The sequence below is a fragment of the Jatropha curcas genome, chromosome 4, assembly GCF_041381405.1.
Source record: "Jatropha curcas cultivar XTBG-Jc1 chromosome 4, XTBG_Jcur_1.0, whole genome shotgun sequence".
NCBI lineage: Eukaryota > Viridiplantae > Streptophyta > Magnoliopsida > Malpighiales > Euphorbiaceae > Jatropha > Jatropha curcas.
The window spans coordinates 21,394,716-21,466,804 of record NC_143154.1 but is presented as its reverse complement, the minus strand read 5'-3'; the positions used below and the strand labels follow the sequence as shown (position 1 = coordinate 21,466,804).

General features: G+C 31.0%; 1 protein-coding gene, 1 long non-coding RNA gene and 1 other non-coding gene across 3 annotated transcripts; 2 read left to right on the top strand and 1 right to left on the bottom strand.

Annotated features, from left to right (window-relative positions):
- Positions 1 to 17,372: 17,372 nt before the first annotated feature.
- Positions 17,373 to 19,626, top strand: LOC149496970 (uncharacterized). Its single transcript, XR_016320545.1, has 3 exons — positions 17,373 to 17,510; positions 17,580 to 17,646; positions 19,361 to 19,626. It is a non-coding gene; the product is annotated as an uncharacterized LOC149496970 (long non-coding RNA).
- Positions 19,627 to 28,621: 8,995 nt separating this feature from the next.
- On the top strand, positions 28,622 to 38,643 carry SHP1 (K-box region and MADS-box transcription factor family protein). Its single transcript, XM_089719979.1, has 10 exons — positions 28,622 to 28,716; positions 28,983 to 29,109; positions 29,322 to 29,557; positions 34,390 to 34,471; positions 34,796 to 34,857; positions 34,924 to 35,023; positions 35,123 to 35,164; positions 37,421 to 37,462; positions 37,778 to 37,953; positions 38,381 to 38,643. Exons 1-10 carry the CDS (start codon positions 28,622 to 28,624, stop codon positions 38,382 to 38,384), a joined length of 966 nt encoding a protein of 321 aa, XP_089576105.1. The 3' UTR covers positions 38,385 to 38,643.
- Positions 38,644 to 48,044: 9,401 nt separating this feature from the next.
- On the bottom strand, positions 48,045 to 48,151 carry LOC149496969 (small nucleolar RNA R71). Its single transcript, XR_016320720.1, has one exon. It is a non-coding gene; the product is annotated as a small nucleolar RNA R71 (small nucleolar RNA).
- Between the last annotated feature and the right edge of the window lie 23,938 nt (positions 48,152 to 72,089).

Sequence of the window (72,089 nt, the reverse complement as noted above, 5' to 3'; positions counted from 1 at the left end):
GAGTACTAGAATCTTTTGAATACTTAATTATCAGACAGGATCAATAAGAGGGGGTGAGTTATGCATAAAATAAATAATTAAATAGTAGAAAAATAAATGACTGGAATTTAAATAAAATAAAGGTGCAATAAAATAGAAGTGCGATAAAGTAAATTGTCGAAAATTAAAGTGCAGTAAAGTAAAAGAGCAGAAATTAAAAGAATTAAATAACATAAAATAAAATTTAGCGAGAGGTTAGCAATTAGAAGTTAGTATTTAGAAATATATATATTTTTTCTTTTTGATTTTATAAATGAGAAAGTATTATGTTGATGGATTGTTCCACTACCATCCAAAAGTGGGCGGCAACGAAGTAAGCACCGGTGATATATTTTTTGAAGGACAAAGTGTTCTAGTTAGTTATCTTCTTTTTGAGGTAGTCAACTATAACATTTGTATGACGCCTTTCGTACGTTGCATATATAATAGGCTTCCCCCTTTTTACAGTGGCTTTATTCTATTTCTAGATATAAAATCAATGCTCAATTTATGTGATTTAGATGCTTGAACTTCGTCTTTTGATCCTTCGCTTACCTACCTAAATGTCAAGTAAATAAAGGGACCCGGTTTTATTTTACAAGCGTATATCTTGATAAATTGAACCATAAATCTATATCACATTATAGATGATTCAATTTTTTATAAAGCCGTCCAGTATTTCGGAGGTAATATATATTAATCCATCCCCAGAATGGCTGGTTTACTCACTCATTTTAGATACAACAATGTAAACAACCAAATAGCAATCCATATCTTTTATTGAGAGAAAAAGAACGGAGTTACAGAAATATTACTTTTATAAAAGAATAACAAAACAAAGAACATAAAGATAACAGATAATAATAGAGGAGAATGATGGATCGGGTATGGCTTCTGTTTAGTCTGAGACTTTGTCGCACAACCTTCCTCTCCTGACCTCTGAGATTACGAACTCGAAACTATGCTAAATATTTATAGAGTGATATACTATTTTTTTTAAATTTTTCTATCAGCCCCTTTCTCTGTTGATTTACGCTGCTATTTATAGAACTCAGATGCTTGGAGGCTACTTTTCTCTGCACAATTTGGTAAGTGGGGCAAGTGGGATGCGTCCAATCAGATTACAGCTAAGCATGAGTTGTCATTCAATGAATTGGGACTTTTAGCCTTGGAACCGATGTAGGTGATCACTTGATTTGGCTTTGGCACATATGAGATCGCCTAGCATCCATAGGACGTCGACTAGTGCTTTATTTGGCCATAGGAGATCGACTGATGCTTGCATGAGATCGCCTGGGTGATGTTTAGGTCTTAGGAGATCGCCTATGTGATGAGTTGGCCTTAGAAGATCGCCTAGTGCACTTAAATGGTCTCCTAACCTTCTTTTCTTAGCTTAGGGGATAGCCTAACTTCATTCTCCATCTTCTTCATGCCTTAGGAAATAGCCTAAGTGTATGTCTTGTTGGATTTGGGCTTTTCTCCTTCTGGGCTTGGTTTGTCGACTTCTTTTCTTCACAATTTAACCTTAATTTGGGCTTGTAATATTAGCTCTCAAATTTGGCCTTTTTCTGGTCTAATTGCCAATATTTCCATAGATTTTATGAAGAATACATCCTATTTTAATTTTCCAGGTTCCTCACTGCATAAAACTATAATTCTACAAATTTTCTAAGATAAGTGCACAAATATAGTCATTTTATTAGTTAATTTAGAGGGATTTTGGTGTAAAAATATATAAATATTTGCATCATATCATTGAATTTGAGCAATTTGAGCATCGAGGCTAGTTACCCACTCGAGAAAGAAATGGGTTCATGCATCAAAGGGATTACCCATAGTGAATGCTATAATGAGTCCATGCATCGGCATAGCCACTCATAGTGTATGTTGGACTAGGTCCATGAATAGGAGGTAAAGGTACCTCATATTGTATGCTATACATGTTATTATATTGGGACTATGCTTCAAAAGTAATATATCTTGTATTGTATACTAGAAGTTGCAAACTAGAAACAAAATAAATTAGACTAGATCAAGATATTAGCCAATCACTAGGAGAGATAAAAGGGAAAAAAAAAAGCCCTAGAAGTTCGATCGCAGAATTAACGACCTCCATCTCTCCCTCTCCAATTCGCTTTCCGGCCACTGTTCGACTAGAGTAAGGTGGCGATTGGTTCCCCTTGCAATGTTTGTAACATTTTTAGCCTTTGTTGCATCGATCGAACTTTCCCTTGTGCGAATTGCAACCTCTTCATCTTTATATCTTCGTTGCATCGATTGGCTCTTGTAAACCTTAGTTGTTACTCTAATGATTTCTCTCGGGTTCGATATCTTCTTTATATTATTATTTTACCTATGGGCCATTCAACACTAGAAGATACGACTTCGAGATTCTACTGGCAGCACTGTTGTAGCTTAACTCTCCATAGTTTGCGAGTGATTCCTTTCAATACCTTCCTGAAAATCATGCATTTAACATCATATGCTTGTATACTATATTAATATTGCATATTAATTATATGCTACGTATACTTGCATAAATGGGTGACATGAGTTAGACTCGCATTATTCTTGAAGTTGTTTGTGATTTCTTAGATGGTAATGGGATGAAGCAGGACCATTGATGGATGTGGTTATAAATATGGGCATCAAAGGTAATAGGACTCTCCATAGTTTGCGAGTGATTCCTTTCAATACCTTCCTGAAAATCATGCATTTAACATCATATGATTGTATACTATATTAATATTGCATATTAATTATATGCTACGTATACTTGCATAAATGGGTGACATGAGTTAGACTCGCATTATTCTTGAAGTTGTTTGTGATTTCTTAGATGGTAATGGGATGAAGCAGGACCGTTGATGGATGTGGTTATAAATATGGGCATCAAAGGTAATAGGACTCCATAGTATATACTGGATTTGAGGAATTTGAACGTCGAATCTAGCTCCTCGTACTGTATGCTAGACTCGAGAAAGAAATAGGTTCATGTATCAAAGTGACTATCCATAGTGAATGCTGGAATGAGTTTGTGCATCGAGGTAGCCACTTATAGTATATGTTTGACTGGGTCCATGCATCGGAGGTAGAGATATAACGCAATCTGCCCTGTCCCGGAGGAATAGATGACGGATGCCACATTCACCAACCTAGTATCGCAAGTCTAATAACTTCATAATTTAACTTAGAAAATGATTTGAAAAATCCTACAAAAAAACTACAAGAGTTTCCCCTACAAATTTGATTTAACTAGAAACCTGTGAAACAAGAAACGGTTTTAAACATATTCTCAACTTCCACCAACTCCAATTCTCAAATCTCAATAACAATACTCCAACATCAATTCAACATCAACATAAGTCTCATATACTATTCATAAAGCATTCAGTACATAATTCAGAAAAATTAGGATGTTACAAAAGGAACATCTTATTGTATGCTGAACATGTAACTATATTGAGATTGTGCTTCAAAAGTAATAATATCTTGTACTGTATACTAGACATGTAAAAGCTAATTGATTGAGGTTCATCCTACTAAAGCCATCATTGTTTGATTTTGTGAAGTCATTATTGTTGTGACATTTGCTTGCAATAATGATGTATGAGAAATGTCTATCAATATGTAGATATCGTGAGGCATTATTCATTGAGTTGGCACTCACCCTTGCCATTTTTTTCTCTAGATTTTAGGTAGAAGACACCAACTTAAAAGTCCAACACATTCTTCCTTCACAATGGCTTTTTGTTTTGGAGAATTTAGATACTCTTGTTACATTTTAAATAAATTAGATTTTCCGTAATCACTTATAACTTAATTGGTATATGATAAATGTATGACTTATAAATATGTTATGTGATGATAAGAATGATATGTTATTAGAAAATAGGTATATTGAGCCTCACTATTTGGTTTATGAAAGAAAGATGCGGGCTTGAGTGCCTTAGATATGTTATTAAATGATGTAGCTTGTTGAGCCTTATAGTTTGGTCCATGCTATATTGATGTGGGCTCATAGACCCAATATGTGTTATTACATTTGATATGATGTTGAGCCTGAAGCCTATTTACATTATATATGTTACTGGAACATATTAGTCGGAGGCTTACTACAGGTTTTTGGGCTTGTAAGCTCATCTAGGTTCTAATACCGGTCTGGTCCAAAGTGATGGATCGTGCATAGTCAGTTCGATCTAGTTTGATATTTAAAGCCGAAAGACTTAAAAATTAGATAAAATCAATTCAAAACAAGAAAACTAAAAAATCGGATAGGTCTAATAAAACCTGGTTTTTGAATTTTATGCATATTACTATCTTTTTTTTTTTTTTGTCTTTACCCTTATTGTCCCCACCTATTATCGTTACAATCACATGCATATGAATAAATTTACCTAGAAACCTGGAAAAATAATTTAAAATTTTGGAGTTTTCTAGAAAAACATAAAAATCAATAAAATAATAATAATCTATTTTTTAAAAAGCATAATAAACTTATTTATGGCTTTAACATATACAATAAATTTTTATAACAATACTTTATAGTTATCATTTTAGTTAAGTAACAAAATTTAATTTATATTTTAAGTAATACAACTAATATTAATTATATTAATGTATTTGAAAAGTACGGTATTTTCATTTTTTATATTTCTTTAGTAAAAATAAAATAATAGTAATTATCAAGAAAAATGATAATAAAATTCTAATGTTAACCTAATGTATTATTTTCCATTCATTATATATCATCAAGTGTTAAAAAAATTAATATTGTAATAGTTTTCATTTTTCAAAATTCTAATAAATATTTTAAAAGGAAGAAAATATTAAAATTAAAACAAGATGATAATTTATTAAAAATCAAACTAAATCTGAATATGAGATTAAATGATAATAAAATTATTTATTTATTTATAAATATTTCACTTTAATGTAGAAATTTCTTTATAACTTAATAAAATGTAAATTTAATATTATATTTAAGAATATATATATATATATATATATATATATAAAAGCCTAATTTGAAAAACAATTTTATAATGATAATTACATTATTATTATTATTATTTTATAAAATTGTGCATTAACATGCTTTTTCATTTTATAAATACTTATATAAAATAAAAATTATATATATATATATATATATATATATATATATATATTCATTTCTTTATTTCTCAAGTGGCATAAATTATGTTATGAAACTGTGAGACAACATATTATTTTAATATTTGATAAACATCTTAATTTTTTATAAATAATTATAAGGAAAAATTATGATTTTATCCCTATAAATATCAAAATTAACTCGCGTACACTTGTATTTTGAAAATTACATTAGTATGCCCTAAATTTTACTTACCTTAGATTATCATATCCTTCCATACCATTCATATTTTCTACTTTTCTGTTAAATGCTTAAGTAAAAGACAAAAATACCCTTTATTAAAGAGAATGTTTTCCTTCTTATTGTTGGCTCCTATGACCCGAGCCGCTCGCTTGGTAACGTATCATCAACAACCCAAAAAACATGTTTATTATCACCGAAAAAAGCAAAATGGCCGGTCGAGATGTGGTCAACAACAAAAACTGACAAGACCATCTATATAAAAGATGATTAGACTGCATAGGCTAGTCCAACATCATTTTTTTCTGCTATCTCAATATTAAAGAAGCAGACAAGGACTAGTCTTTAAAAGTAAAAAGCAGTTCACAAAAGCCTTTGGCAAGGCGCAAAGCAAATCGTGAAGGTAAACAAAATTTACCCATAGTATGACATAGGAAACCAAAAAATGAGAACAGCAAAAAGAATAATGAATAACCCAGCAAAAAGTAGAGAAGAAGAAATGTTAACAAGAGTATTTCCAAAGGCTGTGCTGTTGCAAAATGAAATTGCAGAAGAGCCACAAGCAGATTTACATGAGATGGACGAGTTAATGGAACAAGTTGCATAAGATAAACTAATTAAGAAGAGTAAGGAACATGACTGATTTCATGTCGCTATTTAGTCTCTCAGGGATGAGTTAGAAGACGAGAGGAAGTTAAGAAAACCCCTTTCAATAATGCAAGGTCCAATCCTTGCTTTCTTATCCCCAGGTAGGTTAGTGACCAAAGACAAGACGAATCTCTCTTAAAGCTTACCTTCGAGCATTGGGTAGGTTGGCCACTTGCGAGTGTGATAAAAAGGAAACGGAGGTTAGTTTAAGTAGGCATGGCTACGGTTCCGGAACCACCGATTTCGGTTCTGGACCTGAAACTGAATCGAAAATTTTCGGTTTCGGTTTCAGTTCCTTAACGGTTCCAAAACCGACAGTTTCGATCGGTTCTCCGACCGATTTTCCGGCGAATCGTATATCTTTAAATTTTAAATTTTGAAGACCAGTTTTCAAATTTTAAAAAATTGTGAAAATTATTTCTAAAAGAAATACACTTAAAAAAATTAAAAAAATGCTTCAATTAAATTTATTTATTTTTATTTTTGAAAAGACTTGAACTTAATTATTTTTTTTAAAAAAGTCTTCAACTGAATTTATTTTTTGTTTAAAAAAGTTGGAACATAACTTTTTTTTTTTTTTTAAAAAAGGGCTTGAACTTAAAAAAAATTAAGTTCCCTACGTATCCTTTTGGGGTTTAGAGGAATCAAAGCCCACGTAATTGTTACTTTATACCAATTTCACCCATTTTACCTTATTCGTTATTTCCACCAGCGTTTGATGTTCCCGCTGAGGACCCATCATAAAAATCATATAAATCTTCATTTTCTTTTAGATTTTCTTGTGCTCTTAATTCGGCCTTGCTCTAATCATCCACGCATGATTGTGCTTCTAGTGAATCGGGTGTCATACTAGATCGTGTTTCATCAAGTATGTTTCCTCCTTGACTAAAAGCTTGTTCAACTGCAATAGTGCAGACCGGAGCTGCTAAAACTTGTTTTGCAATTAAAGAAAGTATTGGAAATGTATTGGCGTGACGACTACACCAATCTAAAATTGGAAAATTATTATTTGTATAATCATCAGTAAACTCAAAAGAAGTGGTTAGATAATTATCAAATTTAGAAAAAGAACCGGGTTCCCTTGTCTTTTTTGTCTTTGTAGTAAAACCCGTTCAGCAACACCAACACTACTCACCCTTTGAGTTGGAAATTGTTGAATATTAAATTGAGAAGAATTAGAAGTAGATGAACTAGAAAATTGAACAAATTCATTATATAATTCTATAATATTTTGTCTAACTTCATGCAATACTACATTTATATTAACACTATCTTTTATATCAAGATTTAATAATTCATAATAAATAGTCAAATATTCACATAAAACTTCAATTTTACATCTAGGATCAAATACAATAGCAACAAGATAAAGGGTGGTATATTTTTAAAATAAGATAACTATTTTTTTTCATTGAAAAAACACAATCTTTTAATATAAAATCATTTTCAAATTCTTGGAGTGCACTAACAATATTAATACACATAGGTAAAAATAAATGAGATGTGGGATAATAAACCCCACTAAATTTATAGGTAGCATCATTAAAAATTTTTAAAATATCTAAAACTTTTACACAAATATCCCAATTTTGTGGATATAAATTAATTTTTTCAATATTGTTAGTAACAAAAATGCACAATAATTCTTTATAAGAAAAAAACTCGTTTAATAATTCATATGTTGAATTTCAACGAGTTGGGACATCCCTTGGAAAACGTTTTGATCTTTTATTATTTTCCTTACAAAATTTAGCCCAACTTTTCATCACTTGGGGATGTCCCCATAAATATGAAATAACTTTTCTAATTGGAGAAATATCAGATTTAAGAATTTTTAAACCATCTTGTACACATATATTTAAAACATGGCAAGCACATCTTATATGAAAAATTTTTCCACCAATATTTGGTTTACAAATATTTTTAACTTCAATAATTGATTTAGTATTAGCAGAAGCATTATCAAATGAAATTGAAAAAATTTTTTTTTGTCAACTTATATTCATCTAAAATTGAAACAATTATTCTATAAATATTATTTGCAGTATGTTTATCATCAAAAGCATGAAATGCAATAATTTTTTTTTTTGAATTTTCCAATCATTATCAATCCAATGACATGTAATGCCCATATAAGAATGCATTTGCCAATGATCACTTCAAATATCACAACAAATTGTAACATGAATTTTCATTTCAGAAAATAAAAGCTCTAACTCTTTTTTTCCTTTTCTATATCAAGAAATAATAATTCGTTTTACAGTATTTCTTGACACTCTTTTAACAGAAGGATTTAGAACTTTTTGACAATATTGATTAAAACCTACTTTTTCAAAAAGATAAATGTTCCATAGAAATCATTTTTGCTAATTCTTCTTTTTGTTTTTTTTTTAGAATATTGAAATAAAGAAAGGTTAGAAGATGCGTACCCGGAAATTTGTGTTTGAGACTGATCAACTCCTTTTTTTGTTGGATCTTTTGTCTCCAAATGCTTCCAAAATGATCCATAGCCGTCCGATTGTTTAAATTTATAAGATTTTCCATAATAATTGCAAATTACACCGAACATTTTGTCAACGTTGAATTTTTTGGTGAAATGAATAGCGAATATGTCGGAACTCTGTCTTGCTCTTCGAAGAAGTTGTGTACCTTGCTCTTGCTCTTGCTCTTCCTCTTCCTCTTGCTCTTCCTCTTCCTCTTGTTGTAATTGCTCATTATTAAATTCAGATTCTTGAGTTGGAATTTCCATATTTTCATTTGGATATCCCTCAAAATTAAATCGATTGGGAGTGAAATCGAAGATGTCATTTGTAGGGATAGATGAATATTGTGTTTCTCTAATCTTTCCCTTGCCCTTAGCAGAATTTGAGTTTCCTCCACTTGCCATTATATGAAAATAATAAATAATTTGGAAAATTGAATAAAAAATTTGAGAGAATAATTAGAGATAGGAATTAGAGATTGGAATTTGAATAAATTAATTCACAATAAATTGTGAATGAAAATTAGGGAGATTGTAGAGTAGAGAAGAATAATATAGAGTAGAGTGTAGTAGAGTGTAGAGAGAGTAGAGATATTTGTGTGAGGAAATTGTAAATGGAATGGAATGAGATATTTATAATAAATCCAAAAAATCATTTTTCCACAAATACTCTTGAAACTAGCCGTAATGTAGCCGTTTATAGTTGTTGGGAGGGGTAATTAAGAGATTTCACAACAAAATTTAAAAAAATAAGAGCTGTTGACAGTTTGTAATGGCTAGAACCGCTGGTTTGAACTAGCGGTTCTAACTGGCTGAAAAACCGGTGGTTCCATCCGGTTCGACCGATTTTTGGAACCGCCGGTTTGCGGTTCCCAGAATATTGAAACCAGAATCGAACCGTATACCTCTGGCTCCAGTTTCAATTCGGACCGGTTCTGATTCCGGTTCGAACCTATTCCGAACCACCGGTTCCGGTTCTGGGAACTGTAATATGGCCATCTATAAGTTTAAGTAGGGGTGGCCATTTCACGACTTTCGGAACCGAAATCGCTGGTTCAGAATTGGTAGGAACTGGAACCAGGGGTCTGCGGTCTGATTCTAGTTCCAGCTTTTGAGGAACCATAAACTGATGATTTTTTTCAACTAGTTAGAACCGACCTTTCGAATCGGCAGTTCCAAAAAATTTGAATATTTTACGTGTAACGACTAGAACCAGCGATTCCACCGGTTCGAACTGGTGGTTCCACCCAATTTCAGCAGATTTTTTTTTTTTTTTCAAATTTTTTTATGAGATCTCCAAATTAATCCTTTTAACAATTATAACGGCTATATAACAGCTAGTTTTAAGGGTATTTGTAGAAAGTTGATTTTTTAGATTTAATCTAAATACCCCTATATTTTCATTTATCCTCACATAAAATTATTAAGGGTATCAAAACCGATTGGCATGTCGGGTTTGATATGGATTCACCTCAACCATAACACAATTAGGGTCACCACGAACACAACCCGTTTAATAATCGTGTGAAATATCTCAACATGAACACGACACGAAAATTAGACAGATAATATGAACATAACACGTGTAACCCATCTAATATCATAAGCAGGTTAAATGGTTCATGTTCACTTGTATATGATCTGTGTAACCCACCTAATATCATAAACAGATTAAATAGATCGTGTTGACCCGTATACGACCCGCTTAACCTATTTATAATATTTTTAAAATTTAACCTATTTAACTCAAACCATATTTAAAAGTAAATTTTTATACATAAAATATATAGATTCTCCAAGATTCATGCTAAAATAACAAAAAATCAACACAACAATAAATTTTAAATACGGTTTTAGTTAGGTAATTTGATACTAAAATTATATCTTTACCCTAAAATAAACGGGTCACTCGCCTAACTTATGTGTCAACCCGTGACACGACGCATTTATATTCGTGTCATAAATGAGCGGCCCGTTTAACCTCAACCCTAACCCGTTTATTTCGCGTGTTAAACGAATCGTGTTCGTGTGTCATAACCCATTTTGACACCCCTAAAAATTATCTCTCTACTCTCTTTATTACTACTCTCTACTCTCAAATCTCTCTAATTTTTATTTATAATTGTTGTCCAAAATTATTGTCAAATAATTTTTTCAAAGTCCAATCTCCAATTATTGTCCAATTTATTCTCAAATAATATCTCCAAATTCCAGTCTCTAATTATTCTCAAGTCTTTTTTTAGAAGAAAAAATGAATTATGTTCAAGCCTTTTTTTTTTTTTTTATCTCCAACATTTTTTTTTAAATTATTTCTTAAATATTTAAATTTTAAATTTCAACAAAAAAATTTTTCCTAATTTTTTATTTTATAATTATGAGATGTGCCGAAAAACCGGCTGAAATCGTCGGTTTTAGATCTATTAAGGAACTGAATCCGGAATTGTAACCATTCGGTTCCAAACCGTAATCTGAACCGTGTCCACCCCTAAGTTTAAGTATATAATTTTATCTCTCTCCTCTGACCAGTCCTTTTGCATTGACTTAACATAGAGAAGTGGAAAAAATTAAACGGAATGACAGGATAGCTTAATAGATGCAAAATTTAGAGATATATTAATATATTTTCTAAAATACAAGGATATCTGAAATAATTTCGATAATTTATCGGTATAAAATTATAATATTCCCTAATTATAAATCAAAAGTCAAAAATATTGTTCAACAATTAAAAATCTGATTAAACCAAATCGATCCGGTCCAACCACAATTCAATAATAATGCCGTCTGATAAAAACAGTATGACCATCCATAGGATGGTTGGAGTTTATCCTTTCTTTCTTCTTAAAAAATTTTTCGTGCCCGATCTATTGGGCCTGAAACATAGAATGGGTTAGGCCTAAATCAAATCGGTTTGAAGTTCGCTGGGGAAAGTCAAAAGATTGCCAACTTTGCCTTCCCTGCCCATATTGTGTTTTTCTTCAAAACAAGCAAAACTAATCTATACTACCATGAAGCTTTTCCTAGGTTAAGTAATATGTAAGATTATCATCTAAAAAAAAAAAAAAAAACACCAATGCTACCAAATGCACGTGAAATATACACAATCAAGTACGACGAAATACATAAATTTATCCTCATAGTTTAATAAAAAATTTTATACTATTCTTACCTTTTCCTTTCGCCTATTAAACACTTTATTAACTTATGAAATTGTAATTATTAAATATTCAAATGGAAAAATCATTATATGAAACCTTTGCTTTATAAGTTTAGATCTATTAAATACTTAGTAGATAAAGAAGAAAATATGAAAATTATTATTTTAAAAGTTTTATTAACCACACATTAAATTGAATATTTTACATATAAAAGTCAAAAATGTTAAAAATTGCTAGTATTAATAAGTGTGCAATATTACTATAATTTATAACTTTAGGAACATAATAAGTCTCTCACAGGATTTGAAGTGTCAACAGACTTTATATGAAAAATACAAGGGTAAGTTAATGTTTTAACCAATGACATATATGACAACTTATGTATTATTCATGTCATACACGTTTCTAATGAATGTTAATAAAGTTTTTAAAAGAAGTGTTTTTCGGTTCAAACACTTAAGGCTATATTTTATATGTTGTAATCAACCATGTAATAGAATGAAAATTAGTAAATTACATTATGGTTGATTACATTGTTTGGTTAGTTTTTTTTTTTTTTTTTTTTTAAACCTTGTAATGTAATTCAAATTCAATGTGTAACTTCACTACTTGAATTGATTAAATATTTATTACATTAAAAATTCTATGTAACGCCCATTACATTCGTCAAGGCTCATACCCATTCTCAATCATCATTCCACCACCACTATCACCACCACCACCATAACTACCACCATAATTACCACCATCGCAACCACTACTCCACCGCCATCGTTGTACCCACCACCACCATCATACCACTACCACCACAACCACCAGCACCAGCACCACCGCAACCACGACTCCACCGCCAACACTGCTGTAACCACCATCGCAACCATCCACTACAACCACCACAACCATCACCACCACTCCATTGCCCCACCACCACCACCACCACCTTAACCACCACTCCATCACCACCACCTCATCATTAGTAATTATTCTTTTGTATTGTTATAGGAATGGGAAGAATGAGATGAAAAATCACTAAAAAGATTAAAATATTATAATTTTATATTGTAATTTTATTTATTCAATGAAAATATATAAAATTGTGTAAAAATAATATTTTTTAATGACTTTAACTTTTATTTTGTTACATTATATTTTTTTTCGACTTTTTTTTTTAATTTTCTAGTCCAAATAATTTAAAGCTCTAAATAGTTTTTAATAGCTTGATATAATAAATAGCTTTTGATTCAAATATTTTATTATTAATAATAATGTGGTGGTGGTGGTGGTGATGGAGTGATAGTTTTGGTAGTTGTGATGGCATGATTGATGGTGGTGGTGTGTTAATTACATTTCATATTTACAAACAAACATAAAAATGAAGCGGTGATTACATTCCATAAATTTTCTCAATTATGTTACCAAATATAATAATGGAATCTTAATTACATTCCACTACATTATATTTTTTATTGCATTACATCAAACCAAATATGGACTTAGAATTAATTTTTTTATTATCCATTCATTCTATATTGCAGCCATTTATCTATTTATTCAAATGGCGTGTACAAGTGAGGCTAAGCTTGGATTAAATTAAATTAATTTAAATTAAACTTTTATGTGGCTCCCACCGTATATATTATTTTATTTGAAAATATTTTCCTAAATCAGCCATTTCTTTTTTTTTTTCCCCTTTCTTTTAAGGTGAGTAACTCAATTTTTGATATTGGGTAAAACTACCATACAAATTATTAAAAATTCTGTATTAATACAGAAACTATTTTTGCCAATAGATTTAAAGTAGTTAAAACCATTAGATTCAAAATGGCTCTAATAACTTATTATCTACATAACAGGTTATTAAATATAGAATATTTATTTATTATTATTAAATATAAATGGTTCTATTTAATGGCGTAAATAAAAAATTACTCTTTTCAAAACAATTATAAAAATTAAAAGTTTTAAAGATAAAATAATTATCTAATACATCAACTTTTACTTACCCAAAATAAAACTTTAAAATAATAATAAATAATTATAAATTTTTATTTATGTTATTGTTAAAACATTTATCATGTATTTATGCAATTGAAATTATATTATATATGCATGAAAAACCATTATCTTCTTAATAAAATATTTTTTAATTAATAGAATTAAATAATATAACTTAAATATTTGACTTATAAAATCTGTCACTTTTATAAAATCTAATTATATAAATTGAACTATATAAATAATATATTGTGATTTCTAATTAATTATAGTTTTTACATTAAATTTATTTATATTTTTTAAAATAACAGATATTGTATAATCATATTAGAATTAGTACAAAATTTTAAATTTGTGAAAATTTTAATAAGGTGATAGAATGATTTGTCATTTTTATAAAAATAATTATCAAAAATTATTGTTTGTTATGCTTAAAAGTATTTTCTAGAATTCTATATTTTCATTAAGACCAATTTGTTAATAATTTATTTTTATGTAAAATAATACAATTAATATTTCATATAAAATTATTGACATGTAAGGATTTATTTTTATCTTCAAAACAAAGTTCTTCACATTTTATAGAAAAAAAGAACAAGGGAAAGTTATGAGAGAAAAAAACAAAAAAAATTTGATAAAAAAAAAACATATAACTGAATTTAACCAGTTTTGTTTACTTGCAATAGCAGGTTAACATTGACAAATTACACAGGAAAAGAGTTTTGTATGAGTGCAGAATTTTTGAGTTCTGTATTGTAGAAAAATCCTTTGATATTTAACAGAAAATAAAATAAAAATGCACACCAAATGAAATAATTTAGATGAAGAAGATGTCCTATATAGATTCATTTGAGTGGAAGCATTCCAATGGTGAGGAGAAGATAGTGATGGGTTAGTGGCATTTATGGTATTAGGTATGGCATTGAATATGGACATCATATTTTGAAGTTGTAATACAAACATCACATTATGTAATAGTACTACACTAACTAGCTAGAGTGGTCCCTTATTGGATTATTGCATTGTACTTTGCCTTCATTTCTCATCTTCTACTGCTTCTTCTTCCACCTAAATTCACATAAGGGATGTTTTGTTCATGTGGACATTATTTTGTCTATTTTCTTCCCATCTTTTTAATTCTGTTTAGACCAAAATGCTCCATTCCAAACACAGCAATCCAATATTATTGGTCATTACGTAATTTTGTCAAACTTCCATCTTATTTTGGCAATTTCACCTTTTTTTTTTTTTTTGTTGATTTTCAATCTTGTTTAAGAGATGATTAATTTCAATTTTGGGTTTGAATTTTTTGAGAATGGATTTGATAGCATGAGATTACAAGTTAATAAATTAATGCAGAGAGAAATCAGTTCAAAACTCTCCATGGATTTATGGTACTTAATTAAAATTGGGTAAGTTTGACAATGAGGTTATAATATAGATTTAGATTTTTATTTGCACTAATTTTGGAATTGGGCAATAACCGGTGAAATCAATTGAATCGACTAGTTTACTTTGATTTGATTTAAAAAAAAAAAAAATAAATTTAGTTTCAGTTTTTAATAATAATCAAAATTTTCTAATTCAATTTGGTTTTTAAAACCCTTAAAAATCAAATTAATGTAAGTCAAAATAAAAATTGAATTGAATTAGTTTATCTTAAGAAACAAGATTTGCTTTTTTTATACAAAATTTAATTTATTTAATTTACTTATCCCAATGTCCAATTTACATATCCTGTTTATAGAGCTGAGATTGAGAACCTTGAGCATGCTTTTATTGGTTGTAGTTTATGATATGCAAGATATGGTTTGTTTAATGGATTAGATCCTTAATTTTTTCAGGTGCACGAGGTAACAGATCTGCAGAAGTTTTGTGTCATATTATGGTGTTTGTGGAGACATAGAAATGATGTTTTGTGGAATGGCAGCACTTCTTCTTTGGATCAGGTTCTGTTTTCAGCATTCTCTTCTTTTTTTGCTTGGCGAACTGCTCACAATTCCAAATTATGTAGTCCGCTAATACGAACCATTATGATATTGTCTGGCCTAAGCCCCCAGTCGGGTTTCTGAAATGCAATATAGACGCTTCTTTACATCCTGGTGTAGCAGCTTTGGATGCAGGATAGGCAGTAACGAAACCATGATTTTTTCTTAGGAGGCTAAAATATATTTATCGTTATACATGATGAACTTATTTATATATACAGTTCATGATATAAAATCATCAAATTGCAATTATATAAATATAAATGCATTAATTATAAAATTATCAATTAATAATCTCATGTTTCATGTACATATAAAATAAAAGAAAGATAAGAAATAAACTTTATTAAAAGTAAATATTTTAAGTTGCCATATGAATGTCATGTATCCTTTCTTAATATAATAGTTGTACTAATAAAATTACTTTATAGCATAAGTAAAGGGAAATAATATTTCATAAAAAAATTGTTAAAAACAATATCATAAAAATTATTCAAATTCTTATTTGACTTAAAATATCATCTTTTGTTGTTATACACAAGTTTTACTTGACGTTCTTTCATAGTGCTAAAATCATCAATGATTAAATCAACACTAAACTTTATAGCAATTTCTTTTTTGATGTAAATAGTCAAACAATCATTTAAGAAATTATCTTTCATTTTATTTCGAAGTTTTGCCTTCACTATCTTCATTATTGAAAATGCTCGTTCTGTAATTATTGTTGATATAAAAAGAGTAGAATAAGTCTGATCAATCTATCAGTGAGAGGATAAATCTATAATTTTCTTTCTTGAAGACTATCTAATCTTTTGCATTTCAATATGATCTAGAACTTCAAGTTTAAAATATTTTAAGTTATATCCTTAAATGAATCAATTTTTGCTCTGTGAAACCATTAGGGATAGAACTTTTGTGCAAGCTTGTAAGTATCATCAACATTAAAAGCCTTAATCCATTTCGAAGCATTAAAGCACAACTGAGAACAATTAATTCTATTGTATAATTATTAAACCTGTTATTCAATTCTTGCAATCGATAATCAATCGCAACAATAAACACATCAACTTGATAATAATGTTCAATGTTAATGTCATCTTGTTGGTTTCTAGATCGATCATGCCTCACGATATATCGAGCATTGAAATACGGCATATCAACTTGATGTTTCTCACAAAATATCTTTACATTTCCAAAAGAAATTTTTCAATTTGAATCTCTTAAATTCTTAAATAATATTTTTGTACTTGAAACAAGATGCATAGCATTCAACATATCTCGTGATTGATATTGCAAAGCTTGACAAAGAATTCGAGTAATTTCTAAAAGTTCTTATGAGATGCAAAATAAAGGTAAAGTAAAAAGATAGTAATTGCTTTATAGCAAAGTCTACATCTCCTCGTTGAGAGTACGTGTGACATCCTACTGAATCGAGTCGTTGCATAGAGTCGAGTCGAGTCGGGCCGAACTAGAACCCGGTTCGAGCCATTTAACTCCAGAGTGGGGTAGAATGGGATGTAACTTAAATAAGTAAGAGAAGTGGATTTACTTGCATAAAACAAAAAGATTAAAGTATAAGGAGTAGGACTTACTTGCACTAAAATATTAAGTTGAGGGATTAAAATGTAACATGTAGAAAATGTAGGTATTATTTTGTAATTGTACCATACAATTAAAGAGATAGTTGGGAAGTATACGAGACTTCCATTTCAGTTTGCTTTCTTCATTTTCTTCATCTTCATCTTCAACGTCTTCTTCATCTTCATCTTCCTCTTTATCTCCTTCATCTTTCTCTTCATCTCCTTCCTTTCTCCATCAATTTTCATGTGATTTAAACACTAAATTCAACCTAGAACTCTATCCAAGTAAGTAGCTTTTCTAAAGTTCATACTTTTGTGATATTTTAGATGATTTATAAGAGTTATTATGTATAGGAGAGGGGAGCTCAAAGTAGGAGGAAAAGGAAGTTAAGAAGAAGCTTTAAAGCTCTTTTGGTTGAAGGTTTGATATCTCTTTTAGTTTTTCACATTTTCTTGCATGAATACTTGTGTAGTGTGTTGATAATGAAAACATATATTACTGAATGTTGAATTAGAGGTCTGTAAATGGTGATAATGCATGGGATGAATTGAATGAATGAAATAGATATTGAATTCATGCTGAACCAAGTTTATTGGACCACTGACCAGTAACTTCACCCTAATTTTGACTCTGTTTAACGATGGAATTAGGAAGTGGTATAGAAGAGTTATTTGTTCCTCTATGTTTTAGCTGTCCATGAGTTTTTGAATCACCTAATTTGGAGTTATAAATTGAGAGATATGACCAAAATAGTACAGACTGTGCAGGCTGGAAACTAACAGTCTGGGCGGACTGGATGTTGCTAATTTAGGTAAATATTTGCCTATCTTACCGACGTAATTAAGAGATGTGGTAGAAGAAACTTTTGTACCCTAATGTGTTAGCTAACCATAGAATGCAGAATCACCTAAATTGGAGTTATAAATTGAGAGTTGTGACCAAAATAGTATAACATGTGCAGGCTGGCAACCAACAGCTTGGCAGACTGGCAGTTGCTATTTGAGCTCAATATTTTACTACCTTATCACCATAATTAAGAGATGTGGTAGAAGACCAATTTTTAGCCTAATGTGTTATCTAACCATAGAATGTAGAATCACCTAAATTGGAGTTATAAATTGAGAGATATGACCAAAAGAATACAAACTATGTAGGCTGGAAACCAACAGCTGGGCAGACTGGCAGTTGCTACTTGAGCTTAATATTTGACTATCTTACCGACGTAATTAAGAGATGTGGTAGAAGCCAAATATGTACCCTAATGTGTTAGCTAACCATAGAATTTAGAATTACTACAATTGGACTTATGAATACAGAGTTATGCTAGAATTTGTGAAACATGTGCAGGCTGCCCTGTCAGATTTCAGGGCTACATTAGAAATGATGTTGGGAGGCATATGTAGCTTCATGCAGCCTAAAATTATTATTGAATTTGAACCTTCTGAGTTGAGTTAAATTAACAGTAATAAATTCTTTAAACTGACTGGTCGAAATTAAGTTATCTAATGATTGGTACAAGTTGCCTCACGGGTGCATCAATTCGATTTCCATGCAAATTATCATTTGTGTGCATTTACTTCTATTTATCTATGAAATCCTCTTAAAGCATGAAAGAACAACATGGTTTATGAATTTAATGAAGAAAGGAATATGCTTTTGTTTTGTATTCTTGAAATACCGATAATATGCTCCATTAAGGTTAGACAGAAACCATGTAGATAAGACTATGTCGCGACATAGGATAGCAGATCTGCGCCCCATACAGTTTGTTACTCCGGCTACAGGCCGTTGAGTGGATCTGATTTATATATGGGCCATAGCAGCTCAATCATACAGTATTCATCCAGTTTCATACAGTATTCATACAGTTCTTCTTATCTCTTAGGTTTCACTATAACCTTATGGAGCCATACAGTTATGAGATTATATTATTTATCAACTAAAAATTTCATAAGTCATACAACATAATGAACATCAAATAAATTACTAAAAGCATAATGAAATGTGTGTTTTTATGTTTATTTATACATTGATATCATGAAAGTATAATGATATGTGTGCTTGCATGTTTATTTATAAGTTGAGATATCCACTGAGCTTTATTTGCTCAGCGAGTTACTTGTTTAACTCGTAGGTTTTGGAACTGGACCGTAGAGAGTCATCTCACAACTACTGCAGTTCATCTTTGGAAGACCCAGTCTTCAGGGTAGCTACTCAATTTGATATTTTGGTTTTGTCTATACTTATCATGGCATGTACAGGGCATATAGTTGGGCCCATTTCATTTTGGAAACTAGTTTACTGTCTTGTAACTATTAAGTACATAGCTATATATAAAAATAATGTAAAAAGCAACAGCCTGACATCATATTCAACATACATAATGATATTAGCATGAAAGGACATAGGTTCAACCAGATTGTAGCATCTCGGCTCAGTTCAGTCGAGTTAACAGGTGGATCGGGAAGTGATGTTACAGTACGAAACAGCTTCATCTGTCATTTTACTTAGAACAACACAAGATGCATTGAATATCTTCAATAAAATAGATATGAAGTCTAAATGAGAACTCCAGCGAGTTCTCCTGTACGCTTTAAAGCACCAATTTCATTAAACCCCCTTCCTGATTCAATCTCATTATTACCAATCCCATCAATAAGTTCTATAGCTTGAGCCTCCTTTAATTCATCATGTCTTTTATTACATGCAATAATAATATTGATTATAAAAATTAAACTAAAGAAAAATTGATGAACTGGAGCATCTTCTCGAGATGCTACAACCAAAACAAGTTGTAATCAATGGGCTAAATAATGAATATAGTAAGCATAAGGGAATTCATTACAAAAGCCCGTAAGTCATTCCATTCACCTTTCATATTACTAACTCCATAATATTCTTACCTAAGAATATTATGAATAGCCAAATTATGTTTAGTAAGAACTTAAAAAAATCTCATTTAGAGTTGCAGCCATAGTGTCTCGCACATGAAAAAGACTAAAAAATTGTTTGCTTTTGAATCCATATTTATCTACAAATTGTAAAACAAGAGCCATTTGCTCTCTTTTGGATTCATCACGAGTTTCATCAACAATTATATGAAACCTCCAACAACAAATATATTTGAATCTAGCTATTCACATGACTCGCTAAATAAATAACAAGGTATCTAAAAGGCAGCATCACTAGATGAAGAATACTCAAGCCAAGATGGATACAAATCAAACCAACTAGCACAAAAATGTAGTTTCGTCATTGAACCTGATGGATAGTTTTCAAGTCTGTATTAATAGAGTCCAACTTTGAAATATGCTCGACGAATTTCATCTTATTGATTTACTAGATTTTTCAAATTGATGGACGCTTTCCAGAATCACGCTCTAAGGAAGCAATATTAGTTTGTTCAAGTTTCACATTGTGAACCTTACAAGGATGATTATGAAATAATGCTTCAGGATCAAGTTCTACCCTTTGAATCTTATGAGTAAAGTCAAGATTTGAAACTCCTTGTTCAAGTTCAATTATTTGAATCTTATGAGGAAGATCAAGAACTAATGCTTCAGGTTTAAGTTCCACTCTTTCTTAAGTACATGAAAGTCTTTGGGTCTCAAATTGTCATTTTTTAATTTTTCCATGATTAAAAATGATCAAGCACCTAAAAATAGTATAATAAAATAACCAAATATGTTAGATATGATCAAAAAATTTTCAATAAATATCCACATAAGGATTAAATTTTCATTTTTGCATCATTATTGATCGGGATGGTCCAACCGATCATGCCAAATAATAAAATACTTGGATTTATAAACATCCGGTTTATAACCATATTTATTTTAATCGTTATCTTCATATGATATCCATTTTAATGAATATCTTTGGAATAATGCATTATACATAAAATTCATTTCTTTAGATAGTAATATTTGCTCTTCTGGAGCCTTTAAATATCTTTCTACTATCGAGCTAAATTTTCCTTTCAATATTTTGGTTTACAATAAATACATAACCAATATCCATATATGCCACATTATTTGTAACACTCTGGTGGTAAAATTTATTTAATGCAAATAGAGAAACTATATACATATATATTAACGGATCATGTAAATTAATGAAAAAAAATCCTTAATGCCAATAATCAAGCAAAAATAATAATAATAAAAAAACAACGATACACTAAACTTGACCAATATACGTAGCCCCGTTCATCTTAATCGCTAACAGCTATAGATCCATCAAGGCCAAGCATTTATTAACACCATCAAATAAAGCAACACTCTTTTGTATTCTCGCATTATGTATTTTATGATTCATTTATTGGCATCAATAATACATGTTGATAGAATATTGTGCATATATGGCGAAGCAAAATTATATAATATTTTAAAGTATATATATATAGAGCAGAAAATTATATATAACTTTCGTTTATTCAACCACATATCTTATTATGAATTAATCACCTCAATATAACTTTTAAGGTTATATAAAATTTAACTTTTTACAGTAAACAAATCCAAACATACCAACCTTAACTTTGGTTGTCGCAAACCGTAAGTTATCCTTTCTTTGAGCGATTTGATCAAGAGAGATTAAGGGAGCGATTCTTTGAGCGATATGATCAAGGGAGATCAAGTGAGCGATTTGATCAAGGGAGATCAAAGGAGCGATTCAAAGGGTAGAACAAAACTGTGTTGATAACATTTTATAAAATAATATAAAAACAGGGAGAGAAATAAAGAGAGAATAGATAAAATAGTGAAAGAATACGAGAATGTCGTTCTTATTTATGAGAAGCTATATATATATGTGTGTGTGTGTGTGTGTGTGTGTGTGTGTTTGTGTGTGTGGAACCTTGATAGAGTCCTACACAAATCAGAAAGATAGAATTCTCACTAATCAAGAATATAGACTTCTAGTTTATGTAGGACATCCACTAATTTCATAAAATAGATTAATTTTTACAATTAGTTTAATTTCGTTTTTCAATCAAAATTTTGAAATTAAAAAAATCATAAATGAGAATAAAATTTTCCAATTACAATTGATTTCTAGAAATCAATCATGATCAATAAAATGCAAATGAAAATATAATTACCAACCTAGTAAATCCTTAGCCCATATATGAGATATAATGAGTGCACAGAGAAATACAGGTGTCTGGCAGGAATTACTGTCTTTCTAAAATTTCAAAAATTTTTACTTCTAATATATTAGATATGGTTTTTTTTTTTTTTTTTTTTTCTGAACTCTCTCAAAATATTATAAAAAAAATTAGGTATATACCTTTTTCCCCTAATCTACATCTTTACTACATAGGAGGTGCAAGTATTTTGTATATACGCCTATAACCTAGGGGTGGCCAAATTTCGGTTTTTAGAACCGAAACATGGTTTGGAACTAGTTGGAATTGAAACTGAAACCGTGCAAAACTGGAGTTAGCCAGAACCAGAACCATAACTGAGAGTTTGCAGTTTGGTTTCGGTTCTATGTTTTTTAGAACTGTGAACCGGTGGTTTCGAGAATTAGTCGAAACCGAAGTTTTTGACAATTGGTTAGAACCGACAGTTGCAATCGGTCCCAATACATTTTTAATATTTTGTCAAAATTTTTTTATCAAAATCTTCAAATCAACCCTCCAAACAACTATAAACGGCTATGTAATGTGTAGTTATGTTAAGTGTATTTTTGTAAGCAAGATTTTTTGGTTTTAAAATTATGTGAACCATGAGAAAACCGGTCGAGAACGTCTGCAACCATCAATTTTCGGTTCGATTTCAATTCCATATTATTTGAAACTGGAACCGTCGATTTTGAAACTAAAACCGATTATTTCAAAATTGTGGCCACCCCTACTACATCAAATACCTGATAAAGAACTGTTTTTTTTTTTTTTTTTTTTTTTTTTTTTTTGGAAGAAAACAAACTAGAAATTTCATTAAGAGGAAACTAATAAACCTCTTATACAAATAATCAAAAAAATATAATCTTGATTTGAAGTATGTGATCAAGCTGACAGAACATAATAAATATACGACATACAATCGCTTGCTCCACTTGTTGATTGTTAATGGACATTGTTCAATATCATGATCTTTTACAAGTTTGATCTGATCACCTTCAATTTTCTTCCTTTTATCAGAGAGGAGATTTGCACTTCTTTTTGCATATTTGTCCAAATAACAAAACGCTGACAAAATCACCATTTGTAGTGACAACAATAAATCAGAATTTTTTTTAATGTGGGCTTCTATTAATTGTGGGCTATTTTAGTTTGTGAAAACAGACTGAATAAATACAGTTTAAGAATATCTGTATGAATCCCAATTTATATTTATGTGATCACTTGTATAATGGGCTTATACACCTCTAGTGGCCAGTATGGTTAGGCGGTAAACGTGTAGACCTAATCCTATAAGAACTTGTAATGAGAAAGTCTATAGGATTCTCCATAAATAGGCTAGGTCTCCTCTCCATCCTAAACCCTAATTTTAGCTAGTCCCATAGAAAGCCGCCTACATGCAATAAGGAGACAGATAGGAAGATCTAGTCTTTATCACATAAATTCTAATTTTATTTGCGAGTACGTGGTTGCAGAAAATACAATGAGTCAAAACGGGAACTTTGCTTCAAACCACAAATCAGGTACGCAAATTTTTCTGCTTTATAAGAGTTATTAGTATTCTAAATTCATATACTAGATCCTAAATTTATCTTACATAGAAACAAAATTGCAAAATATGGGCAATAAATAAATTTCAATATTTGGATAACAATGTCTGTATCAAAAATATAAATCGGAAGATTATTTGAAAAAAAAAAAAGGAAAGAGTGACCATTGGTGAGAGCTTACCGTTAGCCGGTCATAAAAGAAAAATTAAGATTTTAAGTTTTGGGAGAAAAAGAACCAAAATATGCCACGGCCTATTAATTAGTATTTGACGATGATAAAGAACTTGTTTTGACATCAAATTAATGGAGTATAAAAAGATGTAACGAGTCCAATAAGAAAGAGACTTCGCTAGCTAGAGCACAGAGTGGTGCACAGAGGCATTAGGCAACAAGTCCAGGAAGAAGATTGCTGTGTAGTCCATAGAACTGGACAATCTGTACCTCTTTGACTGCAGAAAGCGAGATGGATAGGGAATAGCAAATCCACCAGAAGAGTTTGTAAACCGTCTTGCAAAAGATGCTGTACCTGTGTAGAAATATCGAAAACCTATCATTTTCTGTTAGAAAAGAAAAAAAATAGTGGTACTGGCTGTCATCTTGGGTCATGAAGGATCCCATCAATATTCCTCAAATATGGCAGAGAAACAAATTGCAACTGAGAATGTGAAACAAGGACTTCCATTTTTACCATAAATAAATTGATGAATTGGTGGTACACTGACCAGGACATCACATGAGCATGGAAGTCCTCTTCACACTTCAATTGCATTCGTCACAAGTCACTCAAGTGGGATAGAATTTGCATCTACGGTAAAATTCACCGACATAATTTGATTAAAAATGGTATTATTTTAGTTTTAGTGAAAATAAAAAATAAAAGTTCCTTGGTTTGTTTCGTTTTTTTATTCTATAAATAAAAAAATAAAAAACTTGAAAATCAAATTGATTTAATCTAAATATTAAGTCTAAGTCAAAAAAGAAAAAATAAATTGAATCACATCGATCGGATTTGATTTATAGTTAAAATTTAGTTTAATTTTTTTTACAAAATTTAGTTATCTAAATTTGTATTTAATTCAATTTTTTCTATGGAAAAAAAAAAAGAAATTAGAAACAAAGTAAAATTCAAAATATTAGCTTTTTGTATAAATAAAATTAATCACTTATAGAAAACATATTCCAAGAGAGGATTCGAAGGGCCTAATAGAGTTGTGGATTGACAAGGAAATTTATAACTATTATTCGACTCCCTGACCTTTCAACGATTCCTATCAAATCCCAAACTCAGATCTTCTATTGAAGGAAGGATTTGCACTTTGTACTGCGCTTCTACCTAAAAAGCAAAGTAAAATCTCCATAATAAGGAGAAACATCTCTGTAAAAAGACAAATACACCAATAAAACCCATGTGTAGAAAGAAGAGAACCTCGCTCAAGATGAGTTAAACACACCAATAAAACCCTTATGTAAGGGAAATAAAACCTCAAGATATATCAATAAGAATATATTTGAGAAACATGAACACATAAGTTGATCAACCAGGTATATATTTAGGAATTATTTAAAAAACACAAGAAAAATGAAAAAATAAACAAAAAGCGGGGTAGACTGATGGCCACCCAAAAAACATGAAAAGAAAGAAAAAAGGTTGAGAGAAGAAGGAAAGAGAAAAGGACAGAAATGTGGCTAGGACTTTTTTACTCTTGTGTAAATCAAAATATTATTGACTATATCATATGTAGGTTGTGTCCGACAGCAGCTTACGATAGCTATTTTTTATAGTGCTCGTATCATAACATTTAAACTAGCTGTTAAGATTAAGATAACATTTTATAAAATGTTAATCCAAATAACGTTTAGCTTTCAGTCTCTTATTAAAAGTTATTCAAACAGTTAACAATTAAAAACTATTAAAACAACTAACACTACACGCTACTAAAACAACTAACAACTAGCAAATTAAAAAAGATAATTTTGCTGAACAAACCCTTTAAGTAGCTTAAAACACTAAATTTTATTTTTTAATGTGTTCGGTAATATAGCGTTTTAATTAGCTTTCAAAGGTTAATGCAACCTTTCATAAAAAAAAATGAACTCCTCCAATGTTTAGCTTTTAGTAATGAAAAATTGCTAAAATAGCTACTAACTATTCAAACAACTAAAATACTACTAAAACAGCTAACAGCTAAAAAAACAATCAATTTTGCCAAACATACCCGTAATCAATGATATTATTATGGTTAGGCATAAATCTAACTGGAATAATATTTCAAAAAAATGCCTAATGCATAAATTTGATCGTGTATTTTCAGCTATTATCTTTAAGCCCCTAAACTTTGCGGGAGACACATCATGACCTTGCACTTTTATATTTCACTAGTAACTAGCCCCACATCAAAATGAAATGTGAAAGTATAGGTCATATATTGAATTCTTATAAAGTTATTTCATTTTGGCAAGAAACATAGTTATTATTGAAATGTAAAAATATAAGATCATGATTGAACCTCCGCAAAATTTAGGAGGTCACGAGAAGAATTGGCTAAAATTCATGTTCAAATTTATGTCATTTCAAAAAATTATTTACTTAAAAAATTTGTTTGTTCAATTTCAAAAACTTATTTAATTATAAAATTGTCTAGTTTTTCCAATTTTTCTGAAGAAAACACTCATATTTTTTTATATTTTTTATATTATTGTGGGTCAACTGAGTACACATATTCAATCTATAGTATCATAATGTCATTACGTTCTCTTAATCAATATTGAAGTATGCATCAGCCACATTTATAAGTTCAAGACTCCATTATTACCTATCTAACATGAAATTCTATAATTAGGCCATAATATTTAGTCTATCAAACTTTATTAGTATGTGAATGAGTCAGTTTCTGTTAAATTTGAGCTTGGCTAGATAAAAGTTATATTTGAGCTAGATTCGAGCTTGAAAATATGAGCTTGAGCTCCAATTACAACTTATAATTAAAGAAAAAAGCCAATTTTATGCTTTACAAATTTAAACTAGAACTTGACTTGTTTATTGAACCGATTGGATAAGTAGGCTTGAGTTTAGCTTGTTAAGCATATTAAATGATCTGAGACAAAATTTTTCGTGCTAAATTTTGAGCAGGTCATGAGCTGACATAATATTATCTTACAGATTTTGACTCTACTTAGTACTTGGAATTAGTAGATAGACTTAATATCTATATAATATATAAAAGTAGAGAAATCTATCTTAAATGACAACAAAATTTAAGTCTCTAAAATTGCCAAGTCTAAGGAGAGTAGTTATTTAGCATAAGTGTAAAAAAATAAGTTGTAATGACAGTAATTGAAAGAAGATAAATTGTTTTATATTTTCAGATAATGTCATGTAGAAGAAAAAAAAGTAAAGAAAAGAAAACTAATATTAATAAGGAAAAACTTTTTTTTTTTTTTTGAAAATAAGAAAGAAATATAAGGGAAAAGAATTCAAATATAAGGGAAATATTATCACTATTGAAAATACATTAACTTATATAAGAAAATAAGGAAAATATTTCAAATATATAAACAATCATTTATAATAAATTATAAACATAAAATAAAAAAATACTTAATTTTTTTATTTTAATATAATTAGTTAAATTCTCAAAATTATTATCACTATTGAAAAATATATTAATAGTATGCATGCATTTTTTTTATGCAGGTCATACTAGGGGTGTCAAAACGGGGCATGACACTTGAACATGATTTGCCTAACACGCGAAATAAATGGATCAGAGTTGAGGTTAAATAGATTCGTGCTATAGACAAATCACCAATTTATGACACGAATATAAACGTGTCGTGTTGCAGGTTGACACAGTTAGGCAAGTGACCCGTTTATTTAAGAGTAAAGAGGTAATTTTAGTGTTAAATATAAATACTCCAACCAAAGCCTATTTAAATTTTATTGTTGTATAACCTTTTTATTTTGGTTATGAATCTTGAAGAATTTATACATTTTATGTATGAAAATCTGTTTTTAAATATGATTGGAGTTAAATATGTTAAAATTTAAAAATATTATAAGCATATTAAGTGCGTCATATACATGTCAACACAACTGATTTAACCTGTTTATGATATTAAGTGATTACACAGGTTGTATATGAGTCAGCATGATCTACTTAACATGTTTATGATATTAGACAAGCTAAATGTGTCGTGTTCGTGTCACTTGCCTAATATCCATGTCGTGTTTGTGTTGACCCTAATCATGTCGCGTGTTAGGCGAATCCACGTTGAACCTGAAACACCAACCCATTTTGACACTCTTAGGTCATACTATGCATGGCTTTTACTATTGCAATACTTTGGTCAAAGACTCTGTAGGATACTTGAAAGATGCATCTTAGCATTTCAGCTTCTTTTTAATATATCTCAATGAGATACAATATTGTAATGCATTTTACGATTATTTTATTATACAATTTTGTTATTTTTAAATGATACTATAAAATATTATTTCATCATTTAATATTGCTCGGTGTGATGTTGTAGTAGTATTTAAAAAATTAGAATTACTTCAAACCCTATTGGAGTATTCTAATTAACCAAAGAGGATGTGACAAACTTTTAACTTTCAACTGCTGGAATTGAAGTCAAGAACGAAACGATAAGCTGGAATGGATAGAGGCGAAAAAAAAAAAAAGAAGAAAAAAAAGCCCCAAAAATACCAAAAAGAAAAAACATGGGAAGTCCTCTCATTTTGGATTTCCTTTCTGTTCCATATACCATCAAAACATTAAAAAGCACTGACTGCAACTTGACTTTGCAACCCATGAGGTCTAATTAACCACCATTACTTGTCCCTTTCCAACACCCTTTTTTTCATTATCACCTCTCCTTTTCGACATACATGAAGAAATGGATGGTTAATGGACCCCCAACTATAATCCATCCAACCCAAAGAAACCCCTTTTGCTTCTATACCAAATAATCCCTCCGTATTCTTGACCCATATACGAAGAATATATTGTAACAGTATTTATTATTAGCTGGGTTTTTTGTTGAAAGGTCTATTTTCATGTCCATATATACCTACTTGATAGAACCAACCCATTTCCATTTTCTGCAACTCTTACTCTTGTTAAGAGATATAATCGAAGCACAAAAGAGAGAGTTAAATTCAACAAAATACTTTCTTTTCTTTCTATTCCTTCTTTGTTTCCTTACCAGGTTAGTGAACTGAACAGACAAACACCAAAATCAAACGTAACCCAATTAGTCTTTTCTTCTATATGTTTTGCTTGTTTTGGTTTTCTTTGTCTGAAATTCATGCTTAATTAGAGCAATAGCCATCTTTTTCTTAATAATCTATGGTTTTTTTTTTTTTTTTTTTTTTTTTTTTTTTTTTTTTTTTTTTTTTTTTTTTTGCATATTATTTATAGGTTGCAATCACGGATTTCCCTAATCAAGAACCGGATGGCCCTTCCCATAGGAAATCGGGAAGAGGCAAAATTGAAATCAAACGAATTGAAAATACTACAAACAGGCAAGTCACCTTTTGCAAGCGCAGAAATGGGTTGCTCAAGAAAGCTTATGAACTATCTGTGCTTTGTGATGCTGAAGTTGCTCTTGTAGTCTTTTCTAGCCGCGGCCGCCTCTATGAATATGCTAATAACAGGTTTGCAACTTGTTTTCTTTTCGTGATCTTGTATGTATGCCTCTGATTTTTTAATTATCTTTGGTTTTGCACTTGTTTGCATAAAGAAAATTATCTTTTTAATCTATTTTTTTAAAGGGTTCAATTCAATTGTTGCTTAAAGAATTGCTCTTGATTTGTTCTTTTATGAGCTAGCTTGTCTGGTTTTTGTTGTTTTCTTTTTCTTCTTTTGTGTTTCTTCTCTTCTTTAACTCTTTTGGTTTATTAATATTCAGATCTATAGCAATAAGTAAACAATATTAAAAAAAAAAAAAAATATGATAACTAGGGTTGTTGGTATGTGAAAGAAGAGCTTTGCTTATCTTCTCTCTATATACATCAGTTGACGTTTCTTTAGTAAAAATTAAACATGGTAACAGAGTACCCGTCAAATTGCAGATTAGGGTTTTCTCTCACTTAAATGGGTATTTCTTAAACCACAACAGCAGCTCATATCTTCAATCAATCTCAACAAAGCTAAAAAAACTCATACCTTCAATCAATCTCAATAAAGCTAAAAAAAGCAGTGCTTAAAGTGTAATAGGTGTCATCATTTTGTCCCTACTATTTTACCCTTTTACCCTCCAATGAAATTAGGGATTAGGGTTTCAAAGAACAATTCAGAAACTGAAATGAATTTACTATTTTTCGATTAATTTGACAATCTTAAACTGAATATGAGGTCATGAAGGCAATTTGGTATCTGGATATCTCATTACTTATGGCCATTTTAGCCTTGTCTAGAAGATCTAGTGGTTTTAGGGTTATTTTCCTTTTCCTCTTTTCCTTTCTCTTTCTTTTTCTTTGGGTTTTAGGGTTAATTTCTTGTTGTATGTCATTGTTACAAACTTACGAATCTTTGGTCACGTCAGACATGATTTTTCAGTTTCTTCACAACTGACAAAGAAGGTGGTGTCATGCTTCTTTTACTAGACCTCTCTTTTAATAATCTCTTCGCATTCAATATTTCCATTCTTTAATTTCTTTTTGAAAAGAAAAATAAAGAAAATTCCCTTATATGTCCTAATACTTTGAAAATATGTCTACCTCTTGTTTGTTTGTTTTATTACTTTGAAGCTAAAATCAAGAATTATCAAAGAAAGAACCACTTTATACAGATCTCTCCACTCCATGTTTGGGTCATTCTTTTAAGAGAGAGTTCTTTCATATATGTGGAAACAAATTCCTTCAAACTAAGTTATTTTTAATTAATATTCGGAAAAGCTTTTGCATAAGAATACATAAATGGTATATGAAATTGTGTAAAATGAAATTCATAATGGTTAAAGATTCAACTTCCTCTTTCAAGCTTCAATACAACTCTCTCCAACCCTAGAGAGGGAAAGAGATTTCATGATTAAGGAAATAATATTATAATGTCTAAAATAGAAATGGGTTTATATGCTTCGCCATTTTCACGTCAAAGGGCAGTAATATTCGTGTTGAGAGATTTATGAATTTGCTCATCAAGATTTTAGCATAGAAATCTTTTCTAGCTGAAGAGTGAGAGATTTATGAATTTGCTCATCAAGATTTTAGCATAGAAATCTTTTCTAGCTGAAGAGTGAGAGAGAGAGAGAGAGAGAGAGAGATGATGGGAGAGGAGAAGGAATGGATAACAAAGGGTACGAACCAATGAGAGAAAAATCACTTTTTTTGCGTAAGGTGATGGGAGCTGCCCAATGCTCCTCTTGCTGCCATATCTGATACTCACCAGTACTGTGTGTGTCTCAGAGTTCACAGGCAGTACAGGACAAAAAAATATTTCAATTTTAATCTTTAATAATTTTTCTTTCTCATTTTATTAATTAGAGTTTATTTTTAATCCATACTTAGGGTATAATTTATAGATATATGTCAAAATCAATTTTTTAAATAAATGTCTCAAGACTTACTGGTAAATTAGTTTAAAAATATTTTTATCCACTAAAAAGTATTATACTTTATGTTTTATCTTAGAGTTTTGCTAAATGACACAAGTTGTTTAGGGCTCAATCTGTGCACATTTACTATTACACTCTTGCTGTGACATGAATAATATCTAAATTGTAAAAAGTTTTTTAAAGAAATTACAGTTTCTTCATTCATTTTAGGCTAGCACAAATTGTGCCAAAAATAATTTCTTTATTTCATTAATTTCAACTGAAATTTAAACTTAACACCTTTAATTTAATGTTGAAAACGATTTTAATAGTATTAAAGCATAGTTGATTGGCATTAGAACCTTTTGTAAGTCTATATCATTTAAATATTATTTTTTGACATTAATTTAATTTTAGTTTAGGTTAATTAATACATTTCTAGCGTAAATATTATATTAAAGTAGAAATATACTTAATTTTATTATTATTTGATAATAGATTGATTTTAGTACTAAGAAATGTCACATAAGAAAAGAGCTCTACATTTATGGCTTTAATCGAGGTGGTCAGTAGATTATTGTGCATAGCATAGACTTCCTTCTTTTGCCAGCTTGGCAGAGACAACCAATCGTTGGCTCGAGAAAATTAAGGTAACAAATTCACCTAAAGTCCTCTTCCTAGGATTCACCTCCTAGAGAGAGAGAGAGAGAGAGAGAGAGAGAGAGAGGGGTTCATGCACACTGTTTTTAAAAGAATTATTTGAATATTTGTATTTATACATTTATAAATATAGGAAGATTTATCTTCTCAAAAAAAAAAAAAAATAAATAAATAAAGGAAGATTTATGAGATGAATGCTCAAACACTTTCCTTCAAGAGAGAGTATATATATATATATATATATATATGGGACAGTTATTAACTGTATTTCTAGTAGGATTGTAACTATTTCCTTTTCTAAATTGATCAAAATTACATACTACAAACTTCAATCATATTTTGAGATTTTGTTTGTAGAAAAGTCCATTAACCTAAAATATGGATTAACATATACACAATTTATTTAAAAATTAATTTATAAAGTGATTTAATTAGCATTTCTTTCATTATGGTTGAAACTATTTTCTATTAAAAAGCCATCCATAATTATTATAAAGTGTAATTTGAAATGTTTGTTCAACTATTTTGTAGTTCAGTAATTACAATTCACTAACATATACACATCTTATTCAAAATTTGTAATTTGAAGCAATTTGGTTTCCATGTAATGAGCCACAATGAAATATAATATGCAATATAATTAAATTCATTTCTAGTATATTACTTATATTAGAAATTTATTTACTTCGAGTGCATTATATTTCATTACAATTCACAAAATGAAGCATATAGGGTTTCTCTCATTATGGCTGGAACCATTTTTTCTAATAACATAATTTATTACAAACTATACAATGTAATTTGAAATTTTTATTGAACTATTTAATTTGTAGTTTTTTATAATTAAAATATGTTAAATTTACATTAAAAGCAACTTTCTTTTAACTATTCAAATTTCCATAATGGTTATAACAGCAAATAATGCAATATTTATACACTGAAAATGCCACTTTAGAGGATGGTAAGAGTCATTTCAATCTTGTCAATAATGTTAGTACTGTTATTCTATTTAACTATTTTTGTCATGAAATATTCTTTCAAAGTGTGTATATAAGTAACTAAGTACAGACATGACAAAACCTACTCCTGATAAGCTACACAAAGTTGCCTGATTGCTTAGTGTTTTTTCAGTATTTATCATTTGTTGCATACTTTTAATGCAAAGTAAGAAAAATGATTCAACATCTTGTCTTCTAATCTAAAAGAATAATTCAATCCAGCAAACTCTATTGTACTGTGGTACACCTTATGTCCTAACGAAAATTCTTTCTTTCAACATCTCTGATTTCCAGAATATTTGCATCATGAACATTCTGAAATTGGGTGTGTGGATTAGAAGGTAAAGGAATGGTTATTTAAAATTTGGTGTGATGTTGAAAATTCTGAAATTGGGTGTTTGGGAAGTTTGATTTCTGAGTGAATGAGTATGTAGTAAAATAGTCATCAAGTAAAAACAATGTGTATAAAAATTAAATTCTATTAACTAGTCATTTTCTTTCTTTTTATTTTTATGTAAATCACAAAGGATTAAGTGCTTGGTGGATTTAACTCCCAAATGAAAGTAGAGCTTTGCTAATGCACACGTTTGTGGCTGGCACAATCGGTGCACATTTACAGTTACAGTTACAGTCTCAGTGTGATATCAACAATATCTAAATTCATCTATCATTTTTATGTACAATCTTTTTACTTATGTTGGGTCTGACACAAATTGTGCTAAAAATATTTTCCCATAAAAGTAATGGTATATTAACTAAATTCATCTATTCTGTAATGCCGCAAAAGCATTGAATTTAGTATCGAAAGTACATTATGAGCATAGGCTGAGTCCAAATTCTAAAAGAAAATTTTTATCCGCAAATTTTATCGATAATTTGATGGTAATTTGTCGCTAAATACCGACAAAAACCTTTTTTCGGTAAATTTTAATTTTCTTGTAGTTAAAGTAGATAATATCTTGTTAAACCGGAGACATTACTGTGTTATTTGGAAAATCCGGAGGACAACTACTGTTGTTTTATATTATAATATATATTTATGAAGTTGATGAGTGAAACAAATATGATTCTTACGTAACAGATTCACCTTTTAGGAAAAGTGCACACATGCTATACTAAAGCCTATAAATGTCTGACTACACTGAATGAATTGAATTATTGCAAAATGATACTACTTTTGGCATACTCTATCATTTCTTATTTTTAAAATAATTTATTTTCAAAAAAAATTTTATGTAATTGAATTGAACTGATTTATGAGATTTTTCTGAAATGGATGTGCATAATTTTGCAGTGTAAGAGCAACAATTGATAGGTACAAGAAAGCCTGTTCAGATTCCACAAATCCAGCATCTGCTTCTGAAGCTAACACTCAGGTATACTTATATATACTTTGATCGGTAAATAAATTTTTATATTATTGATAAATAAAGTCTAGGAAAAACTTAATATAACCGATGGCTAAATTTGAATTAATCGGTTACTTATCTACATCAAAACTAATTCGATTATAGTAAGTAAAAAAACCTGGACAAATAAATCACAAAAACATAAAAATATTCCGACAATATGAATGAGTCGAAAATTTGAATCAAGGAAAAAACCTATGCCCAAACCATCAGGCTATATTTGTTTTATATTTGCTTTAAATCTGTTGTTTTTATTTATAAGAATTGTAAATATATATTAAAAATATGCAGTTCTATCAACAAGAATCCTCCAAACTACGCAGGCAAATCAGGGAAATTCAAAATTTCAACAGGTAGGAATTATCAAATAGATATCTTTCTCTTTGAAGTTCAATGTGATAATTAAGTGTGTTTTGTAGGCATATTTTAGGTGAGTCACTTAGTTCTATGACCTTTAAGGATCTCAAAAACCTGGAAGGCAGGTTGGAGAAAGGAATCAGTAGAATTAGGTCCAAAAAGGTATTTATTTATTTATTTTTAAACATTTGAAGATTGTGCAATTTTTCTACTTTAAAACTTTTGTTTTTCTTTTGTACTAACCTCACTTTATTCTACCAGAATGAAATGTTATTCGCTGAGATCGAATACATGCAGAAAAGGGTAAATTTTCTTTTCTTTTCTATTTATTTTGTTTTATTTTTTTTAATAGACAGATATATAAAGTTAATCTTACACCAAATACAAAATAATTCTTCTGATATACAAATATAAAACCCAAATCCTACTATAATGGTGGTGGTTTGTAAATTGTTTATGTTTTTGCATGACAGATCCACTCCCAAAATTTAGATGATGTAAATTTTTTTATGACTTGAAATTCTCTAATTATTTTTTCTTTTTGCCAATTTATTGAGTATGTAACTCTTCTCTCTCTCTCTCTCTCTCTCTCTCTCTTTTTTTTTTCTTTTTGAAAATTTTTATACAAATTTCTTAAATTTATGATTATAATCCTTGGAATTTTGGGAACAATATTGGCACTCTCTCCAAAAGGTTTTTGGCACTTCAATTACTGTTTCTATCTTCATAATTGATCATAATGTCTCCTTCATTATGCAAATTCTGGGGAAAAAAAATCTTAAAGGGTTTCTAGCCATATATACATTTTGTTTTCTAAAAAAAAAATTCTGGTAACTTTTTTGTTATTTTTTCATATAATTTGTTGTAATACTCTTTATATATTTTCTTTTGTGGATTTTAATTATTTTGTTAATAACACATGAAAATTTGAAGAAAAAACCTATCAACAAAAAAGAATATATCTCACGTTTGAAGAAAAAAAAAAAACACTCTTCCACTACTGTTCGTTTTTTTTAATTCATTAGGAGGTCCAATGGGTCAAAATAATACAATATGCTACACAACATGATGAAAACTCTTTTGGTCGAGGTAACTCAAAATCTCGAGATTTTGAGGTCCTTACTAGTGAGAAGACTAACTATTAAGCTAAATGAACAACATTTTAAAGATAATTTTAAGAACAATAAACATAAATTGGTAAGATATGAAATTTTATTAATAAATATTTCCATAAAAAATGATGAATTATATTAAAAAACTTTTAGACAGTATTAACATATGTAAACAAGTAAAGATGAATTTATTTTGATAAAGCTTTTAAAAATGAAAGGACTTTGGAAAAGAAAAATTTTGTGAATTAAAAAAAAATAATTGTAAGGATAAATTAGAAACGTGCTATGTTACTTTTTTTTTTCTTTTTCAAATTAGTAACAGATAAATATAGGTTTATTAAAAATGTTTTAATTTTTTGAAATTTAAATATATCCAATTAAGTCAAATAAAATTTAATATGGAGTGCCAAAAACCTTTTTGAAGAGTTTTTAAAAAGATTCATAATTAAAATAGGAATTATAGTTCAAATACAAAAATAAAATAGTAATTGAAGTTCCATAAACCTTTTAGGGAGTAGAAGCATTCCTACCCTATGTAAACTATTTATAAAAATTAGGAAAAAATACAGTACGATCTCTGTGATTTGCAAAATACAATTAGACTGTTCCTGTCTTTTATAAAATATATTAAAACATTCTTATAATTTATTTTCGTCAGACTATAAGGTTCATCCATCTAATTTCGGCAATGTTTCTATTAAGTACCTTATCAAAATCCCCTTTTAATTTTAAAAACACAGAGACAGACTAGTTGTATTTTTAAAACTATAGATATCGTACTATAATTTTTTTGGTATAATATTTTATTATCTCTCCTTGGACCTTTGTGTTTTCTTGTTAAATTAATCGAAAAGATGCAAAAATTAGATAGAAGGACCTAGTAGTGTAACAGAAGCAAAACATATATTTTTAAAAAGACAGAGACAGACTAGTTGTATTTTGCAAACTATAAGGATCGTACTGTATTTTTTCCATAAAAATATAGGCCGAATATATAAATTCACCCATGAATTTTGTTACTTTAACTTGTGATACACTCAACTTTTACTTTCACTTATCAAATACTTCAATTTATAAAATTATACTTATTAAATACTTTAATTTTTAAATTTATTTTATTAAATACTTCAACTTGTAAAATTAAACACTCATTAAAATGTTGAAATTTATGGAAATTATTATTCTAAAAGTCACGCTAACTACATATCAAGTCGATATTTTATAGATAAAAGCTAAAAACTCTAAAAAATATTGATATTAGTGTAAAAGTGTGTAATATTATTAAAATTTACAAGTTCAAGTGTATAATAAGTCATTCGCAAGATTGAGATTGCCCCAAGGTTTTCAAGGGTGAATTTATATACTCAGCATAAAAATATACAAAAAAATACCATATAGTTTCACAATTTTTCATTTAAAATTTAAGCAATTTGTTTAAATGGTGCAGGAGATTGAGCTGCAAAATGACAATATGTATTTGCGAGCAAAGGTTTCTCTCTCTCTCTCTCTCTCTCTCTGTCTCTCTCTCTCTCCCTTCCCTAATATGTGATTAATTATGATTGATTGCATGTTAATATTTACCTACTTTATGTGTACATAAATCAAGCTAGTTATATATTAACATGTAATAAATGCAGTTAAAGAGAAGATGCAAACAGCAAAATACAGGGAGACCTATTTGAATTTAAAATATATCTCAACAGTAACTCTTACGCGTTACTTGTCATTTGTATATTAGTCTTGCTTATTGGAAATTGTAATTAGTGTTTAGTGATTATTTATGGAAATTGATGGGTTGGTGCAGATAGCTGAGAATGAGAGAGCACAGGAGCAGCAACAGCAACAGCAAACAAACCTAATGCAAGGGTCTGTGTATGAATCTGTACCTTCACAGCAATATGATCGGAACTTCATTCCTGTAAACCTCCTTGAACCCAATCACCATTACTCTCGCCCAGATCATACTGCTCTTCAACTTGTGTAAGATTCTATAATTCTTTCATTAAAGTTTTAAGTTTTGTTATCCACACAAGAATTCACTTAATATATATTAGAAGTTTCAAACAAGTACTTTTTTTTACAAGAAATACCTATATCTTATGAAAGTAAAGGAATTTAATTAAATGATGATTTATATTAGTTTTTCAAAAGTATGGATTTTAAATATTAGTGTTTTTATTTATTTTAAGAGATGATTTATTACAAAAATAAATAACTTTGAGTTAAACAATTGAAACATAATATGGTAGAGGAAAATTTATTTACATTGTTACAACTATAGTTAGCTTGTTTGTTACATTTGGTTTCCACTCTATGATTAAGTTGAAATAGGATTTAATATGATGTTAAAAGACTGAATTTTGATTTGATTTGTTTTTCTTGCTTCTGAATTTTGCTACTTCTGCAGGTAAAATGCAATGAAGTGATCGCTAATCTGCTTTTGCATTTCATCTTATCTATGGTAGATCTAAAGTATAGTCTATCAATTTGAGAAAACAATATGGAAATGACTTTTAGTTTGATAGACAGATTTGAATTTTAATGGTCAAAACATGTTTATTTCTATGCCAATTAATTGGGGTTTGTTGCCCATAGTATCATATATGTGTGTTGTGATAAAGTTGAGTATATAGATATTGCAACAATATTATCAAGTTAATGTTTTTATTAGCTGTATGTAGAATTATTCTATTTCTATATATGCACATGACATTACGATAAAAATTACCTTTAGCGACATTTTTTATTATGACACTTTTTATAACCGTTATTTTAAATAAATTAAGCAACACTTTCAACCATGTTAGTATATGCTTTTTCCTATTATTACATTACTTGACGATTATATAATTTTAATTATTGTTTTAATTTAATAAAAAATTTTGAGATGTCTATATTTTTATAATGTATCTAATGATTAGAATCAACATACAATATTTTAAAGTAATTATTTAAAGGAATGAATAAGTATTTTAAATTATAAAATAATTGTTTCTTAATTTCATATATGAAATTAAGATAATTTTTTTTAAAAAATAAAATTATAATTAAGCAATATTCTCATGCATATATGACATTATTTTTTTGAACTATTTTGATTTATTTTCTCATTTAAATGAACTTTTAATGGTTAAAATTTGAAACTTTTAAGAACAATAAATTTTATTTAAACTAAAGTAAAATCTTACATTAATGAAATAATTTTAAAAAGAAAAATCAATAATTTATTGTTAAACTCTCCGAATGTGGGGGAATAAAAGAATTGTGTATTTGTACTAATAAATACCAAAAGAGGTATGTGTGTTGTTGCACAGTTCACCCATGTTTTGGAATCCTTATATATAATTTATAATTATATCTATATATTATTACCCAAAGAAAGTAATTGTCTTATATGCTTCAGTTTAGTGGTTAGTCTGTTGTATTAACTCTTAAAAACCGCAGATTTGAATGTAGAGTGTTGCCTTTTTTTCCTTTTTCCTTTTTTTTTTAACATACTTGATACGTACATGTTCAAACACAATTAAGACAGAATATAACCAGTATAGCACAAAATCGGGACAACCAAACGGCAAAAACACTACAGCTTTGAAATAAGTTTTCCTTCTCTTTATTTCTTCAAAGTTTAATGTGGGTCCCGTATACGTATAGCACAATTCAAGAGGGGTGAATTGAGTTTTCTAAAAATAAAAGTTTAACTATCAAAAATAAAATCAGAATTCTGTTGTAGAGGAAATAGAATGCATTTGTGAGAGTAAGTTATTAAGATTAGAATTTCCTCATAAAGCTCTATGCAGAAAATAGAAAGACTTTATAAAGAGCAGCTATTGATTAGAACTGCTTCACAATATCTTAATCAATTTCAAAACAATTTTATGAAGAAAAGTTATTACGTTTTTGAACTATCTCATAAAGTTTAGACAAGTATTAAAGAGTATGTAAGAGACAGTTATTGAATTTCTAAACTGCTTCACAAAGCTTTAAGTGAACTTAGAAAACTGATTAAAAATCCAAATTGTGAAATATACTGAATCTAGAAGAACATATTATAACTTGGTATTTTCACAATGTAGAAATCCGGAATTCTAATGTTCGATAAATATAAAGCTTATTCGAGTTTAGAACAACAAAACAATTAATAACTTAGCATTTCTAAAAGATTAACAAAAATGTAAGTAAAATTGTATCAAGCAGAACTTCAAAGAGTAAAAAGATTAACACAGAGATTTATAGTGGTTCGGCACTAACTCAACTACATCCACTCCCGAAGGCTCATATTGAGATCCTCCACTATGTTACCTTTTTTTAAGGGTAAGAGACAAACCAACAGTACAAGGCAATAGATCAACACTTAGATCTACCCTTTGTCCCTAGATTTTCTAAAGGTTCTAGTCAACCTCAACCCTTTCTGCTTTTGCAGAGAACAGAAACTCAAATCAAGACATTAGAATCCCACACAAAGAAAATGTCGTTTGATAACCTATTTCACAATAGTTTTTCACTTAAGCTATTACACAAAAATTTTTCAAATAAAAACCTGTCTACAACAGATTACAAAATCTATATAGACAGAGAGAAATGCAAATGTAAACATAGGAAAAACAGAAATCAAGATTAGAAAATCATTTTAAAGAAAAGAACTGTTTTTCAAAAGAAATTGTTATAAAAATTTTCCTTTCTCTTAAAGATAATTCGTGAAGCAATAAGATGAAAAGAAATAAGGGGGTTAAGAGCAAGTTTTGAGAGATTAAAATATTTTATCAATGGACTTATACTCTTAAAACAAAAACCCACGTCTTTATAAGGGAAAGACGCTTTTTGTAGAGAGAGATGAAAGTCTCATTTTAGAAAATGAAATCTTTAGCTTTTAAATAAGAATTTTGACTTCCCAAAACTAGTAGATAAGGAGATCTTGTTGCAAAAAAAAAAAAAAAAAATGTTTTGTGTCAAAATCTTTTCTTTTAAGGTAAGTGAATAAAAGCAAGATTTTGAACTTTCATTAAAAATAGTTTCCGAATGTAAAAATCTTTTTCAAAATATTTGTTACCAAAAATGATTGAGATAAAATCTCTTTCATTTAGGTAAGCGAATAAAAGTAAGATTTTAATAGAGATAGTTTTCGAAAATAAGAAAATCTTTTTCAAAAATTTGTTATCAAAAATGATTTAGAAAAAATCTCTTTCATTTAGGTTAGTGATTTTTGACTTTCAAGGAAACTTTTCGAAAATTATTTTTGAGAAAGAGAGAAAAAATATTTTTGTGCTTATAAATGAATATTTTTTCTATCCTACAACAAATCCTAAAATGCTAACCACTAAAATCTTCAATGGTCTTCATGATCTTCAATTAATCTTGGATTTTTAGGAATTTGTCTTGTTTATTATTTCTATATTTAAACATAAATAAATCTGCATAAAATAATATTAACACAAATAATAAATTTATTTGTTTTGCTTAATGTTGCGTCTCTTTTGAGTTCCCGCAAGTATACGGATCGCAACTTAGTAATAAAAAGATCAATCCCACGAGGAACGAGTTATGTCCAATCTACTACTTATCCTTAACACTTATGTTTACAGCAATAAAACATGAAATAATTAAACTATATTCCTATTTAAACTATAATTAAATATACTACTTAATTCTATAGATAAAGATATAATATAATACTTAGAAGAATTGATCATGCATTAGATTTTCTTTTTCTATAGCAAAATGTGTAACATGCAATAGACGATTTTTTAATCACATATGGTAAAGTATAATTCAACCTCTCAGTATAGAATTACTCTATTTATTATATGTATCTCTACATACAACAAATGCCTTACTTTGTCAAATATTAAGCCTAGTTCTTATTTTTTGATTATTTCAATAAGTTAGACTTAACTTTGACAAACCAAGTTAAAGATTCACATGCAAACCCAATTAAATGAATTCTATCTCTTTGATCGTTACTGAATTATTTCTTTCTGAGAATATAATTAAGTAAGTTTGGTTAAAGAAAGTCCAAAAGATAACTTAAAAAAAACTTTTATTGAATGAAACCAAATAATATATTGTTGCTTTGCATAGAAAATTATGAAGTACAACATGCAAAAAGTCTTTAATAAAATAAGAGAAAGATAGAAGTAATCAAACTCAAGCCTCCGGAGGGCGTCACACCTCGAGGAACTATTGGATGTTCTTTGCACAAACAATAATAAGTGACTCTCGTCATCTTATTTCTAAGTACTACTTTATTATTTTCTACTATATTCTAATTCTACATTTTGCCTATTGCATGATGCATATTATATATTGCATGGTTTCCTCTTGATTTGGACTTCAATTTATAGAAGAGGAAGATGATGGCAGTTATGAAGGTGGTTGGCTGGCCAAGAGGTGCTTCAGGTGACTTCTCTTAGGAAGAGTCCCGACCTGTGCATGGGAAGACATGATTTTCTAGTGAAAGGGCAGCAATTAATGTCTCCAGGAAACATGACTCGCGCTCGCGAGTTTCAGGGTCGCGCTCGTGATTTATGCTTATAAACTCTCTGCCTCTCTGGAGTACTTCTCGCGCTCGTGCATTTTAATGTCGCGCTCGCGATATTTGCTTTTCGCGCTCGCGATATTTGCTTGTAAACTTTCTGACTCTTTTGGATTGCTTTTCGCGCTCGCGCATTTGAATGTCGCGCTCGCGACTTTGTTAGTTCTTCTTTTCCAACGCGACCTCATTTGCGTCGCGAAGTCTGCTAGGCAGGTTCTTCCATACTTAGTCAACTTTTGGTCCTCTTTTTCTATAAAAGCAAGCCTTTTCATTCCTTTGCTCAAATTGCATTCCTACAATCACTTTAAAACAAAAAGACAACACGAGCAAACATAAAATGTATAAAAACAACATGCAATCATGCAATTTATGTAAAAATAACATAACAAAATTGCTCGCTTTGCGAGGCTATCAATTACCCCTCACTTAGCTCTTTGCTTGTCCCTAAGCAAAAACATTCATTTTTTCTTTTGAACTCATGTTGATCATGTTTATTTTGCTCGTTGATTTAGACTTCTTAAGTAATCTACCAAAGATAAGAGATTGATGTGTTTATGAACCAAGTAGTATAAATGAATATGACATCTGAAATTTCAATCTAGCAAATAGAATCTAAAGTATACAAAATCTAGCCAAACTTAAAACATAAGAGAGGCAATTCTCCTTCCTTAGAATGCAAAAATAGGAAGTACTTCGGAAAAGTTTAGCACACATGTATTGTTTCTCATCTCAAGGCATTTTTAGGTAACCTAGTTCTATTCTCACAAAGTGGTTGCATTTTATGCTCCATATCACTTCTTACTTTTTATTTCTTTAGTGGTTGCATGTTATGCTCCATACCACTTTTGTTTTTTTTTTTTTAACTTAAAATATAGATATATGTGGGAATATAAATGGTAAGTGGTTGTATTTTATGCTCCGTACCACTTTGTTTTAAAACGGATTTCCGTTATTCCCTCTATCTTATTTTTTTTTTCTCTTAAAATACCCTCATCCTTTATTGACTTGAAACATACAAGTATTATGGCTTTAGTTTCCCTTTTCTTCCTATTCTTTATTCAAGTTAGGATTCATGCTTCTCTTAAGCTAAAAAAAATGTCTAGATAGTTAACTAAATATTAACATTTGCTAAAGAAAATTCATATGTCATATTTAATACCTTAATACCTAAGTTCATAAAATATATAATCATTGAAATCTCTTAAGCATAATATATATTATTCAAGACTTCCATTTCAAAACGTGAAATATAAGCAAATCAACATGTAGGGACTAAACATTGAACCAAGGCAAAGAAATGACTTTTTTAATTGTCAATTTTTGTTATTGGCTCCTTTTTTGCTTTTTTTTTTTATATATATATGAGAGAAATTAAGACACATAGAGACTATTCCCTTATACTTGAAAGACACAATGTCCTCATTGGGAGAGAAGACATGCATACAACACATATAACACATGCATAAAACACACATAACACAAATAGAAACAAAAAGATAAAAAGTGTGTGCAGAAATAACACAATGTCCTCATTGGGAGAGAAGACATGCATACAACACATACAACACATGCATAAAACACACATAACACAAATAGAAATGAAAAGATAAACAAGTGTGTGCAGAAAAAACCTCACGCCTCTGGAGAATCCGGAGGTGACGGAGTGAATTCGATATTCTGCTTTTGAAAATATTTCATCCACTTCCGTGCCATACTCTTGTGGTCTTTTGGATCTTGTGCAATTGTTGTCCCATTTCAAAAACTGTTACATGCAAATTTTCCTGGGAATGTTGTAATGCATCTACCTTACTCAGAACTTGCTTCCATCCAGCGACTTCTTCTTCTTCTTCCGCGTGAGGAGAAGATGTTACTGGTGACTTGCCTTTCCTTTGTCTTTGTTCATGCGCACGAGAGGTTCCTTCATCTCTATCACCTTACCCTACTCTTCTTTCCCATGACTTCCAGCGATAAACCACTGTGTTGCCAGTTTTCACTTCATCGACTAGTCCGGTCTTCTTCAAGAAAGCACCATCCATATACCTGAAAATATCTGTAGGCTGGGTACGATAGGGTGGAATAGGCATGCGGGCAGCATACGTTAAAATAGATGCCATGCTACCGACCCCTAACGTAACTTTGCCTTGATGACGAGATGCGTTGTAGATTGTATCTAGCACTATGCTTGAAATATCTACTTGTTTTCCCTGCAAGAGAGTTTCCAACACAAACAAATCCTTTGTTTGGACTTTGGAGGCTTCCACTCGTCCGAACAAAGCGTAACACAAATATTTATGCTGGTAAAAAATACTTTCATCTTTAAACCATTTGTTACCAGCATTTCGAGCATTAAAAGATTATTGACCCGTTAGCATTTCCCAAACGGAAGCAGCATTCCAACCTTTCGGTTTAGAAGCAAATCCATTTCTAGGGAATCCTAACCATTGATGCATTTTATCATAATCCAAAGTTAAATCCTCTCCATCTACTCTAAATTTAATGGCCATTTCAGTGTTATCAACCCATTCAATGGTAGTCAATAATTCTAAACTCAATTTAGCATTCTCAGGAATTTTCAATTGACTAAAGATTTCAAAGTTAAGTGTTTTCAGATATTCTTGGATTTTCTCTAAAATACCAGTATTCTGCAAAAAATTATGGTCAAGAAGGTACATACCCGTGAAACTGCATTTGGCGAGGCGGATGAAACGTTCGCCTTCCTCTATAGTATAAATAGGGAATGGGGCCTTATACCTTGAAGCCAAATCTCTTTTTGCTGGAGCAGAAGAAGAAGAGCCCTCCTTGTTCTTCTTGGCCTTTTGTTTGAATGGCATAGTGCTGACTTGATGGAGGATCATCCGTGAAAACACACAGAAAAGCGAGTTGCTGGGAGTTTTTATTGCACTGATAGAGTTGGGGATTTTGAAAGAGGAATAGAAACTCTTATATAGATGTTGTTAGGGAAGGATAGGGTTGAATAGTTAATGGGGAAGTTGCAAAAGAAGAGATTTGATTGGTTTTGAAAGGGTGTTTGCAGTTTTTGCAGGTTTGAATACCTTGGGAAGGAGAAGAGTTGAAATTTGAATATGAAAAGATAGTTGAGACTTTCTGACCGTTGGACAATCGCGCCTGCAATTTCCGTTGTCGCGATCGCGAACGTGTATCCCAAAGTTTCTGACTTCATGATAAGTGCATTATCAAGTGATTTTATTGTCTATATTCGTATGCATTTTTGGGTTATTTATGTGCTTAATTCACTTTGTTAGAGAATTTTTACCAATTAGACATTATTTTAGTTGCATTTGGAGTAATATGATTAAATTGGTAAAATTCCAGCATTTTTTTATCTTGACCCTTGTTCGGTTTTTTAGGGATATCTGGAGTTGTAGACCTTCAAATTGGATTCTGTTTGATGCGCTGGAAAGATGAAATAAAGTTCTACAATTGTCAAAGAGGAATCAGAAGCTAATTCAGTCTCAATATTGATCAAATTCAGCTCTGAATTTGGAAGCTATGTGCTGTATAACTGAGTACAACCTGTTCTATTGTGGACTTCATATCTGGAGTTCCAAGTGTCCAAACTAACTCAGCCCAGGCCCATTGAATTCTTAGAAGACAGCCCTACAGTTGTTGTGAAGACAATTAAATGAAATGAAGTCGTTTTGGTCTTCAAAAACGTCATAGAAGATTAACGTTTTGAGCATAATTTCTGCTTCAATCTGATTTCATTTTTTTAGGTCATATTCTTGTTGTAGATGTCCGTTTTGGGCGAGCCTTAGCTCGTTAGAAAGCGAAGAGAGAGATTTTCAAATTTATTGAAGGAGTCAGAGCCAGATTTGGAACAGAAGATGCTAAAAAACAGGGGAGAAATCAGAATAGCAAATATTTTCTGTTTACTGCTTTTGAATTTCCCAATTGATTAGGGATTCTTTTTCCTTTTGGAGGTGTTATATATGGAGTGATTTTACAGCAGCAAGGAGGCACGTTTTTTCTTCTCTTAGTTCATCTATTAATCTAGGTTTTTGTTTTTTATTCTTTGTTTTGGTGATTGGAAGCCATGATTATGAGTGGCTAATTTGTTTACACCAATTCAAGGAATTTATCATCCTTGCACTTTTGTGAGACTCGGGTTTTAAATGAGTAGTTTCTTCTTGAATATCTATTGTTTCTTGTTCTTATTGAGTTGATTCTATTGAATTCTTTGCTAAAAAGGCTTATTAGTGAATTGTTTGGTAGGATTAAGTGCTATTTCAGATTTCATAATCCGTAATTGTTATGAAAGTTTGAATGTTAGTAGCAATTAGGTATTACTGATTATATTTCAGGTTTTCAGTAATAATCTATAGAGACAATAGGGTTGAATTAAATGGTTCATGCTTTATAAATTGTTGTTCAAGTTTAACTACTTCCTGATTCTTAATGCTTTTATTAAATAGAAAGGGATTGCTTAATACCCGATCGTTTAATAATTAGAGTTAATGAGGGTGCTGGGCTCAAGTTAACGAAATAGGGGAGTTTTGGGAATTTATCATGCTTTTTGGTAAATTTCAGTTAAGTATTCAAAGAGTAATTAAATCATAAGTTGTCTGTGATCAATTGTGCATTGGATTAGAAATCATCTTGAATTGGTTTTTCATCAATTTGCATTACTACTTTAGTTTAATTAATTAATTTTCTTTTTGAACTGTTAAGTTGAATTTTTCACAAAGAAACCCCCCCTTCTTTTTAAACACAAAAATTAAGATTTCAGTCTCTAAGGTTTGACCTGAATTCACCACTTCTACAGTTAAATTCAGTAATTTAAATTTGGTGGAACCGACAAACATCAAATTTTTGGCGCCATTGCTGGGGACTGAAAGTTTGTAAAATTTTATGTTTTTATTTTATTTAAGTTTCTATTTTACCTTGGTTTAGTGTTGTTGTTTCAGGTTTGTGGAGAAAAGAGCAGTATTATTTTTGAAGAAGGAGCATTCAAGATTTTTGGTTTATGACTAGAAGTTCTCAATCTGGTGAAATTCTCTTTGATCCTGAAGTAGAGAAGACAGCTAGGCGTTTGAGGAAATTAGCTAAATTAGCTAAGGAAGCTAATTTGAGTGAATATTCGTCTGAACGGACTGTTACGAATAGTGTAAATAATTCTCCATGGGAATCAGTTTCAAATTCGGATCCCGAGATTGAAACCATGGCAGCCAGGACTTTAAAAGAATTGGCAACACCTGATTTAAATCAACAACCTTTGTGTATTCAATTTCCTACTTTAGATGTTGCTTTTGAATTAAAATCTGGTCTAATCCATTTGTTGCCTAAATTTCATGGACTTTCAAGTGAGGATCCGCATAAACATTTAAAGGAGTTCCATGTGGTGTGTTCTAGCATGAAGCCTCAAGGAGTTTCAGAAGAGCAAATTAAGCTTTGAGCTTTCCCTTTCTTATTGGAAGATAAAGCTAAGGACTGGTTGTATTACCTTCCTTCTGGATCGATTAATTCATGGAATGAGATGAAGCGAATATTTTTAGAGAAGAATTTTCCTGCATCTCGGGCTGCCAACATAAGGAAAGACATTTGTGGCATTCGACAATATAGTGAAGAGAGTTTATATGAGTATTGGGAGCGGTTTAAGAAACTTTGTGCAAGCTGTCCCCATCATCAAATTACTGAGCAGCTTTTGATCCAATATTTTTATGAGGGACTTATGCCGATGGACCGAAATATGATAGATGCTGCTAGTGGAGGTGTTTTAGTTGACAAGACACCGGAAGATGCAAAAAGATTAATTGCTAACATGGCAGCAAATTCCCAGCAGTTTGGAATGAGAATGGATCACACGTCTAAGAAGGTTAATGAGGTAAGTACGTCTAATCTCGAGAAACAAATTTCAGATTTAACTTCTTTGGTTAGACAAATTGCTGTAGGAAACATGCAAGCTATTAAAACATGTGGAATTTGCATGGTTCCTGGTCATGCTACTGATATGTGTCCTATACTTCAAGAGGATGAACTAGTGCAGCAAGCCAATGCAATAGGAAATTTTGGGCAGCAACAACACAGGTATGATCCCTATTCTAATTCTTACAATCCGGGATGGCGAGACCATCTGAATTTGAGTTATGGGAATCAGCCAATGCAAAATCGCTACCAGCAGCAAAGACCACAAGTGAATCAACCATTTTCTTCCTCTCAAAATCAAAGTATGTCACTTGATGATATTGTTAAAGCTTTGGCTACTAATACACAATAGTTTCAGCAGGAAACTAGGACTAATATTCATAATATAGAGAAGCAGATTGGTCAGTTAGCTTCATCTGTGAGCAAACTTGAAGCTCAAAATTCTGGTAAGCTTCCATCGCAATCTGTGATTAATCCTAAAGAAAACGCTAGTGCTATACTTTTGCGAAGTGGGAGAGAAGTTAATAATCAGGTTGTAAAAGAGTCAACAAAGAAGCACAAGCAAGGTTCAAAGGATTCTGATATTCCTGAAGTTGAGGTAAATTCTAAACTTAATGATGCTAATAATTTTGTTGTTCCTCCTCCATTTCCTAGTAGGTTGGCCAAGACAAGGAAGGAAGAACAAGAGAAAGAGATTTTGGAGATGTTCAGGAAGGTAAAGGTTAATATACCGTTACTTGATGCAATCAAGCAAATTCCCAGGTATGCTAAATTCCTTAAGGAATTATATACTACAAAGCGAAAGTTTAGAAATAATGAAAAAGTTATCGTTGGGGAAAATGTGTCGGCATTCATTCAAAGAAAATTACCTCCAAAGTGTAAGGATCCAGGTTCGTTTTCTTTCCCATGTAGAATAGGTGATTCTAAAATTGAGAAAGCAATGGCAGATTTGGGAGCATCTATTAATGTCATGTCGCATTCTGTTTTCAAACTTTGAATTTAAATGCTTTGAAGGAAACTAGTGTTATTATTCAATTGGCTGATCGTTCTAATGCGTACCCGATGGGTGTAGTTGAGGATGTTTTGGTGCAGGTTGGGCAATTAATTTTTCTAGCAGATTTTTATATTTTGGATAAGGGGGAAATTGTTTCCACATCAAATTCTGCATTGATTTTATTTGGTAGACCTTTCTTAAAAACTGCCAAGACTAAAATTGATGTGGATGCTGGCACTTTAACCATGGAATTTGATGAGGAAGTAGTTAAATTTAATATTTTTGATGCTATGAAACATCTTGTTGATGAGCATTCTGTGTTTTCTCTTGATGTAATTTATTCATGTGTGCAGAATGTCGTTGAGTTGAGCAAGGAGGATGAGTTAGAAGTAGTGATTAGTCAAGGAATTTATGAAGAAAGTACAAACTAGCCCCTAAGTGCAGAAATTCAAGATGCAATAATGGAATTGCAGTCATTACCATTAGTTCCCAAAAGTTACAAGGTTTCTAGGATTGATTTACCTAATCATACAAAATTTTTGCCTTCTATTATAGATGCACCAGTTCTTGAACTCAAACCATTACCGGAGCATTTGAAGTATATTTACTTGGGAGATAATGATACACTTCCAGTTATCATTTCAAGTAAGTTAACTAAGATTGAAGAAGAAAGGTTGACAAGAGTTCTAAGAATACATAAGGAAGCAATTGGATGGACATTGGCTGACATCAAAGGTATAAGCCCATCGGTGTGTATGCATAGGATTTTGTTAGAAGATGATGCTAAGCCAAGTAGAGAAGCTCAAAGGAGGCTGAACCCACTAATGATGGAAGTTGTGAAGAAGGAGATTTTGAAGCTATTAGATGCTGGGGTGATTTACCCAATTTCAGACAGTAAATAGGTAAGTCCAGTTCAAGTCGTGCCAAAGAAATCAAGAGTTACGGTTGTAGCAAATCAAGATAATGAGCTGGTTCCAACACGGATTCAGAGTGGATGGCGTATGTGCATAGACTACCGCAAGTTAAACTTTTCAACTAGAGAGGACCACTTCCCATTGCCATTCATTGATCAGATGCTTGACCGGTTAGCAGGTAAGTTTTATTTCTGCTTTCTTGATGGTTTTTCGGGGTATAATCAAGTTGTGATAGCACTAGAGGATCAAGAGAAGACTACCTTCACTTGTCCTTTTGGAACTTTTGCATTTAGAAGAATGCCCTTTGGACTTTGTAATGCACCGGCAACATTTCATTTCAGAGATGTATGGTCAGCATATTCTCAGATTTTATTGATAATTGCATTGAAGTTTTCATGGATGATTTTACAGTGTATGGTGATTCATTTGATGCATGTTTACATAATTTAAATTCTGTTCTTGAACGATGCATTGAGAAAAATCTGGTTTTGAATTATGAGAAGTGCCACCTTATGGTAGACCAAGGAATTGTTTTAGGGCATGTTGTTTCTAATAGAGGTATTGAGGTAGACAAGTCAAAGGTTGATTTAATTGTGAATTTACCATACCCCACAACTGTGAGGGAATTGCGTTCTTTCCTTGGTCATGCAGGTTTCTATCGAAGGTTTATCAAGAATTTTTCCAAGATAGCAGTACCTTTATCTAGACTATTGCAGCAGGATGTTAAATTTGAGTTTTGTGAAGAATGTAAGGAGGCTTTTAACAAGTTAAAGTCAGCACTAACGACACCTCCTATTATTCAAGCTCCTAATTGGTCTGTACCATTTGAAAATATGTGCGATGCAAGCAATTATGCGGTGGGGGCTGTTTTAGGGCAGCGTGAGGAAAAGCTTTTCATGTGATTTATTATGCATCCAGGACATTGAACTCTGCACAGCGCAATTACTCCACAACTGAAAAAGAGTTCTTAGCTATTGTTTTTGCTTTAGATAAATTCCGGTCATACTTGCTTAATTCTAAAGTGATTGTTTTTTCTAATCATGCAGCTTTAAAGTTTCTTTTAGCAAAGAAGGAAGCAAAGCCAAGAATAATTAGATGGATTCTTCTTTTACAAGAATTTGATCTACAAATCAAGGATAAGAAAGGTGTTGAGAATTTGGTAGCTGATCATTTGAGCAGGTTGGTGACACAAGAGGATCCAATTCCTTTACAAGAATTATTTCCTGATGAGCAATTGTTTAAATTACAAGGTATGATCCCTTGGTATGCTGATTTGGTGAATTATTTAGTTACTAAGACTATGCCTTCTGATTTAAGTAGAGCTAAAAAAGAAAAATTGAAGAGTGAATCTAAGTATTATGTATGGGATGAACCATATTTGTGGAAATTTTGTTCTGATCAAATTATTAGGAGATGTATCCCTGATAATGAGATTGAATCAATTCTTATTTTTTGTCATTCATTTGCATGTGGTGGTCATTTTGGACCTAAGAGAACAGGTAGAAAGATAGTGGATTATGGTTTTTATTGGCCTACGATTTTTCGTGATGCATATATTTTCTGTAAAAATTGTGAACAGTGTCAAAGAACAGGAAGTATATCTCGAAGGAATGAGATGAGTCAGACCCCAATACTTGTATGTGAAATTTTTGATGTGTGGGGAATCGATTTTATGGGTCCATTTCCTTCTTCTTTTGGTTTTATTTATATATTACTTGTTGTTGATTATGTTTCCAAATGGGTGGAAGCTAAAGCCACCAGAACTGATGATTCTAAAGTTGTTGTAGATTTTGTCAAGTCAAATATTTTCAGCAGGTTTGGAATTCCTAGAGCTTTGATCAGTGACAGAGGCACTCATTTTTGCAATAGAGCTGTGGAGGCATTATTAAAGAAATATGGTGTTTTTCATAGAGTTTCTATAGCTTATCATCCTCCAACAAGTGGGCAAGCTGAGGTATCAAACAGAGAGGTGAAGTCTATCCTAGAGAAGATGGTGAAGCCAAATAAAAGGGATTGGAGCCTTAGACTTGATGATGCTTTGTGGGCTTACAGGACAGCCTATAAGACACCCATAGGTATGTCCCCTTACAGGTTGGTTTTTGGTAAGATGTGTCACCTTCCTGTTCAGATAGAACATAAGGCTTTTTGGGCTGTTAGAAATTGTAATTTTGAGTTAGATGCTGCTGGTGTGGAAAGAAAGTTACAATTGCAGGAGTTAGAGGAGATTCGTCTTGATGCTTATGAAAATTCTAAGATTTATAAGGCAAAGACAAAAGCATTTCATGATAAACTAATTTTAAAAAAGGAGTTTGTGGTTGGGCAAAAAGTTTTATTGTATAATTCTAGATTAAAGTTAATGCCCGGTAAGTTGCGTTCTCGTTGGATTGGTCCGTTTATTGTTACTAATATGTTTTCTTATGGTGCTGTTGAGATTCAAAGTTTAGGAACTAAGAAGGTTTTCAAAGTCAATGGCCATAGACTCAAGCCATTTTATGAAGGCTTCCAAGAGCATTCACTGGAAGAAATCAAATTGAGTGATCCAATTTATTTAGATTGAAGAAGATGCTATGACCATGTCGAGCTAACGACGATAAAAAAAGACGCTTTTTGGGAGGCAACCCAGATTTTTGCTTTATTTTATTTATTTATTTATTTGCAAATAAATAATGTCATCTTCCTCCTTTTGCTATATATTTATTATCTGGATTCTTTTAGTTACTCTACCCAGGTATGTTTTCTGATATTCCTTTCGAATTGTTTTGGTTCTGTTGCAAATTATACAGGTTTGAGGAAATTCTGAATTTGGGATAAATGTTCTGTGAATGATTAAATGGTGTATTTGTGATCAAGTTTTGTTGAGTTAGTAGATTCAGTCTTATATAGGTTTGTGCTAGTCAATAATGGTAAATATGACTGAATACTGATAGGAAATTCTGCTTTTATTCATTGACTTGATTACTTACACTGAGACCGCACTGCCATTATTCTGTTCTCATATTATTGCTGAAATTGGATTTTAGTTGGTATATTAGGCATTATTAGTTTTCTTAGGTTTGTGCAGATTCCTCAGAATTTTAAAGTTCCTAAGAGATTAGTTGATTTGTTAGTTCTCTGCTATTTCCTTGAGTTAATTATTGACTCGAAAATGGTTAAGCTTGTGTTGATAATTTGTGCCTAAATTTTGAATGATGTTAGGATTTGAACATTGTAAATGAACTGATTTTCAGGTGCAGGGCTGGATAGGTAACAAGTGTTGCATATGGTTGATATTGTTAATAATTTTGGTCGAAAAAGTGACCAGCCATTCACTTGTTTGCTTGTTTGTCTGGCTTGTGTTTTGCATTGTATTCTGTAGCAGGTTCCCTTTACCGGACAATAGCTTGGCTTTTGGTTGCAATTTATTTGATGAGTAAATTTCAGCGAAACAGGGCAGTTTTCTATTACTCTTAAGACCTTCCTCTTGTGATTTAATTGTGATTTGTCCACATTGAGGATAATGTGTAAAGTAAGTGTGGGGAAGGGTTTTATTATTAGGAGTGTTTTTTTTTTTTTGATGATTTTTATGCTTCATGGTATAATAATGCTGCTGAATTTATGATGGCATATTGCTGAAATTTTGAGCTTTCTTTTGTTAAATAGCTATTGCCATACAACTTATTTTGCTCATTTGTTTCTGCTGCCATTTGATTATGATTGGTTGAGTTAGATGTCACGCACTTATCCCATGAATTTTGAGTAAAATTTTTGTTTGATTAATGATTTGAGCTGTTTTTTGGGATTACTCCAAGGGTGTATTGTGTCCTTTAAGTAAGACTTGAAACTTTAATTTTTACGAAAAACTAAAGTTGCAAAGAATTTTATTCTTGTGTTTGAATAGTCCTTTGAACTAGGTTGAAAAGCAATTTCAATTAGTCTAACTAAGTCACTTTGACTGTTTTTGACTCTTGTGCATTTTTGAATAATTTGTTAAATTTGGGACTCTTTTAGACCTAGAATTTGAGGCTTGAGTTTAATTTTTATTGAGCTAAATTTTGACCGTTACTTCTAGAATTCTTGGTAGGATACCTAGGTACAAAGATGAGCCTTTTATGTGTATGTGTTTTTGAGTCAAGAGAAAAGTCGAAATGAGTCAACAAGTGTAAGACTTGTAGCAGTCGGATCGCTTTGCTGCCCAATAATGGGTAAAGAGCAGTGCTAGTAGCCACTTGAGCTCGTGACTTCATATACCCGTAAGTAGGTACCATTGATGACAACTCAAGCACACAATAAATGCTCAAGCTTCTTGACAAAAAAAAAAAAAAAAAAAAAAAAAGAAAGAAAGAATAAAGAGTTTTCTTTTGTTTTTATTTAGTCTTTGCAGGTATGGTCGCGATGAATTTTTGTACTTTGGTGAGTTACCAAATAATTCTTTGAGGAACGGTTATTAACTTTTTGTTGCATGTGCTTAATTTTATATATTCAAGCCTTGGATTTTATGTTTAGGAGAGTCTAAATTCAACTTATTAGTCTTGCTTGCACTTCATTCAAGCTTAGTCAATTTAACTTTGCTTAGTAATTGACTTTATTTTTCTGATTGTTCTCATAAGGATTGTTTAGGGTCGAGAAGAGTTCTTCCCTTTATGTTTGAGCTATGTTTCGTTGAGTTTTAAGTCATGCTTGAGGACAAGCATGGATTAAGTGTGGGGAAGTTTGATAAGTGCATTATCAAGTGCTTTTATTGTCTATATTCGTATGCATTTTTGGGTTATTTATGTGCTTAATTCACTTTGTTAGACAATTTTTACCAATTAGACATTATTTTAGTTGCATTTGGAGTAATATGATTAAATTGGTAAAATTCCAGCATTTTTTTATCTTGACCCTTGTTCGGTTTTTCAGGGATATCTGGAGTTGTAGACCTTCAAATTGGATTCCGTTTGATGCGCTGGAAAGATGAAATAAAGTTCTACAATTGTCAAAAGGAATCAGAAGCTAATTCAGTCTCAATATTGATCAAATTTAGCTCTGAATTTGGAAGCTATGTGCTGTATAACTGAGCACAACCTGTTCTGTTGTGGACTTCATATCTGGAGTTCCAAGTGTCCAAACTAACTCAGCCTAGGCCCATTGAATTCTTAGAAGACAGCCCTATAGTTGTTGTGAAGACAATTAAATGAAATGAAGTCGTTTTGGTCTTCAAAAACGTCATAGAAGATTAACGTTTTGAGTAGAATTTCTGCTTCAATCTGATTTCATTTTTTTAGGTCATATTCTTGTTGTAGATGTCCATTTTGGGCGAGCCTTAGCTCGTTAGAAAGTGAAGAGAGAGATTTTCAAATTTATTGAAGGAGTCAGAGCCAGATTTGGAACAGAAGATGCTTAAAAACAGGGGAGAAATTAGAATAGCAAATATTTTCTGTTTACTGCTTTTGAATTTCCCAATTGATTAGGGATTCTTTTTCCTTTTGGAGGTGTTATATATGGAGTGATTTTATAGCAGCAAGGAGGCACGTTTTTTCTTCTCTTAGTTCATCTATTAATCTAGGTTTTTGTTTTTTATTCTTTGTTTTGGTGATTGGAAGCCATGATTATGAGTGGCTAATTTGTTTACACCAATTCAAGGGATTTATCATCCTTGCACTTTTGTGAGACTCGGGTTTTAAATGAGTAGTTACTTCTTGAATATCTGTTGTTTCTTGATCTTATTGAATTGATTCTATTGAATTCTTTGCTAAAAAGGCCTATTAGTGAATTGTTTGGTAGGATTAAGTGCTATTTCAGATTTCATAATCCGTAATTGTTATGAAAGTTTGAATGTTAGTAGCAATTAGGTATTACTGATTATATTTCAGGTTTTCAGTAATAATCTATAGAGACAATAGGGTTGAATTAAATGGTTCATGCTTTATAAATTGTTGTTCAAGTTTAACTACTTCCTGATTTTTAATGCTTTTATTAAATAGAAAGGGATTGCTTAATACCCGATCGTTTAATAATTAGAGTTAATGAGGGTGCTGGGCTCAAGTTAACGAAATAGGGGAGTTTTGGGAATTTATCATGCTTTTTGGTAAATTTCAGTTAAGTATTCAAAGAGTAATTAAATCATAAGTTGTCTGTGATCAATTGTGCATTGGATTAGAAATCACCTTAAATTGGTTTTTCATCAATTTGCATTACTACTTTAGTTTAATTAATTAATTTTCTTTTTTAACTATTAAGTTGAATTTTTCACAAACAAACCCCCCCCCTTCTTTTTAAACACAAAAATTAAGATTTCAGTCTCTAAGGTTCGACCTGAATTCACCACTTAAATTACTTGGTGGAACCAACAAACATCACTTCCTTTGTGACTAAGTTGCGCTCGCGCTTCATTTTATTGCGATCGCGAATGTTGTTCTCAAACCTTCTGTCCCTTTGTCACAGAAATTGCGCCCGTGCTTCCAGAATTCGCGCTCGCATAATCTGTTTCTGTGAAGGCAAAATTTGCTACACACTTAAACAAATATTAGTCTTTTTAAAGGCAGATCTTTGGCTTTTAATAAAAGAAAATATTCAAAATGTAAACCTTAGAAGAAATAAAAATAAAACTAATAGAAGTAAACATATATATATATATATATATATATATATATTAGATAAAAATGCTGTAAATCATACATAAGAATTTCCGTTAAATGACAAAACACCGTTCCCCGGCAACGGCGCCAAAAACTTGTTGCGTCTCTTTTGAGTTCCCGCAAGTATACGGATCGCAATATAGTAATAAAAATATCGATCCCACGAGGAACGGGTTATGTCCACTCTGCTACTTATCCTTAACACATATGTTTACAACAATAAAACATGAAATAATTAAACTATAATCCTATTTAAACTATAATTAAATATACTACTTAATTCTATAGATAAAGGTATAGTATAATACTTAGAAGAATTGATCATGCATTAGATTTTCTTTTTCTATAGCAAAACGTGTAACATGCAATAAACGATTTTTTAATCACATATGGTAAAGTATAATTCAACCTCTCGGTATAGAATTACTCTATTTATTATATGTATCTCTACATACAACAAATGCCTTACTTTGTCAAATATTAAGCCTAGTTCTTATTCTTTGATTATTTCAATAAGTTAGACTTAACTTTGACAAACCAAGTTAAAGATTCACATGCAAACCCAACTAAATGAATTCTATCTCTTTAATCCTTACTGAATTATTTCTTTCTGAGAATATAATTAAGTAAGCTTGATTAAACAAAAACCAAAAGATAACTTAAAGAAACTTTTATTGAATGAAACCAAATAATATTGTTGCTTTGCATAGAAAATTATGAAGTACAACATGCAAAAAGTCTTTAATAAAACAAGAGAAAGATAGAAGTAATCAAACTCAAGCCTCCAGAGGGCGCACACCTCGAGGAACTCTTGGATGTTCTTTGCACAAACAATAATAAGTGACTCTCGTCATCTTATTTCTAAGTACTACTTTATTATTTTCTACTGTATTCTAATTCTACATTTTGCCTATTGCATGATGCATATTATATATTGCATGGTTTCCTCTTGATTTGGACTTCAATTTATAAAAGAGGAAGATGATGGCAGTTATGAAGGTGGTTGGCTGGCCAAGAGGTGCTTCAGGTGACTTCTCTTGGGAAGAGTCCTGACCTATGCATGGGAAGACATGATTTTCTGGTGAAAGGGTAGCAATTAATGTCACCTGGAAACACGACTCGTGCTTGCCAGTTTCACGGTCGCGCTCGAGATTTATGCTTATAAACTCTCTGCCTCTCTGGAGTGCTTCTCGCGCTCGTGCATTTTAATGTCGCGCTCGCGATATTTGCTTGTAAACTTTCTGACTCTTTTGGATTGCTTTTCACGCTCGAGCATTTGAATGTCGCACTCGCGACTTTGTTAGTTCTTCTTTTCCAACGCGACCTCATTCGCGTTGCGAAGTCTGCTAGGTAGGTTCTTCCATACTTAGTCAACTTTTGGTCCTCTTTTTCTATAAAAGCAAGCCTTTTCATTCCTTTGCTCAAATTGCATTCCTACAATCACTTTAAAATAAAAAGACAACACGAGCAAACATAAAATGTATAAAAACAACATGTAATCATGCAATTTATGTAAAAATAACATAACAAAATTGCTCGCTTTGCGAGGCTATCACTTAATCATCAAAATCTCAAGATAAAATTGACCCTTGAGCCAACAATCTCTCCCTTTTTGATGATGACAAAACCAATAAATTTATGAAACATAAAATCATGTGCTCCCCCTAAATTTATGCATGCCAATAAATTCTAAGTCCTAAAACATAACATATTTTAGCAACATTAGAACTTATATAAAACTCTCCCTAAATAAGTGCAGTAAAATATCTATAGGAATTAGAACAGAAAATAGTTTTAGAAACTGATATTACAACATATATTTAGAATTAAAAACTAAGTTTTAAAGTCTAACTATCATATCATCATATAAAGTAAATAGCCAATATTCTATTTTCTGTTTATATGGAAACAAAATGACACAGATTAGAACATGATAAACATATAAAGATTAGTACAAAAAAAAAGATTAGAACATGATAAGCATATAAAGATTAGTACTAAAAAAATATAAGATTAGAACATGATAAGAATATAAAGATTAGTACTAAAAAAGTAACCTTCTCCTTCAGGTACCTAATCACCAAAATATCCTGTATTCTCCCCCTTTTTGTCATCATAAAGAAGGGTTAGTAAAAAAAAATGACCAAATAAACAAAACAAAAAAAAATTAAACAGAATTCAAATAACACAAACTACAAAGACAAATAAATAACTAAAACAAAGAACAGAAATAGTTCACAAAACATAGTCAGAGCATATTAAAAGGGAGTTAGAGGGGTTTGGAATCAGTTCTAAGTCTCTTAAGAAGTTCTGAGGTTCTGTGCAGGAGAAGTTTCAGCAGAATTCTCAGGACTTTTAGAAGAGGGATGCAGAGGAGGCTTCCTTCCATGAACTCTATGTTTTCCCGCAGTGTGCTTCACTTTCTTGGGCTTTTCTAAGGTAAGAGTGTAGGGTGTGCATTTTTTCCTTTAGAGTAGCTAGCCTTCTCTCATTGACATTTTTCATCCTTTCTAAAGACTCAATGAGGGACTGATTGTGTGCAATCACAGCCTTACTCTATTTGATAGCCTCATCAAGCTCCTTATTATGTTCTTCAATGAGTTCTTTTTCCAGTTTGCCCAGCATAGCCTCTCTACTCCTTTATGCTGTTAGAACCTCTGATTCCTTTTTAGCCTCAACCTTAGTCTCTTTTTCTTCCTAACTTAATTCCAGCTTTTCTGTATTAGCATCACTGACTTCCTCAACTTCTACTGCCTCTTCTTTTTCATTCTCTTTTCCAGAATCAACAGATTTCTTTTTCTCTTCAGTTCTTGCCTCATCTTTATCTTTTTCTTCTTCTAATCCCTTTTCTGATTCTATCTCAACCTCAACTGCTGCCTCCTTTTCTTTCCCTGTTTCTTCTTTTTCTCTTCTTTTAATTTTTCTTTCTTTTCTTCTTTCTCAACTTCCTCCAATTTTCCTTTTCCTTTTTCCAATCTTCTTTTCTTCTTCTTCTTCTCAGCCTCTTCTTCTTCTTCTTCTTCTTCTTCTTCTTCTTCTTCTTTTGTTTTCTTCTTCACCTTCTTCATCTTTTAGTTTCAAAGATCCACTATCCAACTTTGAAACACTATGACCCTCACTATTATCCAAATCCAATTTCAAAAACTCAAAACGGGGGTAAGCACCATACCATAGAGTAATTTCTTAGGGTTGTTCTGCATTTTGTCAAAAATAATATGACATAGATTGAAGTGTTTCTTTTCAATTATATGCCACATTATGCACAGTTCCACTTGGTTTACATATGTGAGTGAACCGCTCTTTGGATAGATAAAGTGCACGATAAGCTTATACAACCACTTCATGTTGTCATTCAAATTAGAGAACTCAATCACATTCCGTTTTTCCGCAGAACATTTCCTAACAATTTTCTTTACAAACTCTTCCTTTTTGTACCCATTTATCCTAGAAATATCCTTAATCTTCGTTACCCTAGACCCAGTGTTTGGTATTCTGAAAATTTAACTCAAATCAGTGTAATATAGCACTTTGGTTTCACCCTCGATTTTCACAGACAATGTCTCTGAACCAGTGGCTTTGAGAGAGCCATAAAATTCCTTTACCAAATTCTCATAGCAAGGTCTATTTAAGGATAAAAACTCCATCCATCCCTGGAACTCAAATAGTTCCTTAAAGTTGAATTCTTCTTTTCCAAAGAACTTCAAGTCAATAACATATGAACGCATAAGATGATGAAGAGATAAAATAGTTTTACATTTGCTCAAGAAACAAAGACCCGTTCTTTTAATTTTTCTTTCCCTTTTGATTTTTTTGTTTTACTTCTTGATTTGTCTTTCTTTGAACTCGATTCCTCAATGGATTTCTTTTGTCTTGATTCTTTCTATTTGTAGTTCTTAGATAATCTCTTAAGAAGTTGAAGTTCTTGTTCTGTCAAAGAATCAGAGGAGGAAGAAGTTGAACTTGATCTAGCCATGGTTAGGGCTTTTGAAGCAGAAAGAGTTTAGGGTTTCGATGTGAGAGGGGAAAAGAGAAGATAAAATACTTTTAATAGAGAAGAAGTAATTTAGAGAAGTAATAAAATTTAGGAAAGAAAGAACACTTAAAAGAGAAGTTATAATAAAGAAGAAAAGTTAAATGAATAAAAACGGTTTTTAAGGGAAGTTAAACCAACTCAAATATTTAAAAAGAAAATACTGCCAAAATAAGAGAAAATAAAGACACAAAACACAATAAAAGTAAACACAATAAAAGAAATTGATTGTTTTTTATTTTGTCTAAAAATAGAATCTGATAATGACATTAGAATTTCACATCAGAGCATTATGCATCTCTTTTAGACAAAAACATTTTTCAGAATCACACAGAATAGATTATTAAAACATAACACAGAGCAAGTCTTTCAATCTCAAATATAGAAAGCATTTTAGAACATACTTACAGAGTTCTAAAGTTAAGAGTTTAGAACTAACATACTGAGTTCTCTTCTAATTAAGCAGAATTGACTTTCACTTAAAGGTTTAGTAAAGATATCTGCCAATTGCTTTTCTGTAGGAATGAACTCAATCATTAGATCACCTTTTTGAACATGATCACATATGAAGTGATGTCTGAGTTCTATGTGCTTGGTTCTAGAATGCTGGACTGGATTCTTAGATAAGTTGATGGCGCTTATGTTGTCACATTTAATTGGGACTGTTTCTAATTTCAGACCATGGTCTGCCAATTGTTGCTTGATCCACAGAACTTGCGCAACACAGCTTCCAGCAGCAATATATTCTTCTTCTACAGTAATAAGAGCAACTGATATCTGTTTCTTGCTAAAACATGATACAAGGGTGCTATTAGAAACTGACAAGTTCCATACGTGCTTTTTCTATCTATTCTGCTTCCTGCAAAATCAGAATCACCATACCAAACAAGATCAAATGTATCACCTTTAGAATACAACAGGCCCAAATTAAAAGTTCCACAAAGATATCTTAGAATTCTTTTTACAGCAATTAAACGAGATTCTTTGCAACATGATTGAAATCTAGCACATAAACAAACACTAAAGTGACTGTCAGGTCTGCTTGCAGTTAGATATAGTAAAGAACCAATCATACTTCTAAACAATTTAATATCCACATCCTTACCTTTTTCATCTTTTTCTAATTTTGAGGATGGACTCATTAGTGTACTACATACCTTGGCATTCTCCATTTTGAACCATTTCAACAATTCTCTATTGTACTTGCCTTGGTTTATGAAAATTCTATTATCACATTTTGGTTTATGAAAATTCTATTATCACATTGTTTGATTTGAAGCCCAAGGAAGAAATTTAATTCTCCCATCATGCTCATTCCAAACTCACCCTGCATAATCTTAGAAAATTCCTTACAAAGAAGGTCATTAGTAGAACCAAAGATTATGTCATCAACATAGATTTGCAGAACTAGAATATCATGTGCTTTATTTTTAATAAATAGTGTAGTATCAACCTGTCCTCTAGAAAAACCATTTTCTAATAAAAACTTACTTAATCTTTCATACCAAGCTTTAGGAGCTTGTTTTAAACCATAAAGAGCTTTAGTAAGTTTGTAAACATGATTTGGTTTATCATAGAATTCAAAACCGGGTGGTTGTTCTACATACACTTCTTCATTTAGAAAACCATTTAGAAAAACATTTTTCACATCCATTTGATACAGCATGAAATTTTTAAAGCATGTAAATGCACAAAGCATTCTAATGGCCTCAAGTCTAGCAACCGAAGCAAAGGTCTCATCAAAATCGATACCTTCCTCTTGGTTGTACCCTTGAGCCACCAACGTTGCTTTTTTTCTCACAACATTACCTTGTTCATCAAGCTTATTTCTAAACACCCATTTTTTCCAATAACAGAATGGTTTTTAGGTCTAAAAACAAGTTTCTAAACTTGGTTTATCTCAAATTGATTTAGTTCTTCTTGCATAGCAAGAATCCAACTTTCATCATTTTGAGCATCTTCTAAGTTTTTAGGTTCTAATAGAGAAACGAAAGCAACATTACCAAAATATCTCTTAAATTGAGCTCTAGTCATCATCCTTTCTTAAGGATTATCCATGATGTCCTCTTGAGGATGATACCTGTGGAATTGTCGTTCTTTTGGTAATTGAGAATTTTCATTTTCTGTTTCTGGCATTTGACTTTCAATTGCATTCTGATCTTCATGTTCATCTTCTGGTTCAGTCTGATTATCAACGTTTTGCTCATTTTCTGGCTATTCTAGTTGTTCTGATTGTTCATTCTGCTTTTCTTGATTAAAATCTACAACATCATCATTTTGTAAAATTCTAGAAGTAGAGTCCGATTCATCAAACACAACATGAACAAATTCTTCTACAACTAGAGTTTTCTTATTAAACACCCTATATGCTTTACTATTACTAGAATATCCTAAAAAAAATTCCTTCATAAGATTTAGCATCAAATTTAGCAAGGTGATTTTTCTTGTTCTCTAGAATAAAACATTTACACCAAAAAATGTGAAAGTAACCAATATTTGGCTTTCTACCTTTGTATAGCTCATATGGAGTCTTTTTAAGTTTAAATCTTACTCAAGCTCTGTTTAGAATATAACAAGCGTTAACAGCTTCTACCCAGAAATACTTTGGTAATTTAGAATCACTTAGCATGGTTCTGGCAATTTCTTGAAGTGTTCTATTCTTGCATTCCACTACTCCATTTTGCTGGGGTGTTCTAGGTGATGAGAAGTTATGGAAGATTCCTGATTCTCTGCAAAAAGCATCATATTTCTGATTTTCAAATTCCCCTCCATGATCACTTCTAATCATAGAGATGTTGTATCCTTTCTCATTTTGTGTTCTCTTGAAAAGATGAACAAACATGTCATATGACTCATCGTTATTTCTAAGGAAGAGTGTCCAGGTGAATCTAGAGTAATCATCTACAATAATAAATGCATAGAACTTTCCTCCAAGACTAGAAGGATTAACAGGTCCAAATAAATCAAGGTGTAGCAATTCTAAAGGTCTAGAAGTAGAAACCATGCCCCTAGATTTGATAGATGTTCTGGTTTGTTTGCCCAATTGACAAGAATCACAAATGTGATCTTTTTCAAAATTAAGTTTTGGCAAACCACGAACCAAATCTTTCTTAGACAGTTTAGAAATAAGGTGCATGCTTGCATGTCCAAGTCTTCTATGCCATAACCAACTAGAATTGTCAACATAAACTAAGCATATATCTAGGTTTTGCATATTAGAAAGGTCTACTAGGTATATGTTCCCAAACCTTTTTCCAGCAAATAAAGTTTTGTTATCATGCATGTTTTGAACTTCGCAATAAGAGGGTTCAAAGATCACTCTTCTATTTTATCACAAATTTGACTTACACTTAACAAGTTATAATGTAATCCTTCTACTAAGCATACATCTTCTATTGAAGGATTGGAACCTACCACACTAATACCAAGGATTTTACCTTTTACTTTGTCTCCAAAACTCACTGTACCTCCCTTTTTCTTTTCTAATCTAATGAATTTCTTTCTATCACCAGTCATATGCCTACAGCAAGAGCTGTCCATGTACCACATTTCTATTTTCAGCTCTCTCCTTAGGCACAATTGAATAGATCACGCAGATTTAGGTACCCAACTCATATTGGGTCCTGGAGGGTTAGTGGTATCAGGTGTATTCAGCTTACTATAATTTTTCTTTCTGTTGAGACTGTTAGATTTCTGATATTATAAAGTCACAACGTTAGAAACAACATTTTTCTTATTAGAAACATGATTCTTTCTTTGAAATGCTATCATAGCTAAACTTGTCTTTTCTTTAGAAAACAACTCTAAAATTGACTTTAGAATTCTAATCTCAGTTTTCAAATATTCATTTTCAGAATTCAGATTCTTACATTTTTCTTCAAAGTATTTCAAATTTTCAGAAAATTTATCATTATAATCTTTAAGATCTTGATCTCTATGATAAGATCTTTGCATATAACTTCTTAATAAAAAAGCATATTTCAAATGATACATTCAGTTTTTAACTTTCTAAAATCCTTCTTTAGAACTTTATGCTTTTAATAAACTTTTCAAATTCATTGCAAATGTTATTATAAGTATCTAAAAGATCATTTTCAGATTCAGGTTCAAAAATACTTACATTGCTTTCTTCAGACTTTGGCTCGTTGCATCTATTTCATTACTTTCAGCTTTCTGTGTTGAAGTTAGAGTACTGATTTCCTTAGAGTCAGAATTGATAGTAGCCATTAGACAGATATTTGCAATTTCTTCTTGGTCACTTTGGCTTTCAGAATTAGAAACATCTGAATCACTCCAAGCAGCTATGAATGCCTGCTTCAGCTTTTCTTTCTTTGACTTCTTGTTTAGCTTAGGACAGTTAGGCTTGATATGGCCGGGCTTCTTGCACTCATTACAAACTACTTCAGAAGGTTCTTTCTTTGGCAAATTGCTATTTTTAGGTGAAAAGATCTTTTTTTTAAAAAAATTTCTGTGGCCTACAACTCTTTTTATAGAAATTTTTGAATCCTTTAGCAATAAAAGCTAAATCATCACTATCAAGATCAGAAGAACTTTCTTCACTAGAAACTACTTTCAAAGCTAGTCCTTTCTTTTTCTTATCTTCTGCAGTCAAAGAAGATTTCATCTCTTCTGAAACAAGAGCTCCTATCAGATAATCATAAATAACGGGAGTCTCTTTATAATTCATAACAGTTCCTATAGAATCCCATTTTTTAGGTAGAATTCTAAGGATTTTCTTAACAAGCTCATTTTCTGAAATTTCCTTTCCGAGAGTTCTCAAAAGATTAGCTATATTAGTAAATCTAAAATTTAATTCAGCAATAGTCTCTCTTTTTTTCATACTAAACATTTCATATTCTCTCCAAACGATATTAATTCTGAATTCCTTTACTCGATATTAATTCTCCAAACATTTCATATATTAATTATTAATTTCATGTGCCGAAAATAAAATTTTAACAATTAAAATTTCATATTTGATATTTTCAAAATTAGTGAATAAAACAATTTTATTCATATATTAAATCTTATTAAAACTGATTTTAGAATAAAACTATTTTATAAATTAATTTTACTAATTCTAATCATATTAGAATTAATAAACAATTAAACCATTTAATTTATTTTCTAATCTAATTAGGAATTAATTTACTAAATAATTTTATTCTAAACTCTTTTAATTTTCTTTTCTAACTAAATTAGAAAATATTCTAAAATCAATTTTAGTTTACTGAAAATTAATTTTAATGGCCCTTATAATTTAATTAATTTCAAATTAATACAATACCCCAATTAAAATTAATTTTAGGACTTAATTGAAATAAATTAAAACAGATTTGGATCTAACTGAATAACTGGGAAACAGTCAGGGACCAAAATAAACTTTTGCATTATCTTCTTCCAAAACCAAAAACGTTACCAATTGAAACCTAGTGCCGCACCACCATACCCAGCCACCGACGGCGCCTGCTCAGCAAGGATGGTCCAGCGGTGGTCGCACCACCGTGGAACGTCCATCTCCGGCTTTGAGCGGTGCCGCCATCGCCGGAAAACACAATTTATAAATTTTTTTTTAATTTAAAACAGAAAAACATTTGAACCGCTGCAGCATCCCGGGGCCGTCGCCGGAGCACTCGCAGGGAGGAAGAGCAGGTCCAGGCGAGCCGGACGCAGCGCTGCTGCCCGCGGCTCACGGTAGCTGGCAGTCCGGCCATGTTTCAATCGTGTTCTTCAAAATCCTTCAACGTTTTCCAATTTTATTTTATTTTTTTAATTTTATTAAATCAAATTTAATTGAAAACAAATCTGTGAAAAATGTAAAAGAACTCAGATTTAATTTTGTCCAAATACCCACATGAATTAATTTGAAATTGATCCAATAATTAACATATTATTTTTACACCTTAAACGTTAAAATGACGGCCCTAATACTACTTTTGGATTTCAATATAAAAAATACGGAACGGAATAAGATAATTATAACAAAATAATTATTCCAATAAGGATCCGTTTAAATAATTAAAGTAATAAAATTGTTTAGAAGAATACCTCTTTTGTAGATTCTTCGAAACTTCAATTTATACGGTTAGATTGTCGTAAACCACAATTCGTCCAAGTGTCCAGTCTCTAATAGTATCTATATGAATACACAAGTAAAAAACTCTAAAACTATTTTAGAGGATTGAGATATTAGAGCGTATGATGGTACTAATAAACTCACACTCTATGTTTAATTTTGTAACCATGATCAATAACCGTCTTTAAAGTGTCTCTTAAACTTTACATATAAAAACTTAGGTCATAAATAAAATAATTATAATTACTTATTTAAACCTTTTAAATAACTAAATTATATATGTATCTATTTATATATGTGCATATTTATTTATTTAAACAATTAAATAAATAAATCATAATACATAAAGTAATAGGATTTTCAATTTAATCAATTTTATTTATTTATTTAACTATTTAAATAAATAAATCATAACTCAAATATTAGGTTTATTTCATCTAAAATTTATTAATAAATTTTAGACATAGATCAATTAAGTCAATACTTAATAATTTAGATAAAATTATAATTAAATATAAATTACAATTTTGCCCTTAACGTCTTTAAACTTATTTGTAATCAAATTATTCTTGATTTAATTTCTCGTTTTCACTTTCTCATATTCATTCTTATATGTGTGACCTTCTAGGTTCTAAATATATTGAAAATAAATATAAATTAAATTAATTAATTAATATTTGAAGGTTAAGTACATTGTGTAGCAACATGTCATGACTACCCAAATATTTAGAATGTCAACGTAGTTTGACTTAACCTTTTAGTGTATGATTTATCAGTGTAATTAATATTCCTTCATCATTAACGTTTTGATTTAGTAATTAGGCATGAAGTGTGTCTGCTTTACTAAATTATATTAGTTCTCTTAATCTTAGCCATTGATCAGTTGAATGAAATTTCAAATTTAATTTGCTAATTTCATTCTACCTTGCGCAAGGATTTCTTAATCAATACTAATAGAGAACAATTAGAATATTTTCCATGATTTACCTAGGGTGATGAATTATCTCTTAATTACACAAGTATCTCCATACAGTTCCTACTCTGTCTGATAAATTATTGCTTACTATTCAAGAATGAATAATGTGAACGAAAAATCAAAATATAATCATCCTCATACAAGATAGTTAGTAATTTCTGGTCAAATGATCACTTACACAACCATCATTTGAGTATTCTATAGACACAGGTAACTCTCTATATGAAATTCTCTTGCAGGTCAATTCAGTGGACTTGTTAAAATAACAAGCACCTACATATTAATTCTAGATATTACATATATCTCAACTAATGAGAACGGTTGCTTCCTTAAGGAAAGAACATATCAGTTTCAACAGATCTAATCATCATCCAATAATGAGGAGAACATTTACCAGAAATATTACATTAGTTTAATGCAAAATAGAACTCATAATTATAACTACATTATAATTTACTTTGCAAAGCAATATTATCTTATGAACTTTATCGTTTACCAAGATTCAATCAATATAATATAAAAGATAAATAAATGTCTTTTATTAATCATAAAATTTTTATTACATGAAATATTATATCGAAAATATAACTAATCAAATTGTCTATAAGGCATATAACTTACATAATTACCTATTTATGGTAATTTTCTCTATTTAAACATTGGAGGATCGGTTCCTAAAAAAAATGCTACTAGACGATCATCTTTTAGTGTTTTCTTTTACCCTCACGTTAAAAAATAATTTTATCATTTTCACACGATCCTTAAGAACAAGTTGGCTCTGATACCACTTATTAGATTTAGAAACTTTGGTACCACTTATTAGAAAATTAGAAAGAAACTCGGTTGATAGAAAACCCAAAAAAAGAAGTTTAGAATAGAACTTCATTCAGAAACTTTTTGTTGATTGATACAACTACCATTAGGAGTAGACTATTTATAGGTAAATGGATAAATGTTAATTTTGGTGTCTGTACTTGTCTTTTTTTTTTTTTTTTGGTGTCTGAATAGAAACTTATGACAATTGAGTGTTCAAATTTGCAATTTTTTTTCATTTTGATGTCTCCTAATAACATGGACTACTAAAAAATCTAATGAGACTAATTGGTGTTAAATAATCTTTAATATAGCCCAGATCTATTGTTCATAGAATTTGTTTGAAAAGAATATACAATAATCGAAAGCGTACCTTAATCCATAACATCATATCTATGTTATGGGTTACCTCGTTGCAGCAATTCAATTCTCACTGTAACAGCAGATCTACGTTTCTTCACTCTGGTCTTTTATCCATAAATTTTCTCTCAATGGTCAGAGAATTATCAACAACTACAGGAGTTTCTTTACACGCTCTCTCAAACAACCTATCACTGTATTTGTTTGAAGTAACCGTCACACTCTTTCTTTTCTTTTCTATGTACACCATAAGCTGTCGATTCCTTTTACTTTTATAAGGCAGAGGAAGGGTATTAAAACCCTAACTGGCTCTTATCCATTAAGCCCAATAACCATCATCTTGGGCCACCATAATTAGAACCAGCCCTTTAATCATATGGGGCACATATAGATTATTAAATAATCTAACAATCTCCCACTTGGCCCATGTGCATTTCTTGAATCTATCATGTTTACCTTAATTAGAATTAAGATGATCGGATTATGGCGGTCACAAGTCATTAATTGACATTATTCCTTTCATATATCACAGACCACTTCAATTCATAAAACTTTAATGGAGAAACTATTCAACAAACAATACATTGTTACAATCAACTGTTATTGTTATCTCACTCAAACATTATTGTATACATCTATAATGTGGATAACACATAAATAAGCAAAACACATCTTTAATTAAATTCCCAAGTGCCACAATAATATGAGCAAAACAACCATATGTATATATATATATACAAGTTTAAACATCATGCTAACAAGGACTTATTTATAATGCCCATCCTATCAACATGGCCAGTGAAGATTTTGGGCAGTAAGCCTTTAGTTAGCAGATCCGCTATCATCAGATCAGTACCGATATGCTCAATTGACACTTTGTGTTTTTGCACTTCTTCTTTCACAGATAGGTGCTTTAAATCCATGTGCTTTGCACCCTTAGAGTACCTATCATTCTTAAAGAAGAAGACAACTGCGGAATTATCATAGTAAATTCTCAACGGTCTAGCTATACTGTCTATAATGCCTAGACCTGAGACAAAGTTCCGCAACCACAATGCATGAATAGTGGCCTCAAAGCATGCTACAAATTCAGCCTTCATAGTGGAAGTAGCAATGACAGACTGCTTTCCTCTTTTCCATGATACTGCTCCTCCAGCTAGAAGAAACAAGTAGCCAAATGTAGACTTTCTCGAATCTACACAACTGACATAGTCTGAATCCGAGTATCCCACCACTTCTAGATGGCTGGACTTTCTATAAGTGAGTATATGATCTTTAGTGCCTTGTAAATACCTAAATACTTTCTTTGCAGCTTTCTAATGGTCCATCCCGGGATTACTTTGATATCGCCCTCACATTCCTACGGCGAAACTAATATCTGGTCGAGTACATGTCTGAACATACATTAAGCTCCCAACCACTGACGCATATGGAATAGACTCCATCTCTTTACATTCCAAATCATTCTTAGGACATTGCATTTCGCTGTACCTATCTCCTTTCTGAATTGGAACTATTCCTGCGGAGCATTTTTCCATTCTGAATCTCTCTGATACCTTATCAATGTAAGCTCTTTAAGACGATCCTAACAGTCCTTGTGATCTATCACGGAATATTTCTATTCGAATCACAAATGATGCCTCTCCCATATCTTTCATGTCAAAGTTCTTAGAGAGAAAATCCTTTACATCATGCAACAACCCAACATCATTCGCAGCAAGAAGAATGTCATCAACATATAGGACTAACATAATGAGCTTGCTCCCACTCACCTTCATATAAATACACCAATCAACAGTGTTTTCTATAAAACCATATGAAGTGATGGTATTATTGAACTTAAGATACCATTGATGGGAAGCTTGCTTCAGTCCATATATTGACTTCTTTAACTTATACACCAAGTTTTCCTTTCCTATGACCACAAACCCCTCTGGTTGGTCCATATATACTTCCTCCTCTAAGTCACCATTAAGAAAGGCTGCCTTTATATCCATTTGGTGAAGCTCTAGATCATAATGAGCTACCAAAGCCAAAATAATTCTTAAAGAGTCCTTTTTGGAAATTAGAGAAAAGGTCTCTTTATAATCAATGCCATCATTCTGAGTGTAACCGTTAGCAACAAGTCTAGCCTTATATATTTCAGTGTTGCCCTTAGAGTCCCGTTTGGTCTTAAAAACCCATTTACAACCAACTTGTTTTGACCCCTCAGGCAACTCGACTAAATCCCAAACTTGATTATCACTCATTGATTGCATTTCTTCCTTCATGGCATTAAACTACTTTTTAGAATTATCACATTCCATGGCTTTCTGGAAAGAGACTGGATCCTTATCAATGCTTAATTCACATTCATGCTCAAGTGAGTAAACCTCATAATCACTAGAAATAGCTGGCTTTCTTTGCTTTTATGACCTCCATGATGCTATTTCTTGTGAAACCACTTGATCATTCTTGAATTGTTCATTATTTGCTGGTTCATCATTTATATGGTCATTTTGTGGGTTCAGAATGTTGTTTTGTTGTTCAACCATGTTGTTAAACCGTGATACAACAAGTGGAACAACAATCGAAGAAGAGACATTAGGAAAATCCATCTGAGTTGGATTTTCAATCTGAATCTCTTGCACATTCACCTTACGTGGTTCACTGCTCCCACTAATTTGGCCATTTTCAATAAACCGAGCATTACCAGACTCAACAATTCTCATACTATGGTTAGGATAATAAAATCTGTACCCTTTTGACTTTTCAGGATATCCTATGAAAAATCCACTAACCGTTCTAGCATCAAGCTTCTTTTCATGTGGATTATATATCCTTACTTCCGCTGGGCAACCCCAAACATGAAGATGCCTCAGACTAGGTTTCCTTCCCGTCCACAGTTCATAAGGGGTCTTAGGAACTGCCTTACTATGAACCCTACTAAGTAAATATGCAGCAGT

Excerpts from the sequence above, each read along its gene's own strand:
- SHP1 (XM_089719979.1), top strand. The coding sequence starts at position 28,622 with ATGGGAAGTCCTCTCATTTTGGATTTCCTTTCTGTTCCATATACCATC. Across the intron at positions 29,558-34,389 it reads TATGAATATGCTAATAACAG|TGTAAGAGCAACAATTGATA; the intron begins GTTTGCAACTTG and ends ATAATTTTGCAG. Across the intron at positions 35,165-37,420 it reads TCGAATACATGCAGAAAAGG|GAGATTGAGCTGCAAAATGA; the intron begins GTAAATTTTCTT and ends TAAATGGTGCAG.